This window comes from Euprymna scolopes, chromosome 21, assembly GCF_053919585.1.
Source record: "Euprymna scolopes isolate OS-2025 chromosome 21, ASM5391958v1, whole genome shotgun sequence".
NCBI classification, from domain to species: Eukaryota; Metazoa; Mollusca; class Cephalopoda; order Sepiida; family Sepiolidae; genus Euprymna; species Euprymna scolopes.
In genome coordinates this window covers 46,000,669-46,054,692 of record NC_136502.1, presented here as the reverse complement: position 1 = coordinate 46,054,692, position 54,024 = coordinate 46,000,669, and the positions used below count along the sequence as shown (strand labels likewise).

At 34.1% G+C, this 54,024-nt stretch overlaps 3 protein-coding genes across 6 annotated transcripts; 1 reads left to right on the top strand and 2 right to left on the bottom strand.

Annotated features, from left to right (window-relative positions):
• Positions 1-27,318: 27,318 nt before the first annotated feature.
• LOC145242778 (uncharacterized) lies at positions 27,319-27,888 on the bottom strand. The gene has a single exon (XM_080105915.1). The coding sequence runs from the start codon at positions 27,886-27,888 to the stop codon at positions 27,319-27,321; it is 570 nt and encodes a 189-aa protein (XP_079962041.1).
• Positions 27,889-32,509: 4,621 nt separating this feature from the next.
• Positions 32,510-48,229, bottom strand: LOC145242206 (uncharacterized). 4 transcript variants are annotated; one of them, XM_080105203.1, is made up of 2 exons: positions 48,153-48,229; positions 32,510-34,384 (listed from the first exon to the last, which is right to left on the bottom strand). In XM_080105203.1, the coding sequence occupies exon 2, from the start codon at positions 34,126-34,128 to the stop codon at positions 33,388-33,390; it is 741 nt and encodes a 246-aa protein (XP_079961329.1). In that variant the 5' UTR covers positions 34,129-34,384; positions 48,153-48,229; the 3' UTR covers positions 32,510-33,387. The 4 variants fall into 4 exon arrangements, with proteins under 4 accessions (XP_079961329.1, XP_079961328.1, XP_079961327.1 ...); XM_080105202.1 differs by having other exon boundaries at positions 48,085-48,220; XM_080105201.1 differs by lacking the exon at positions 48,153-48,229 and adding an exon at positions 46,900-47,803.
• Positions 43,625-44,059, top strand: LOC145242777 (protein GVQW3-like). Its single transcript, XM_080105914.1, has one exon. The coding sequence runs from the start codon at positions 43,625-43,627 to the stop codon at positions 44,057-44,059; it is 435 nt and encodes a 144-aa protein (XP_079962040.1).
• Positions 48,230-54,024: the final 5,795 nt, after the last annotated feature.

Below are 54,024 nucleotides of genomic sequence, written 5' to 3'. Positions count from 1 at the left end.
ACAACTGGAAAGAAAAGGCGGCGTTTAAGAACTTCGGTGGCCTTAAGCTCCAGAATTAATGTCCCTTTCTATTGCTGGCTGTAAACGAAAGTTAGTCAATATGGGCCACCGTTGATGACAAATAGTCACATTTTACTTAGCAGTTTTTGCCTGTAAAAAAAAAAAAAAAAAAAAAAAAAAAACTGACGAATTTTTGATTTTTTTTTTCTTTTCTTAAAGAAATACATGAGCTTTTGATTTAATATATTTTTGTTTCTTTATCGAGTGAATTTTTTCAAATATCTAAAAAAACAAAAAAAACAAACAAACATTGAATGAAATAGAAAAAAATTGTCGTAATTCTACTAAATTTTCAGAACAATATAACAAGATTATAAGGTTTCACTTAAAAAATAAAAAAAATCAACGTGGTTTAAAAAAAAGGGTTTTAAACTTTGGACTTTACAGGTAAATTTGAAAATAACTGTTCTTTTTTGTTTTAAATTAGGCTTATTTTATTTATTGATCTTTTATTTTCAATTTGTGATTTTCATTTGAATAGACATTTCAAAATGGGGGGGGGGATTAAAAAAAAACGCTTGTCTAGAATATTATATTCGGTTTATTGGAAAGAGCATAAAATTTCACATTGAACCTGAAAATATCGTAAAAATTGAACCATTAGAAAAATTTTGATAGATTTTTAAATTTTAAAAATTGAAAAAAATTTAACTCGTAAAATTACGTAAAAAATATGGCTGCATGAACGCGTGCAGGCACTTTGTAAACACTGATTTTAAAAAAATAATATTTCTATTGTTTTCTAAACAACTTTAATAGTTTATTTTGGAAGTATATTCTATAAAGAAAATAAACAACGTTAAAAAGAGAAATTACGAGTTTTTTTTTTTTATATTTTATTCGCAGTTTTGTGTTAGTGGCGTCAAAAATTCCCAAAAAATTCTGACACACATAATATTTTGATTAATTTTATTTCAAATCAGCTTTAAAAAGGGTGAACGCCACTTTCCAGAAATCACTGAAATTTGATTACTTTTTCATAATTTTGACAGGGTATGGCACGACGGTCTTGTCAGGAAGATCAGATCATACGGTATCACTGCACGAATACTTAACATAATTAAATCCTTCTTAAATAAGAGAAGAATTCATCTTGTCCTTGACGGTCATACATCGAAACATTGAGATAAATGCGAGTGTACCTCAGGGTTCGATGTAAGAAAGCCTTCTCCTCTAATAGTTTCTAATAGATTCCAGAACTGCCAGACTCTGGAATTCCATTCAGAGTTCCTGCTTCCACAACTGTACTAACATGCAGAAGTTCAAGTGTTATGTAAACGGACATCTTGCTGCTCAACTCCCTGTAGACTTATGATGGCCATTCTTATATTGTTGATGAAGTGGTTCTTCCCATGTTATTTACTGGTTCTCACATCGAAAAGATGCTGCAACAGAAATTAATAAATCGAAACAAGAAATATTTTTTATATAAATTTATTGCGGGTAGACTGTCGACATTCCTTTCCAGTTTATAGTTATAGTCATCTCCCCCTCCCCATTTCCACATCGTTGGGTGAGGTGACGTCTGCTCACTTCAATCATCAAGTCTGTTCTGATGTTTTTCTTGATTCTTTCTCGATCAGTAACATAATTCACCAAATAAAAAATGGTTACAATTTCTATTCTTTGAAAAAAAAAAAAAAAAAAAAAAAAAAAAAGAGAAAAAAAAAATCAGTCATAAGCATGCACACCTTTGATCCACTTCACAATACTCATTAACTATCCAGCGTTTTTATTCATCTCAATGTAATCTATATATATAAAAGCGAAAATGTATGTATGTACGCTTTTCCTCGATGTCCACAAAAGGCTTCTTTCAGAGAAGAAGCGCTTGCTTAGCAGTGTCAGAAATAGCGAATAATTCCACCCCATCTTTCCAAGCTTATAACTCCTCGAAAAATGCAATTCAAGCCCTAATTTTTTTTTCAATTAAAGGAACAAGGACCAAGATTTCATTAAAAAAAAAAAAAAAAAACGTGTTTTTTTTTAAAAAGGTTTTAAACTTCGGACTTTACATGTAAATTTCTAAAAAACAGTATATTTTTTTTTGTTTTAAATTTGAATATATTATGTATTGACCTTTTCTCTTCAATTTGTGAGTAAATAATTATGTACTTATCGGGGTCTAAATTAATTATTATTAGACATTTACAAAATGGGAGGCGTGAATTATTCGACCCCCTGTCTTTCCAAGCTTATAACTCCTCGAAAAATGTAATTCAAGCCCTAATTTTTTTTTTAATTAAAGGAGCAAGGACCAAGGTTCCATTAAAAAAAAAAAAAAGAAAAAACAAATAACGTGGTTTAAAAAAAAGGTTTTAAACTTCAAACTTTACAGGTAAAATTCTAAAAGAACACTATGTTTTTTTTTTTTTTTAAATTTGAATATATTATGTATTGACCTTTTCTCTTCAATTTGTGAGTAAATTAATTATTTACTTTCGGGTGACTAAATTAATTATTTACTTTTTAATAGACACTTAAAAATTGGGATGGGGGGGGGTCGTGAATTTAAAAAAAAAAAACGTTTGTCTAAAATATTATATTCGATTTATTGGAAAGAACATAAAATTTCACATTGACCCTGAAAATATCGTAAAAATAGAATCAATAGAAAATTTTTTTCTATTACTTTTAAAACAACTGTAATAATTTATTTTGGAAGTATAATCCATAAAGAAAATAAATAACCCACTTTTAACAGAGAAATTCCGAGATTTTTATATTGTATTCGCAGTTTCGTGTTAGGGGTGTCAAAAATTCCTACAAAAATTCTTGCTCGGTTCACAACTTCTTAAAACTTTTTATATCATCTATAAATTGTAATATCTCACACTTAACCACGGAGCTCGCCTGTCTATTTAATTTTATTGACTTTCAAACGTTAATTATTCGACATTTCCCCCGCATCGCCACGCGTTACATTCGGTTTTTGGTATAAACAAAAAGCGAAACTCGACTCTAATCACTGGCCGAAAGCCAGTGGTCTCTAGAGAGCTAAGTAACGTTTGGTCAATGTCGACTTTGTCATATCAGACAGTAGCTTTCATTTCGAGAAGAGGGAGCAGGTTTTTAAAAACAAACAAACCGATTTATTGACCTCATTAAAAACTGTCCCGCACAAAATGCTAACTGCTGAATAGCTATCGCCATCATGTCAATCAAAAATGCGCACCTGTTTTTTTTTTCATTTACAACTACATGTTCCCATTCGTAGAGTGATTGGCCAGGACACTTTTGTGCAGGCTAGCACTTAGATTCAAACCGTTTCCTGCAATTTATACTTTTGTGTATTAGCAGATGATATTTCTATGTAAATATGTACGAGTTAAACATAAATCCAAGTCATCTTTCAATGGTCAAAATAGCCCCTGAGTAAACTAGCTTGTGTGATTCGCTGATACAATTCTTCTGCAAACACAAGTCTTCTTTTAACAATCCTTACTTTCAATCATTTTATAGGCACCCGATGCTGGTGGAGCACTGGTTTTAAGCAGTTTGATTTCAATATATTCTTGAATCATCAGATTTCAAAATTAAAATAAACCAAGTGTATATAATTTAATTTTTAGCTCTAGCCTTGCAATAATCAAAACAATCAGAGTTGTATTCTAAACACAATGCCTTCCAACAACTCTGGCCTACACCACATTACCATTCGATAGTCTTCATCTTTCAATCATGCTGAAGTAATTTAATTAAGACTTGTTGAATTATTGCTGTCACTGTCACTCTAATCAAACACTACACTCTTCACAGACAAACTATAATTTTTAAAGACTTTATCAGTATTAATAACATTGAAAAATAGAAAATTGGAGAATCCACAAATCATTAATTTATTATGAAGAATGACATCGACGGACATCAAAGGGTTTGATGCAGGTAGGCATTTTGTTGGACCCTAAGTCACATAAAAGTCTAAGGAAATTTTAAATCTAATGCCCTAAAATATCACCTCAACAAAAAATTTAAAGTTCTATACACAGATATTAAAAACAAAGATCCACAAGAAATGGCAGAGTACATGGAATATTAGCACATCCAATAAATAGATAATCCATCCATCGATAATATAAACCTCAAACATATGTCAGTGTGTATGTTTGTATGTCTCACTAACACTTTTGACACACGCAACTAACACTGACAAAATTGGTATCGTTTGAAAGCTCCGTCTCTCAACTGACAAATATGCAAAAATTGGCCAAAAACATTCATTCTTTCACCATCAACTGGACCGTTTTTTACAAGAAGAGGTCACTTTTTTCGTTGACATTTTTGCAGTCATCATAAGCCTTGTAATGACTAAGCTTAATATGAACGGCAGCAACGTCATATGTCGCAGTGGGTGGGGGTGACTAAACCGTTTGCTTTTTCTCACTTTATTTTCCTCTTAGTGTTACAGGTGCGAGCCTGCCTGCTCGCTTAGTACTTTTTTTTCAGCACTCGCATGGGTACTCACTGCTATTATATTTGGGAGGAGGGGGGTAATTTTTTTGTTTGTTTGTTTGAAACATTGTTTTAGGGCTCTGTTGATCAATACCATCACCATAAAACCTCTCCAAACCAAATAATTGGTACTTGGGGTCGTCATATTTTTTTCTGATTGCTAACTGTTCCACGAATGTGAATGGTTCACATGACAGATTCATTATGTTAAAAATAAAAAAAACATAATACTCCCATGCACGTTTCAGTTTCTGTATGAATTAAAATATAATATTTATGCGTATTGTATGAACGGGCAATGCTAGGAGGTCTGCTAGTAAATAATAATCTATATATATATATATATAAAAGTGAGTATGTGTGTGTGTGTGTGTGTGTGTGTCCATTTCCCTACACAATATCTGTACATTTTCAATCTACAGACTCGAAATTCGATATACAGGGTACTGAGATTTAGGAAAATCTTTGTAATAGGTTTTTGGTCAGAAATTTGACTGTTAAGGGGTCAAAATTCAACGATTTGACCTTTGAGAACTCTACAAAACTCCTCTGCCAATTTTGGGTCGAAACACTTGAAATTTTAGATATAGGTTCCTTGGACATGGATCTAACTTAATAACTTGATTTGAGCCCAAAATAATAAATGTTAAGGGGTCATAATAGGAGTTAAAGTTTTAAAAAATTGACCGCTATTTTATACACCTCCAAACACCTGGGCACCGCCGGGCTGAAATGCTAGTATATTAAAAAATATAGTTGACATTATAACCTGATCGAAGAGAATAGAGGCAGGGCTATAGGAAGTTACAAAGGGAGGAGGCCGTCCTTTCTCAACTCTGTATTGGCTACATAAAAACCACACATTCCTGCTTAAGCAAAAGGAGTTACGATGCTGTGCAATATGTCAAGTCCCATACACAACGAAAGGCTCCATGTTAGAAGGTGTTAATTTTGTTCCCATGCAACAAAAATACAAAAAAGCTGGTACAGTAGAACCACAGGATACGGTATTAAAAATTAGTAACAAAATACAGTACAGTATATAATACACATGTATATAATCAAATAACATTATGAATGACACCATAAGGCAGGGCAAATACTGTAACCAGGAGCCAGAAAACATTGTATTCCATATCATAACATGAAAAAAATAAAATAAAACGTATCCTAGGGCCACTGTATCCTGGGGTTCTACTGTACTATGAAAAAATCATTTAATGAGATTAAAGTAGAAATCGTAATGACCTTTATGAAAACAGTAAAAAAAAAAAAAAAAAAAAAAAATGACTTGTTACCATCAAATAGAATCGAAACCAAAACATATAGCTGTCCAGCATTATTCTTTACCATCTGAGCTAAGTCCATACACATATAAAAACTTTAAAAATAACATTGTTAAAGGTATTAGTGTATATTTGTGCATGCATAAAATAATACAGTCGATTTATGCCTGCCAAGTTCCAAATTTTTCAATGTTGACCCCTTAACAGCTATTTTTACTGGCTAAAAACCAAAAATTTACAGTTCAGTTTGGTAGAGACCGTTCTGCATACAGACAGATAATGTCCCCATATATATATATATATATATATATATGAGAGAGAGAGAGAGAGAGATAATAATGTTTATTAAACTTAGATGTTGCAAATGCTTCCCGAAGTTAAATGGCAAACTTGCAGAATGAGTTTTGTCTGACTAAATTAAAACACAATTCTCTTTACACAGTCCTTTGGCTGAGAGCTCCAAGGGACCCAATCTGCCTGGAAAGGCACACCGGTAAAACTGCCCTCTAGTAAAATCAACTCTTCTAATGTTCAATTCCAACTTCTTTTGAAGAAGGGCTCCAATCACCTCGCTTCCAATTTCCTTAAATTTTTTCAATACTGACTGATTCTGGCTTTGTTAGTGATCATGATTCGACCACCCAAAGGTTGATCACTCAAGACATTCCACTAAAAATAACATCCAGACGATCTGCAGGTCGTCTTTGTACATTGATTTTTTTTATATACAAGGTCAGTCCTACCATGACCTCTGCTGTGAGGCACTTATTCTTTCAAAGAAAATATCTTTTGGGTGGTCAGACTCTGGGCAAAGATATTTTCAGTTTTTGTTGCCCCCCTTTTCTTCCCTTGCCAAACATCTATCACCACAACACACGTTTACAAGGTAATTCGGGTATTTTGTATTTACTATTAATCAATTACTTAGGGACATCCCCAAAATAAAATAGGAGGTAAAATATTGTGAAAAATAAACTTTTCTAGAATTAAAAATAATGTCAAACAGAATTGTCATCATAATCTATTTAAAAGAGAATCGTATTTACTTTACAATTGTTTCTAAAGTTAAAAAAAAAAGAGAACATAACCAAAAAATAACCTGCTTCTTCAAAATTATTGCATACCAAAAAATAACCTGCTTCTTCAAAATTATTGCATATTTTATTCAAATATTTTCATGAAATACTATTATAAAAAATGTTCTCCAGGATTGAATCTTATCATCCTGCATGATGCTACAAAATTCCAGACATCGATAGTCACAGTCACTTTTTGAGGTAGCGACTGTCCATTCTGTTGAGCCAATATTGTAATTAAAATCTTCAGGAACTTGTGGTTCGTTGTTGCCTATATTTAAACTGAGTATTAAACAATTGCACTAGGTATTAATCATAAACGATCTTGACTTTGCAATTTTTGTCATAAATAATAAATCCAAATCACACGCATTAACAATGCAAGAAAAAAAAAAAAGAGAAGACAGCCAAAAAACAACCTGTTTGTTTATAATTATTGCATTTTTAAAATACTATTATAAAATACTAGCGAGGGGTACCCGGCTTTGCCCAGGTGTTTGGAGGTGTGTGTGGAAACTCCGGGGGGGGGGGTAAAAAATGTTTTGGTAGGTAAGTATGAGGATCGAACCCGAACCCTTGAGGCAAAGTTGTAAATTAAAGTGAAAAAAAAAAAAACGTGCGACGTTAACCATTGCCCCCAACGCGAGATGCTAACGGAAACACATTTGAATTTATTTAATTACTTGGATTTGGCAGGTGCCCGTTTTAATGAGTTAATGAGGTCAAGTTTGACTGCGGGATAGTATTTCATTTACTGCGGATTTTTATTTTTTCCAAGATGTTATAGGAAAAAGACTAACCCACATGCGGCGAGCGACAAATGTTGAATATTTATTTTCCACGAAATCGAGCAAATTAAATAGACAGGTGAGCTTCATTGTTAACTCTGAGATATTACGATTTACATGTGATATAAAAGGTTTTAAAAAGTTGTGAACCAACCAACCGCTTCTCTGTAGACACACAGAAAAAGCGAACACACATACAAACATACATTTTCGCTTTTATATTTATAGATTTCTCCAAAGGAAAAACCAATAACACAAGGTAAAAAAAAAAAAAAAGAAAGTAAAATGGGAATTAAGGTGAATTTGAAATAAAAACTTTCATCTCAGAAATTTATTTTATATTTAATCCCTTTTTTTAGTTTTCTTATTTTATTTAAACTGGGGATGGGGCACCCTACTGGATGTAAGACATCCACCTGCTATCTAATATATTCCGTCTGAGAGATCTTTTTAAGATTCTAACCATAAGTACAATTTAATGTAAGTGCAATTGTTTGAATCTCTCTTGCATTTGGTTCACCGGGTCACAGGGAATATGAATTGGAACAGATATATAAAGGGCATTGACAAGTCTGCTGCAAAGAAGGTGGGCTCTTTCTATTGTTTTAAAGGGTTACTTATGCCTGAGAGTATCTGGTACCTCTACAAGGCCACCATCCACCTATTTATGGAGTATTGTTACCACATTTGAACTGGTTCATCGGCTACTAACTTTTCCATTTAGACAGGGTTCAAAAAGCAATCATCAACCTGATAGGTCCTGCTATGTCAACTAAACTCCAACCCTTGTCCCATCGATGAAATGTTGCATCTCTGTATTTATTTTACAAGTATTTTAATGGAAAGTGCTTTGACAAACTCCAAACGCCTAGTACCCTCGATGTAAAGATCACCCCGCAAAACTTGGCAAGCAGTAAAATCCCACCCCTACATAGTAGAGATCCGAGATGTCTCTAATAGTTTCTTCCTTTGAACTCCTAGACATTGGAATTCCCTCTCAGGTTCCTACTTCCCTGGCTGTACTTATATGCAGAAGTTCAAGTGGAATATGAATAGATATCTTGCTGCACAACTTCTTACATAGCGCCCCTGCAAGTCATGTTTGAAATAGTAGCCCCCTACATACAAGTGGCACTGTGCCTTGTTTGGGGTGAAATAGCAATAAAATTTTAAAAGGTAGTTTTTGAAATATTTTTTCATGACTTGAATTGCTTCTATGATTACTGGAATGATGGCAATCGTCTTAAGATTCCAACTTATGACTCTTCATATGTTGTTGAAGGCTTGATTTCACAGCATAACATCTTTTACAAACTTGACAAGAAAAGGGTTTCTCACCACTATGATGCTTCATGTGGGTTTTCATGTTATTAATTTGAGAGAAAGATTTATCACAGACTTCACACTGGAATGGAGTTTCCCCGTTATGCTTCCGTACATGCTGTTCCAAAGCAGCACTTGAAGGTAAACATTTGGAGCAGACTTCACATTTATGCGGAGACTCACCAGTATGAGTTATAAGATGTGTGGTTAAGGTATCTTTTCGATTGAACGATCGTCCACAGATTTTACATTCAAACGCCTTCTCTTTTGTATGCGTTCCCATGTGTCTCTTTAAGTGAATACTTTGCGCAAAAGACTTTTCGCAGACGGCACAGTGGTAATCAGCTTCCCCTGTATGGAGTTTCATGTGGTTTTTCAAATTAGAACTTACGGTGAAACACTTGTTGCATATTTCACATTGAAAAGGTGTTTCCCCCGTGTGTGTTCTCATGTGAACTTTTAGGTTAGAATTTACAGAGAAAAATTTGTCGCACACTTGACACTGAAAAGGTTTCTTTCCGGTGTGTGATTGCATATGAATTTTGAAGCAAGTTGCGTTGTTGAGAGATTTTTCGCAAATCTGACAAATCAAATGTGATTTTTTATGTCTTATTAAGTCCTCCTTATTGGAAAAAATTTCAAAGCAGTTTTTGCATTTAAAAGTCATTTTCTTGGAAATTTTTTAGTATGACAACTGGAGAACAAAAAAAAAACAGAAGAGCGCTTTTTTATTTATTATAGAGCTTATGTTGCAGTATTCCCCAAATCAAAACTTGTTTGCATTCTGTGATCTGATTTTCTTCTCAATTTGGGTGATTTAAGTTTCTACTAAAAATTAAGTAATCAGACCGAATCATTATGAGAATCAGCAATAAAACAAAAGTAACATAAATCTCTATTTTCCATAGACAATTACACCATTGGTCTTCATACTATTGAAGTTTCAAATTAAAAGTAAATGATCAGATAAGTCCATTCCCAATAACAGTGGCAACACTTGAGATTCCATTTTCCATAATCAATATTGCCCTTCCTTGCACAGTCTGTTCTTCTTATCATTCAATCTGAAAAGACAATAATAATAATGGTGATAATGATAACTACCATAATACTAATAAAACCTATTATGATACCAATAATTGTAGGAGTACTAGAAAAAGGATACTTCTGCATTTATGAACCTGCTATTTCCACAAAGTTACTCAGGTGTACCCAGCAGATGATGCGAGGAACCGAAAACAGTCGACAAGTAGTTTTCTGAATATTAAGACATTTTTTCCAATCTATTACTTAATGAATTTCAGTGATTGTCACCATTCTTAACATGGGGAGTGGAGATTGTAACAATTTGTGTTTTATTTTTGTAATAAGGCTCGCCTGGCCGTTTCCAGTTATTTCTGTCATCTGTTGGTACACCCCAGTAACTTCGTGCAAATCACGGGTCGATAAATGTAGGAGCACTAGAAAGTGTTGAAACATGTAAAAAATTTTCTTTATAACAAAACTTATCTTTTTTGTATAATCAGTACAAACTAAAAAGAAATTCAAAAAGATGCAAAATAAGATATTTTAAAAACTCGAGTTTATTAAATTATTAGGCAACCAAAAAAAATGAAAAACTTTTTTAAATAAAACATTTTGTAAATAAATCTTTTTTTAAATAGTAAAACGTTTTTCTTAAATAAAAATCTGTAATGGAAAAGTTAGAAAAGTGTCTACTGTTCTGTTTATGATCAAAACGGAAATAAAAATTTAAAAATCAATCCGGTGTTACAAAAGAGTGTCCTTTCTGTTGATTTCCATATGATTCTATTTTTTACCACAAAAAATGAATAAATAAATAATAAGGCAATTTAGCAGAGAAGCCAACAAATAACTATATGAGAAATAAATATATAAAAAAAATATATACAATAAATAAATGTTACCGTAGCCAATAAAAGTTAATTTTATACTTACCTGGCTAGTTTGTTTTGGGCTTCAAGTAGTTTTTATTGCTCTTTATTTAATCTCAAAAATTCAGTTTTTCCAGGCGGATTTGAAAAAAAAAAAAAAAAAGAAAAAAAAAAGAAATGGCGGCATCTTCTTCTATGGAAGAAGCAAGTCTCGTTTTAAATTTTTTTGGCATTTTTTACAAGAGTACCCAACGTACTATAAACACCCCAACTTCCCCATGTAAAGAACAGCTTTCAAGGTTGGAGGTGTTTATTCCTAACGCTGTTCTTAACATGGCAGGCTTGAGGTATTTATTCTAAAAGCCGTTCTTAACATGGGGAGGTGGGGTGTTTATACTACTCTGGGTACTCTCGTAAAAAACAAAAACAAAACACATGTATTTATTTCTTGTATAGTTGTTTGTTGACTTCTCTGCTAAATAACCAACAACAACAAAAACAATAATAGATCGGGTGACTCATATTTTTTAAAGATTATCTCAACTTTTGTCACCCAGAGTTTACAAAAGTTTTACATGGAGCTGTAGCAGTGTCATATGTCGTCATTAAAAATGAGTGAGAAAAATTTGAATAATTACCCTATCTTTCAAAGCTTATAACTACTTGAAAAATGTAATTTAAACCCTAATTTTTTTTTTCAAGAAAAGGAGTAAAGATCAAATTTTAAAATAATAAAAGGTTTAATAGAAAAATATGCAATATTTTTTTTTAATCGGTTTTCTTTAAAAAAGATTTCAAGAAATTCAACGAATTTTAACTTACTCCAAATATAATAAATATAAATTTCAAAAAATCACTTACCTATGAAAAATACTAATCAATGGGTGCTTCTATTCTTCATTTATAGGAATTTGTCCATATTCATATTTTATATTCCATGTACTTTTTAAATAAAAGAATTTTTTAATCAAGCACCCGAAAAGACCGTGATTTTAAAATCTAATAACAGGTGTTCACAGAGCAGAGTTGCCTCTCTTTCTTCCAGTTGACAAATACAGAGGCCAAAAAGCGCTATAATTAATTATTTCAAAAATGTAAAAATAACAGATTAGACCAAATATATATCCCGGTAGTAACTATACAAAGAAACAAACATTTGAAGTGCTGATATGTGTCTTATCTCCCCTTTGAATTTCTGACATGTCAACAATTAAATTAGTCAATTATGGATACCGTATTTGAAAAATAATCACATTTCACTCATCAAAGTTTACTTAAAAAAAAAAAAAAAACTCTGCCAACAAATTTTCCATTTTTTTATTTTCTTAAAGAATTACATGAGTTTTTAATCTCTATATAAATAAAATGAACTCATTTTTCCCCGTCTGATTTTGACATTAATAGGATTAAAAATCAAGATATTTCATGCAAATATAATATGCACAAACGGCAGAACAATATCTGAGGTATGTTATAGGCTTATTATTTCTCAAATTCCTCGATAATCTTAGATTTCTATACTTTTTCTGCTGAGAAGTCACGGCCAAAATCGATTAAGATCAATGGAAGTGGTAAAATATTTTCTCTCTTATAAATTCCTCCTTGCCCTGCCACCACTTAACACCGTTTGGGGATCGTTCACAAGGAACAGTTGAGAAGAGAACACCGGTTTGGCTTCGTAGTTCTTTCATGTGAAGTTATTTAAAATCACTAAACTAAGCTGCAGTGCTCTGTGGCGTAGTGGTTAGCGTGCTGGACAATTCACATTATATTTTCACGTTCGCGCCGACCTACCGTAGTCTTTTTTTTTTCCTAAACAACTAGAATGGACTTTTCTTGGTGGCCGAACTGTTAACGTTGCAGATGTTTTTTTTGGTTTTTTTTCACACTTTATTTTCCTACTTTTACTCATGACTCCGGGTTTGATCCTTCCTACTTACCTACCATAACATTTTTTAAAACTCCCCCCCCCCCGTCCCGGAAACAAACACTCGGGCAACGCCGGGTACCGCCGCTAGTTTAAAATAATTTATTTCTTTTTCATGCAATGAATTTTTTTTTTCAAAAATCTAAAAAAAAAAATTTAAAAAAAAACAAAAAAAAAAACAACATTGAATGAAATAGAAAAAAATTGATGTAGGTGTCCAATTTTTACAGGACAATATTTTCAAAATGTGATTAAAAAAAAAAAAATCAACATGTTTTTTTAAAAAAGGTTTTAAACTTTTGACTTTACAGGAAAATTTGCACATAACTATTCTTTTGTTTGTTTTAAATTATATTATTTTATTTATTGATCTTTTATCTTCAATTTGTGATATATAAACCTTAGGTAAGAAAATTAATTATTCTCTCTTTAATAGACATTCCAAAATAGGGGTGAATTAAAAAAAAAACAGAAAAAAAAAACCTTTGTCTAGAATATTATATTCGGTTTATTGGAAAGAGCATAAAATTTGATATTAAACCTGAAAATATCTTAAAAATTGAACCAATAGAAAAATTTTGATAGATTTTTAAATTGAAAAACATTAACTTGTAAAATTCATTTCATTACATAGAAAAAATGGTTGCAAGAGTGTGCGCATGCATTTTGTAAACACTCTTTTTAAAAATTAAAAAATAATATTTCTATTATTTTTTAAAAAAACTTTAACAGTTTATTTTGGAAGTATTTTACATAAAGGAATTAAACAACCGACTTTAAAAAAAGAAATTACGGGTTTTGTATATTTTATTCATAGTTTTGTGTTAAGGGTGTCAAAAATTCTCAAAACATGACACACCTAGTGGAGCTGGAGCTGTCATCTGTAAAAAGGGATTTTATTTGTTTTTTCAAATTGTATTTTTAAAAATAAGCAAACGAACAAAAAATTGGGTTATTAATTTTTTTGTTTGCTTATTTTTAAAAAATACAATAAAAAAAATTGTTACATTTTGCAGACGATCGCTCCGGCGTTTCGCCCAAAACTTTTGTAAACACCGGGTTACAAAACTTTAAGATAACCATTTTTATGTAAAAAAAAGTAACTTTTTTTTTCTTTTAAATATTTTAGCATGGGCTGCAAATAATAGCGTAACATCTCACCGCACACTTGGGTTAGAAAATTCGGCGAGTGTATTCGGATAGAGTACCAGTAGGTGTGTCAGAAATTTCGTGAAAAATATTGAATAATTCCACCCCGTCTTTCCAAGCTTATAACTCCTTGAAAAATGTAATTCAAGCCCTAATTTTTTTTTCAATTAAAGGAGCAACGACCAAGGTTTCATTAAAAAAAAAACGAAACAAACAACGTGTTTTTTTTAAAAAAAGGTTTTAAACTTCGGACTTTACAGGTAAATCTCTAAAAAACACTACTTTTTTGTTTTAAATTTGAATATATCATTTATTGATCATTTATCTTCAATTTGTGATATATAACACTTTGGTGAGTAAATTAATTATTTACTTTTTAATAGACATTTCAAAATGGGAGGCGTGAAATCATTCGACCCCCTGTCTTTCCAAGCTTATAACTACTCGAAAAAATGTAATTCAAGCCCTAATTTTTTTTTTAATTAAAGGAGCAAGGACCAAGGTTTCATTTAAAAAACATAACAAAAGAAAAAACAAACAACGTGGTTTAAAAAAAAAAAGAAAAGGTTTTAAACTTCGGACTTTACAGGTAAATTTCTAAAAAACACTACTTTTTTTTAAAAAATTTGAATATATTATTTATTAATCTTTTATCTTCAACTTGTTATATATAGAACTTTGGTGAGTGAATTAATTATTTACTTTTTAATAGACACTTGAAAATGGGGGGGGTGAATAAAAAAAACCGTTTATCTAAATTATATTCGGTTTATTGGAAAGAGCATAAAATTTCACATTGACCCTGAAAATATCGTAAAAATTGAATTAATAGAAAATTTTTGATAGATTTTAAAAATTTAAAAGTTGAAAAATACTGAGCTTGTAAAATTCAATTAATTTCATTACTGTTTTTTAAAAAATAAAAATATTTCTATTACTTTTAAAACAACTTTATTAGTTTATTTTGGAAGTATAACCCATAAAGAAAATAAACAACCCACTTTTAACGGAGAAATTACCAGTTTTTTTTTTACATTTTATTCACAGTTTCGTGTTAGGGGTGTCAAAAATTCCTACAAAAATTCTGATACACCTAGAGTACCAGTATTCGGGTCTGTTTAAAAAAAAAATATATATATATATATATATATATATATATATATATATATATATATATATATACACCTTGTTTAAAACTGACAAATAGTTTTTATGATACCTAAGACTTTTATTATCCAATGTATTTCGTATTGTTTTCACTGATCGCCATGTTTGTTTTTGCGCGCGTGCATTTAATATAACCGTTTTGAATATCTAAGTCTACCACGTAAGTATAATGTCGGATGTGTTCTTTTTTGTTATTGCTTTTTTTTTTTAATTTCATTGCAGAAACACAAAATAACAAGATCGCCACTGCAATTTATTCATGCGAAAGTGACGACACCTTTAAACTGTCAATTTGAAATCTGGCTAGAACAAAAGTTTTATAGGTGAAAAAAAAGGTCAAGTATTATTGTTCATTTGTGCCTCTGAACCACAATAATACTTATCGATGGAGCCACTATTCTAGAAAGCAAGAGCTAGATTTATTAACAGTTGAAAATATATATATAAAAAAAAAAAATTGAAAGAAACCAACAAGATTACTAATATTTTTGGAGAACGTGGACTCTGCGTAAACTGGTTTTACCACCAAAAATGACCGAAAAATCAAGTTGTAGTTGTTTTTTTAAAACGAAATTACATTTATTAAAATCCATTATTTCTGAGTAACTTTTTTTTTCCAGAAAGATAAAACCCTGAATTTTATCATATAGAAATCAGAATAATGTAAAACTTTCTACTATTTTTAATTAAATTTTAAATGTTAAATTTTCCCCAAAAGTTAACAATTGGCGTTTTTTTGTTTTGCACAAAAAAAAAAAAAAACGTATATAAATAGTTAAAAGGTTTTTGAAAGAATTAATTTGTTTATTTCTTGTCTAAGATTTAGGGTGATTTTCTATGAGAATATGCAAAAATATTATAATATAACTACCTGGATTTCAAATAATTCCACTTATTCATATAGGCAACCAGTTACTTCGAGTCGATTTGATTAGTCTGTTTACATTTGTACTTGAAGCAAATACGGAAGACCAAAAAGCCAAAAAAAAAAAACAACAACTTATTTTTCAGTGACGAAAATTTCAATGTATTATTAACGCTGAGGCTGGCCAGTACCAGATGGGTGACCATTTGTATGAGTTTGGTTTTTAATGTGCATGTATGTGGGGGCCAGGCTCTCCAAAATGGGGAGGGGGGGCAATTTAAAGCAGAATAAAAAAAATTATTTCAGCACGTTTGGTCCACCGTAATCGAAAGGCGGCAAACGTTTCCAAACTTGATCGAATAAATAATGATAATTTTTAACACAAAGGGCACAACATTTATCGAATTTTTTTTTTTGTATCGATTCTTCAAAGCATGCCCTGTTTAATAATGGTCATGCATTAATTCGGCTCGCTAAAAAGAAATTGTTAATTTATTTATCAAAGATTTTAAAATGGCCTTTTTCGTATAAATATTAAAAAAAAAAAATTTGTTTTGTTTAACTTACATTAATTATTTTACTTAACATATTGACCGAATTTTACACTTCAAAACTCAAAAGCGGGATAATTAAACACAATCGAAGTTTTGATATTCAGACATCAAAATAAGGTATGCAAACAAGTTTTTTTTTTTTTTTTTTTTAATCTATTATCCCGTCCCTTGCAACATAATGTTTTGTTCAGTTTCAGATGATTATTTTAAGCATATTTGGAACCCACTCAAAACAAGGGGGGTTTTGTAAGCAAAAAAAAAAAAATTAAAAAAAAAAAAAAATACATATATATATATACGTATAAATATTGTTTATGAAAAATAAGTACACTGTTATAAAGTTCATTTTCTCTTAATAATCGCTGAAAATTTCGTATTGATTGGATAATTACCTGATTTTTGGTAGATTTTTAAAAAGACGGTCCGTCAAAAAGTATTTACCTGCCCCCCCCCCCAGTTTGGGCGGTGCTTAATTTAATGGCTGCTCCCTGGGGATTTCTTTCACTTTTTTCGTATATACCTCATACTTGTTTTTAATCGAGCGACATAGCAGTATCAGAATTTTTTGTGAAAATAGCGAATAATTCCACCCCATCTTTCCAAGCTTATAACTCCTCGAAAAATGCAATTCAAGCCCTAATTTTTTTTTTCAATTAAAGGAGCAAGGACCAAGATTTCATTAAAAAAAAAAAAAAAAAAAAAAAAAAAAAAACGTGTTTTTTTTTTAAAAAGGTTTTAAACTTCGGACTTTACAGGTAAAATTCGACGAGAACACGATGTCCGTTTTTTTTTAAATTTGAATATATTATGTATTGACCTTTTCTCTTCAATTTGTGAGTAAATAATTATGTACTTATCCGAGTCGAAATTAATTATTATTAGACATTTACAAAATTGGAGGCGTGAATTATTCGACCCCCTGTCTTTCCAAGCTTATAACTCCTCGAAAAATGTAATTCAAGCCCTAATTTTTTTTTCAATTAAAGGAGCAAGGACCAAGGTTCCATTAAAAAAAAAAAAAGAAAAAAGAAAAAACAAATAACGTGGTTTAAAAAAAGGTTTTAAACTTCAAACTTTACAGGTAAAATTCTACAAGAACACGATGTCCGTTTTTTTTTAAATTTGAATATATTATGTATTGACCTTTTCTCTTCAATTTGTGAGTAAATAATTATGTACTTATCCGGGTCGAAATTAAGTATTTACTTTGTAATAGACACTTAACAATTGGGATGGGGGGGGGGGAACCGTGAATAAAAAAAAAAAAACGTTTGTCTAAAATATTATATTCGGTTTATTGGAAAGAACATAAAATTTCACATTGACCCTGAAAATCTCGTAAAAATAGAATCAATAGAAAAATTTTGATAGATTTTTAAAATTTAAAAATTTAAAAATATTGAGTTCGGAAAATTCATTACTGTTTTAAAAAAAAAATAAAAATATTTTTATTACTTTTAAAACAACTGTAATAGTTTATTTTGGAAGTATAATCCATAAAGAAAATAAATAACCCACTTTTAACAGAGAAATTACGAGATTTTTATATTGTATTCGCAGTTTCGTGTTAGGGGTGTCAAAAATTCCTACAAAAATTCTGATATACCTGGGTATGTTTTACTGTCCACAGTCCTTTGAAAAAGTGGTAAAAAAGCGTGTATTATTATTATTATTATTTTTAAATGTATATTTCTTTAATTAAATTTGATTCATTAGTTCCGGGGTAGACGCTACAGTTCTTATTTTATTTTCACAATTTTTGAAGGTCCTATTTGAGGAAAAAAAAAAAAAAAAAAAAAAAAACCCAAAAGCATTATTTGAATGTGTATGAAAAAATAAATGCAACAAAAAATATTTGGTGGGGAAAGTATAATAAAAGCAAATCAAAATAATTTTTAAATTAAATAAAAACGAGCACGAAATAAAAGTATGGATCAAATTTAATTAAAGAAATAAAAAAATAAAAAATACCCACTCGATTAAAAAAAAAAAGTGTATGAGCTAAAATATGTACGAAGAAAGTAAAAGAAAACCTGAGGGAGCAGACATTAAATTAAACCCGTTTACGCAGGATCCACGTTCCCTGTGAAGTGCCATATTTTTTTAATCCAACATTAAAAAATATATATATGTAAGTACATAAAAAAAAAAAAAATAATAATCGTTGCTTTGTTTGTCAAAACTAATTTGAGGTTTTTTTTTTCTTTCTTTCTTTCTAAAACTTACCTGAAAACAGTTAAATTCCGGAAGTCGTCGGTGTAAGTGGGAAAAATGTTCCTAAAGTTTATTAATTAATCATCGTAAGAATAAAACCTAAGTCATTTTTTAAAGTTGATTTAGTGCTTCTATATTATAATATAATGGAAAGTATTGGATTTCAAAGAAATCAAATGGAATCTGCGTAACTGTCATGTCGCAAATAGTAACATATTGAAAAATTACGGAAAACGATTAAGTAGAAAAATAGAAAAAAGATACCTGTAAAATCTAGCGATTGTTGGTTTCAAAATCTACCGATTTAAATTGGAGAATTAACAGGGGAGGTAATTAAGTTTTAATTTTCTCATAAATTCAGTTATTTTTTTTTTATAAATTCAAAATTCAAACAGTTAAAAGTGATTTAAAAAAAGAAAATCACATATTATGTATATATGTTGTGTTCATTTTTGTTTGCTGAATAAATTCTGTCTGCTTTCAACCTCTTTTACATATATCATGCACATGCACCCAATATGTCTGACCCAGCATTTAATCTTGTCAAACTTTTTTCCCTTTATCAGAACCGTTTTTCATGAATAATTATTTTCTAACATCGTTTTCCGTAATTTTTATAACTATGTAACTATTTGTGACACGACAATGGCATAGGTACCATTTATTTTTACTTGAAATGTAATATTTTTTTCATTATTATACTATAGAAGCACTGTTGAGTTATTTCTAGGATGGATCTGAAATGTTTATTTAATGCGAGAGATTTAACCTCACATAATTTAGGACTACTGGCGGAGAGAAATTGACACAACAAATGAAAGTCAAACTTACCCGGTATAATAAAAATCAGTCGGCCTTCTTCTGTGTTGCAAAATCGTTACACCATTTTGCATCTCGGCTGAGTCTGGTAGGAAACACTTCGTAAGAAGTGTTAGTTAAATCTCTACGGAGTAGAGTTTGAAGGTTCTTAGTAAATGGATCCATTTAATTACAATTCCAAAGTAAAGGGGTCGATTAGTTCTACAGAACAGTTAATTTCTATATTTAACATTTTTAGCTGATTTAAAGAAGATGATATTACATCGAGGAATGAAACCTAATTAGTTAGTTAGAATAGTTTCACTAAGGAGAGAAGAGAGAGCTCCAATCGGCCTTAAATCAATGAGTCCATGAATGCTTGAAGGAGAGATCCAAACTTGGTCCTTCCAGTAAGAAATATATACACAAACTGAAGTTTTTCAGTTTGAACATCCCATACATGCGTGGGGTTCAAATTTAAATCAACCAATCAAAAGGCAGTAATAAAACATGACATCAAATTCTTATCAACCAATGAAAGTTTGCATTTCAAGTCATGCAATTTCTGGCATGAATTGAAGAAAAAGGAATATGAACTCTTGGGGTTTCAATATTTGAGAATCTGAATCCACTCTTCCAAATAACCGATTTGAGGGCTACCTTTTTTTTTTTATGATTATTATTTATTTATTTTTCAACTTGGTGTTTATCAAGTCCCATCTGTGTTTGTTTACAATATCACGTCAATTGATATTTGGGCTTGTCAACATATGCAAACAAACTTGTCTGTTTTTTAAAATAACAAAATATTTCGGCGCTTCTGCATGTCAGTGACATATTAGCAATAGAGACGAGTTATCGACCTCTGTTCTTGGACCTCAAATATAAACAAGTGTTTACGATAACACTAAGATATATAACAAAATAAATAACACAAAAATATCAAAACGTTTATTAAATAAAAAAAAATGTATCAAAATATAATTTTAATGTATTAATATAATTTCTTTTCGATGAATGATTCATAACTGAAAATAAATTTGATAAATATGATAAAAACAAGAAACATTTATAGATTGTTTTTAGAATTATTTGCTTTGTCTTTTAATGGTAAGGTTGTATAAAAATGTATCAAAATATAATTTTAAAAACATGAAACATTTATAGAATTATTTAAGAATAATTTGTTTTTTTGTACAGAAACAGTGTATAAAAATGTATCAAAATATAATTTTTGTTTGCATGCACTTTCAGAAAAGGAAGAGTTATCCATCCTTGTTCTTTGGCTGATGAGTGACATCTGTTGGCGGTTCTTTGAAATTAAAATACACACATTCGCCTCATGTCACTGACATGTAGAAGTGCCAATATTTTAAAACTAGTCAATATTCATCAGAAGTGACCTTTCCAGGACATTCATTGTCTGACGTTAAATTTGAACTCAGCCTCAGATCAAAAGTCTCAAACTCAAATCCAACTGTTCTCTTCTCTCTGCACTTTCCACACTGACGCCCAAAATAAAGAAGATGGCTCTTTTATAGAGAGACCCAACCACATCTCATTTGCATAACCCCCCCCCTCTCGTCACATCACCATAAATACCAGGAGGTGGCCATTTTTATTTTCTCTTTTTTTTTCTTTCCTAACACGAGCCGCACGATGCATGAGGTAAGGTTCTTTACTTTTAACCACACGCCCCCTTGATCTCTAAGATCAATAATTAGTATCATAGTCCGCCATCCACGCTGGGTGTCTTCGTTCACGGTGCGATCGTCGAAGAGGCTCTTCTTCAGACACTTCAACATCAGCATCAACCTCCCCTTCCTCTGATGGCAAGGAGACTCTCCGTATATCTAAAATTTGACGAGGCATTCTGTCAATCGCTACCTTGTTTTTGGAGAGTACTTCAGTCACTGTACCTTTTCCCCAGCGAGTTGTGCAACAAGAATTGAGTGGTTTCACCCACACCTCTTCACTAACTGCGATGTCCACACAGGCCTGTTCTCTCTGCGTTACAGCCAATGGATGTTGCCATTCGTAAGAAAAAATAGACCGGTGCGACCCTGAATTTTTGTCTTGACCAGCCTTCGGCATCATATTGTACCAAAAATCTGCTTCTTAGGGCGAAATCTGGCTTCTTGATGCCACAGCTTTTATAGTGCGATGGTGCCTCTCTATAGTTCCATTTCCACTTGGACGGTATGCAGCTCTAAAATATAGCCCCACATTCCACTTTGCACATAAGTCTCTAAAAACTTTCAAGTAGAAAGACGTACCATTATCCACCAACACCTCTTCTACTGGCCCCCTTTCCATAAAAACCTCCTCGACAACTCTCTTTACCTCTTCTGCTGTTTCATTCTTGATTTTCCGCCATATCGCTACTCTCCCAGGCCCACAATCAATCATAGTTATATGGGGTTCATGTTGATAATGTGTGATGTCAATGGCCAATCTCCGCCAATTCTCTTCAACATACAGTTCCCCTTTTTCATGTCTAGCCGGTGCAGGGTCAATTGATTGGCATTCCCTACATTGTCCCACCACCTTTTGGACGTCTTGCATTGTGACGTGCGGGTTTACTTTTCTTGCCAGGTAAAGGGTCCGTTCCTTTCCAAAATGATGCAGGTTATGCAGGTCTTTTAAATTCTCTACTGCACAACATGCTGGAGCCCCATCTCTTTCCTTGTGTAGCCAGGTTTTCTTGACTCTTGTCAGCCCATCTGCTTTATTTTTTTGTGACGGAACTAAGGTAATAGTTACCTTTAGTTCGAATTCTTGAACCAAGTCTCCCAGCGCTCCAAGTCTACGCTTGATAAGCATCTCTGCTGCTCCTTTTGTTTTGATCCGCTTATCACCAGACAGCTCTGATTTAATCCACGACACCACTGTGGCAGAGTCTATTTTAACGTTCACTATCTGTAGCCCCCATTTTAGAGCCAGAGTGATGCCTTTCATCACAGCATCGAGTTCCGCAACATTGATATGGGCGCTATCATCCTTTTTGTGTAGCCAAGCAGCACTTCAACAGCCACTTCTTATATTTCCAATAATACCCCTAATGCTACACTGCTAGCATCAGTCCATATCACCTCTTCATGGCCCTCCTTTACATGCCATACTCCTCTCACATGGTCCATTCTTTTCACTTCTGCAATGACTTCTTGTATCATGAGAAGCACTTCTTGATCAACTGTATCTTCCCAACTGTCTGTTCCAGTCTGCCTTTTAATAAAACTGCATGCAGTTCGCAGCCATCCAGCTATTGGGTAGTGGCCAACCAGCTTTCCACATATAGAGAAAAGCTCTCTCTTGGCTAGGTCAACCTTGGCTTTAGGGATCTCATTTCCTCACCCAAACATCAATTTTCCTGCCTTATTGTTCTGTAGTCGAAATCCCAGAGCCATTCCGTTTTCCAGTGACTCAGGCGGTTTTGTCGTCAGTCCATATGCTTTGATATGCTCTCTCACCCTTTCCACAGTCACCTCTGTTTCGTCCACTAGTATATCGTCGATGTAAGAGCAGGTGCCTCTCTTCACTGCATCGTCTTTGGCCAACACTGTCTTAAGAACTGCCGTCATTATCATTATGTTTGGTGTGGAGTTCAGACCAAATCCTAATCTGGTCAGACAATAAACTTGACCTTTGTACTCTACCAATTGATATTTCCACAATTTCTCATCCACATGAAGTTGGATGTAGGCTGACTTCAGATCCACAATTTTAGTTGCCTGCTTCATCCTCCTCCATTTCCTTATGACTTCTTCACACACGTTGATTCCGTCCTTTGTGTGACAAGCGACAAACTTGTTCAGCTCACGGAAATCCAGCACTGGCCTAACTTTCTTGGACCACAGCCATGAGTGGCAAAATTCCTTCAACTTTTCCTAACCACGGCATTAATATTCCTTCATCTATCCATCTCTCAACTTCTTTTTCAAACTGCGGCTCCGCAGCTCCATTCAGTGTGCTTTTGTAGCAGCTGACCCGATTCGTCGATACAGGTGGCTTCACAGTCCATCGGCATTCTACCATCCATTTTTCACCATCGAAGCAAGCTCGAAAATCGTCATCCTCAATCAGACATGGTCGGTTACACTTCCTGTTATTCCCGGTGCACTCTGATTGGCAAACTTCACCTGGCCTTTAGCAATAGTAGCTCCTCCCAGTCGATCTATCGTGTCCAGGACCAGCACCACATCAATTCCTGCAACCAGTCTATCCAACACGATCACTCTTAGCTGCAATGGCATATTCCTTAGTACAATCTCCGCATCGACCTCTCCACAGCATTCCACTTCTCTGCCATCCACCGCTCTAACGTTGCTGGTTCCTGTTACGTCCACGGGTTAATATCAGAGTGAAGATGACACGAAGTTAGGATGTAATAGCAACTTTATTGAGCGCCATGTTTTTTCATACCGACAGTCTTCCTCCTTTTTCAGAGAGTTCATAGAAAGGGCAGGTGGGGGCAGTGGTGGAGGTTTAGCTATACGCAACATTTCCCCCCGTTGGGGAGGGTGTTTGTTTATTTTGTTTTCCTCTAAGGTGGAAGGGATAGGGACAGAGTTTTAAATGGCCACATGGGGAGGGTGAATTGTTCATTCATTGTAGCGTGCAGGTTTTCGAATAATGCGTCCTGAGCGCATGGTCACTTGTTGGCTGTCATTCCTTACACAAACGTTTTCTTCAGTCGGCTCATTTTCCTGTGCAATCCTTTCTCTTTGTGATATGGGATTGTCGGGCTGTATTTGAGACTGAGGGTGATCATCAGCTGTGTGTGTTGTTTGATGGTGTCCTGGGAAGGAATGTTTTGACTCAGGCGTTTTGCGCAGGAATCGCCTGTTTCGGCGGTATCGTTGTCCGTCTCTTGCTTCCACTTCATAAGACCTACCAGTCATTCGTTTTCGGACCGTTGCTTCCCTCCACTCTCTTGTGTAGGGACTGGGTGGCTGGACTCGAACATTATCACCCATGTTGAGGCCTTTTAGCTCTTTCCCCGTCTTATGGTGCCTAATCCTCCGCTCCTGTTTCCTCCATGCTTCATCAGTTGAATGTGGGTAAAGTGGCTTGAGCTTTAACTCGACAGCTGGTACTGTTGATCTTGTCCTTCTACCAAAGAGTCTTTGTGCTGGGATGGTACTTAGTCCTTCAGTTGCATTTTCGGAAGAGGCGGTTGGTGATTTTTACTGCTGCTTCGGCAGCACCATTTGCTTGGCTGTTGCCTGGTGATATTGTCTCGTGTATGAATAGCCATTTACTTGCAAACCTTCGGAATGCATAAGACGAAAATTGAGGACCATTGTCGGATGTCAGCACCTCTGGAATTCCATGGCGTGCAAAATGCGCTTTCATGCATTCAATCATGACTTCTGATGTGGGCGTATCCAGTTTGTCAATTTCAAAGAAATTGCTATGTCTGTTTACTGTGATCAGATAGTTGTTCCCTTCCCATGATAGAAGGTCTGCTGCTACTTGTTGCCAAGGTCTTTCCGGCACTGATGCTATGATCTGTGCTTCTGCTGGCTGGCGGTCTGCATAGGTTGCACAGGTCCCACAGGCTTCGATGTATTGTCTAATCTCTTTGGACATTCCTGGCCAAAATATGAGGTCCCTCGCTCGTCGCAGACATGTATTTATGCCGAGGTGGCCGGCATGTGCTTTTTGTTTCATCTCACTCCGCATAGCATGTAGTATGACTATTCTTTGTCCTCGCAGTGCTAGCCCATCTTGTACCGTGAGTTCATCTCTGTAATCAAAAAACAGTTTGACAGAGTTGGGTAAGCTTTCCTTATTATGCGGCCACCCCTTAGCGATTACTTCTGCCAGTGTTCTCATGTTGGAGTCCTCAACTGTCTTTTGGCGAATCTCTGCAAGCCTGTGGTCTTGTATCGGCTGCATTGTCAGATTATTCACTGACATTATTTCTTCCAACTCTGGCTTGCTTGTTGGTGCTCACAACAGCGTATCTGCTAATGGGATATCTTTCCCTGGTTTATATCGTAGTGTGTAGTTATATTGCTGCACCCATAGCAGGAAGTTCTGCAGCCGTTTTGATGCCTTCGATAAGGGCTTTTTGCTGATTGAGACAAGCGGCTTGTGGTCAGTCAAAACTACTACTTCTCTTTCATGTGTGTAATGGTGAAATTTCTCTAGGCCATATACAACTGCCAGCATCTCCTTCTCAATTTGTGCATATCTTTGTTCGGCATCTGATAGTGATCTACTTGCAAATGCAATTGGTTTGTCCACCTGCATTAGCACTGCTCCTAACCCGTACTCACATGCATCATTCTCGAGAATCAGCTCCTTGTGGGGGTCGTAGTATGTAAGGATGGGTGAGTTCACAATTGCTTCTTTGACAGTGTCGAAAGTTGCTTATTGGGAATCTGACCATGACCATGGAACATCTTTTTTAGTCAGGTTCTGGAGGGGTTTTGTCACTGTTGCCAGATTGGGAATAAACTTCCCTATGTAGTTCGCCATACCTAGGAATCTGCGAAGAGTCCCAGTGTTTCCTGGTGCTGGCATGTCAGTGATAGCCCTTACTTTTTCTGGATCGACTCCAATGACGTCTTTAGTGATGCGATGACTCATGAAAGTGATCGCGTCTAGTCCGGTCTCCAGTTTTTCTGGGTTGAGTTTAACTCCTATTGTTTGGCATTTCTGGAGTATCTTGTGGAGCCGTCTGTCATGTTTTTCTTGGTCTTTCCCATAGATTACCAAGTCATCTACAATGATAACAACTCCATGCATGCCCTGGAATTGTTCATTCAGCTTTCTTTGGAATATCTCGGCTGAAGAGTTCAGGCCAAATGGTAACCGACGCCAGCAATATCGGCCAAAACATGTCTGAAAGGTGGTCAAGTCACTGGATGCATCATCGAGCTCAACGTGCCAATATCCTGATGAGAGGTCCACTTTTGTGAATATTTTGCATCTTTCATGTCATGAAGGACGTCCTCGAGAATTGGTATGGTGTAGTGCTCTCACACGAGTGCTTTGTTGAGCTCATAAGGATCCAAGCATATTCTCATTGTCCCGTTTCTTTTTCTTGTTATGACAAGTTGGCTAACCCATGGAGTGGGTTTATCTATTGGTCTGATCACTCCTAATGTGGTCAGTAGACTTAACTCCTTCTTCAGTTCTGAGTGTATAGCTATAGGGACTCTCCGATTGGGCATTATAGTTGGTATTGTATCTGGCTTGAGCTGGAGAGTGGCAACGCCCGGCAGCTTGTCCAGTTGATCATCGAATACTTCCTTGTAGCTTTCCTCTATGTTGACTGCTGCGACATGATGGAAGTTCTTCTGCTTTATCTCCACAAAGTCCATTTGTACGCTTGCCCGCAGGCCAAGCAGTGGCTGGCAATCATCTCCATCCCTAAACACTACAAATTTCACTGAGTAGGTTTACTGCGTTTTGGTTTTTTTTTATCTTTCTTCGGCATACACCAAGTGGCTTCATCAAAGACCCATTCCACATTGACAAAACCCCTTTGTATGGTTGCATCCTTTTTGCAAACCTTTCAGGGAGGGTATTAATGGATGCCCCTGTGTCAATCTGGAAAATAATTTCTTTCTTGTTCAAAAGCATAAGGCACTTGGCATCTTTTGCCTGTCTTGTTTTCTGGGGTTTTATCGCATTTACCCAGTGGGTGTATTCTTCATCCTCTTCTGTTGAGGATGTATCAAGTTGGTTTACCTGTGGTAGGGGTGCAATACGTTTCTTGCTTCCATACATCCATGTGCTCTGTTTCTGTTTTCACGTCCTTCTGTCTTTGTTGGGACATTTGGATTCGAAATGTCCTTTCTCATTACATGCATGGCATAATTTGCCATGGGCTGGGCATCTGTTGCGCTTTGGCACGTGTGCATAGCCGCAGAATTGGCATTCTCTTTTGGAGACGGGTTCCTTTATTTGACTGGTTTCATATACTCTCATTACCTGGTATGTATCCAGTCCCATACCTTGGCTGTGGGTTGAGGCCATTTCAGCCACTCTGCATATGTCAACACTCTTCTGTAGAGTCAGGTGCTGTATCTTCAGGAGCTCCTGCTTGGTTAATTGGTCACGTACACCTTCTACAATTTGGTCCCGCAGAAGTGAGTCACTGCATCGGGTACAGAAATTGCAAGTCTTCGACAGTACCCTTAAATCATTGTAGAACTTGTCGAAAGCCTCTCCTTCACCCTGTTTCCTCTGACAGAACGCAAATCTCTCATATGTTTCGTTGAGAATTCCGATGGAATACTCCTCCAGAGCTTGTAGTATGTCATCTACAGTGCGCTCAGTCTCTGGGGTGTCAAACTGCATGCCCTGGTATATTTTCATGGCGTTATCACCCAAACAGTTCTCCAGAAGGGCAACCTGAATTTCTCGTGGTTTATGGTCCAGACATGTCAATAACGAGTAGTTGGACCATCGTTTATGGAATATTTTCCACGAGTCTGCCTTATTCCCACTAAATACGAGTCACTCTGGTGGCCTTATGTGTAAGCCGGACATATCGTTAGTCAATGACACGGTATCATTTGCAGCAGTCATATTTTCTTCGGCGGACATCGCTATCAAGCAGAAGTGTTTTGATTTGAACGTTAATTAATGCAAAGAGGCAGGAAAAAAAAGTTTTGGCAAGAATCACTTGCCACAGCAACTCGATATCAATAATAATGATCGTAAAAATAACAGACTGCCGGGACCACGAGGCGCTATTACTGGAGCGACCGACTAATAAAAGAAAAACATAGCAGAAGTTAAAACCAAGAGTAATACTGCTTACACATTCTTTGATGATTTGTCGGTCTCCTTGGATGTCATTAATTCCATAAACACCGTTGCTACCATGTTACGTCCACGGGTTAATATCAGAGTGAAGACAACACGGAGTTAGGATGTAATAGCAGCTTTATTGAGTGCCATGTTTTTTCATACCGACAGTCTTCCTCCTTTTTCGGAGAGTTCATAGAAAGGGCAGGTGGGGGCAGTGGTGGGGGTTTAGCTATACGCAACAGTTCCATTCCAAGAGTTGGCGACGTTCGTAGTAATAAGTGTTGTTGTACATCCAGTATCAACAAGAGCTCTAGCCCTCTTTCCATTGATTGTGATCATTAACTGTGGCAAAAAACTCTCATACGCCTGTTCAGTATAAAAGGGGTGACTATTAGTGCAATAGCACCCCTTTACTCGTTTCCTGGAAGCGAAGGGCAATTCCTGCTAATGTGCCCTACTTGGCCACACCGAAAACAGATAATGTCTGGCCGTGGCTCCCTACAGTCTCTCATCAGGTGTGGTCCTTGACATCAAAACATTTACTGGTAAATCCATGCCTTAGAATCTCCTCCACCTCCATGGTTTCAATATCAGTAAATCGTTGCAGTTCCATGGAGATGCGATCAGGAAAACCAGTTACAAGCGCCAGCTTTACAGTCTTCTCAAGGCTGTGTCCCCCCATATCCAGCCAATCCTGCTAGTCGCCTTATCTCTGCCACGTATGCATCCACAGACTTCCCAGTCCAGGTGACTCTTTTGAGCTTGTTGTAAGCCTCAAACACGCTCTCGGAAAATGCGGTCTTTAACTGGTTTTCAATGCTCTCAGCAATGGCCTGATCTGTCTCTCCCATTTCTAGATAGACCGCTAGAGCACTTCCTTCCAAATACATTGGTATTAACATGGCTACATCCTCAATCTTCTGCAGCCTTGCCACCAACTTCAGCTTGTTAAGCCATGCAACCACGTCACCTACTCCAGTAAATGGCCTCAGGATATCGCTGCTCAATCTTACTCGGTCACCCATTTTTGTCACTGTGCCGAAATAGCTTGACGTTAAATTTGAACTCAACCTCAGATCAAAAGTCTCAAACTCAAATCCAACTGTTCTCTTCTCTCCGCACTTTCCACACTGACGCCCAAAATAAAGAAGACGGCTCTTTTATAGAGAGACCCAACCACATCTCATTTGCATACCCCCTCCCCCCTCTTGTCACATCACGTGATTTTCAGTCCATAAATACCAGGGGGCGGCCATTTTTATTTTCTCTCTTTTTTTTTTTCTTTCCTAACACGAGCCCCACGATGCAGGAGGTAAGGTTCTTTACTTTTAACCACATTGTCAAACACAAATATCAGCTGATGTGATATTGTAAACAAACACAGACGGAATTTGAACGTCTTCAACTTTATCTTTTTTATGGTGGGGAGGGGAAGATAATTTTTTAAAACTCGACGTTATCTGCTCCATTTCACTTCTGGTTTCTGCTCCACAGACAAGATTATGACAAGTTGACAAGCAAGATATAGTCCCGGTGCTTGTTAAGAGAGTTGACAGATTGATTTATTTTAAATGTTGTTTTAAGCAAAAACAATATTACATACTTAACTGTCATATCAAAAATAGTAGTATATCCAAAAATGATGAAAGTTCACCGAATAGAAAGTTATAGTTAAAGATAATTTTTACAGAAGATTGGGTAAAATTGTGTTTTCCTTAGATGTTATAAAGTAGACAGTGAAGACTAGTTCTCACATAGGAGACAGGACTCGGAGCTTGTTCATGACGTGTAATATTTGTTGTCTGTAGAATAGACTTTTTACTAAAAACAATAGCAGTAGTTCTACTCAATGAATTTTCGTAATTTTTGGATATATTCCCATTTTCGATATGACAATTAAGTACATAAAAATAAATTCATGCAGATAGAATGGGAAAAAATTTTGGGACGTTCCAAACTTTCTATGCAATTTTCGTTTTGCACAAGTTCTCACCATGTTCAGTGTGGATGTCTGAATCATCCAGGTCCACAAAGTATTGCTAATGAACAACAGATGAGTGGAGGTAGATTCCATCACCAATCTGGTTGATGTTTGTTCAACTTTACCATGTGATATTTGATGTGAAGATACTTTGATTCATCAATTTCAATGACTATTGGGTCTTTATTGGCATCTCTGCCACCAATTGTAACTTATGCACCTAAAATGCACTTTTACCAAATCTTTATGGTGTACGTACTCATCATGAAACGAAGAAGCTATATTCCAAAAATACTTTACTTGTAGCTACTATCATCCTGGTTGGATTAAGCTGGCTTCCTCCTAAGCACAAACTGCATCCCTGAACCATTGCGGTCCAGTTTTGTTGATCTGGGTCGCAGGATATGGCTAACCACTCCTGATTCCGTTGCCGGATACAAACTATTTGTGAGCCCGATAATAGCACCAGGTTATCCTTAATTGTGACATAAACACTTCAAATGATTCATGAAGAGGGTTTGATGGCTCTTTTTTTATCAAAGAATGACTTCCTGTCTCCCCCCCCCCAATACATGCACACAGCATCTTTCTCTTGATTTTAACTTTCTTAGTTAAAGCGGATTGCAATTGTTTAGGAAGATCATCTAGGCTGGAGCTGCTAAAAACAGCCTATCCTGCCTTGACAGAGTACAAAATAGACTTCGTGGCTTAGTGGGGATGCCCTTTTCACTTCCCTACAACCTCTCTCCCACAGAAGAGACGTTGCAAGCCTGTCTTTGTTTCATCGTTATTTTCATGGCAAGTGTTCGTCCGAGCTTCAATCTCTGGTCCCCCTCGCCAATCTTTCACAAAAAACACCCGTCTAGCTGAAACCACTGTCAGTAATTTTCCCCACTCTTTATCTGTGACTAAATCAAAACGTAGATTCCATGAACAAAGCTTCTTTCTTTGAAGTGCACGCCTGTGGAACTCTTTTCCGTTTGCCTGTTTCCCACCTGACTATAACTTGGATGTCTTCAAGTCCAACATAAACAAATTCCTGATGAATCGCCCCCTTAAGTAAGACACTTTATCAAATCTCCAATACTAACGATTACTATGATACTAACCCATTATACATGCAATAAACCTTATCCTCAAGTGGCTTCCAGGCCTTGATAAGTGGTGACCTCCATGTAAAAAAAAAAGATCTTGGAAATAATTAAAATTCTGCTTTCCTTCCTCTACATAGGCACAAAGAGTAGCACCCTCATTCACCTTGACCTCTGCTTTTTTTTTTATAATCTACTTGCAGACCCTTTTATTACTATTTTTTTTTAAATCTACTGTTAATCGAATATCAATTGAAACCAAAAATAAAAAAATAAATAAATAATAACACAGTATGGTAAAGTATTAAAATGAACTGTGAAAAATTAAGATTCTATCCATTCTAGAATGAATTGGTGTAGAATCGAATATTACATCACAAAGGGAATTCTGCTCTCAGAGTCAACAAAAAAGCAACAGTTGTTTTATTAATGTAACAGATTCTACTAATTTTAATCAATAAAAAAAAAAGTCTGATTAAACCAGGAAGTCCGATTTTGGCCAGTTAACACTTTTATACAGCTTAACATCAAAAGTGTATTTGAAAAGTTTTATCATTGCACAAGCAGAAAGGCATAGCCTATAAAATCAACTGTAGATTCTTTTATAAAACAGGAGTGCGTTTGAAATGAGGATTTCTTTTTAGAGCACAACTGAACCATGATAATTGATATTTTTAAATTGTACCCGTTCCAGAATAATCAAGCCATTCTTTCCAGATAATTTTATAAAATCAACAGTAAATTCTCTACAGTAGAATGTAGACTACAATATATTGTGGACTATGTCACTCCAGGAAGTCATGCAAAGCTTCCTCTCGGTACACTGTGGGAAGGGCGATCCCTAACTAGACCAACCAATCAATCAATTTGATTAAATATAGACGATTCCACCAATTTCAATAAATATAAAATGTGGAAAAGTGGCACATTTGTTCATCCTCACTCAATCCCAGACAATGTTGGGTCTCCTTGCTAGTTTTAACTTAAAATGCATAAATAGTGGATGATTCTGACTTAAAAATACATAAAAAACTAAACTCGTTTTATTCATATAAATGATATTTAGTAAGCAAATATTTTTACAGTAAGAAAAAATGAGAAGGCAGCAAGATACAATCTGCTAATTTATTTTATTGAGATATTCTTATGATATAAAAAATAGGTCACAAAAACAAAAAGGAAAAATTCATCAAATGTGAAAAAGAAAAATTAAAATAGAAACTTTGATCCATTACATTTATTGCATAGTTTAAAATGATGGTTATAGTCATATTTCCTAACTTCTGGCATAGCTGCTACCGGAAGCGGTGACAAGACAAATCAGTTTTTTTCTTTCATGCCTATATCTCCTCTGCTTATGCCGTTGTTACATTTTTCCAATCGTTTTTTTTTAATTATTTAATAATCATTGGAAAATTTGTTTTTTTTTTATCTTATTTTAAGTAAGAATTATTGAAATTAGTTTTACTTTTTTTTAATTATTGAAAACATTTTTTGTGTTCATTTTCTAAAGGAATTATTGAAAACAATTTTTTCAATCTTTTAAAACTATTTTGTGGATATTATAATTTCATGTCATTTTGATTTCAATAATTTTACTTGAATAAACATATTTATTATATAAATTCAAATAAAAACATTTATTCTAAAAAATTTTTTAAATTAAACAATCCATTTCTACAATTTCATAAACATGTATTTCCTATAAAATTTCAAATAAAATAAAAACTATTATTTTTTAATTTTGTTATTGAAAGTGCAAATAAAGACTAACCGTGTTATTTTTATCTGTATAATTTTGTTAATTTTTATTGTATATTTTTCAATAATGTCCTTTCCTCTATTTTATTTTAATAAATCGCTTCATAGTAGAAATACTGAAGAACAATAAAAGTGAAGAAACTGCTTTGCCTTGTCACCGTTTCCGGTAGCAGCCATGCCAGAAGTTAGGAAATACGTTAGCTGATTATAACCAAAATGATTATTCAATCACTCGTTATGAAGCATAATATGTCTTTCTAGGCTGCATTTCACAGCATAACATTTTCCACAAACTTTACAAGAAAATGGTTTCCCTCCAATATGGGTCTTCAGGTGCATTTTCAGACTGTAGCTTCGAGAGAACGATTTTGTACAGAGTTTGCACTTAAATGGAGTTTCCCCGCTATGTTTCCGTACATGCTGTTGCAAAGCGGCATTGGATGGCAGACATTTGGAGCAGATTTCACACTTGTAAGGAGAGTCATCCGTGTGGATTATAGTGTGTGCATTTAGACTGTCTTTTCGGACAAACGATTTTTCACAGATTTCACATTCAAACGTTTTCTCTCGTGTATGTGTTTCCATGTGTCGCTTTAAATGGGCATTTTGTGTGAAAGATTTTTTGCAGACTTCACAATGGAATGGGGTTTCGCCAATATGAATTTTCATATGGGTCTTTAAACGTGCATTTAATGCAAAGCGCTTATCACATATTTCACACTGAAAAGGCGTTTCGCCCGTATGCGATGTCATATGGACTGTCAGGTTCGAACTTAATGAGAAAGATTTCTCACACACTTGACATTGAAAAGGTTTTTCTCCAGTGTGTGATCTCATATGAGTGTCAAAGGAATATACACCACTGCAAGTTCTGTTACAAATCTGACAAATAAAATGTGATTTTTTATGCTTTATCAAGTCATTCTTATTGGGAAAAGTTTCTGAGCATTTTAAGCATTTAAAAGTCATTTTCTTACAAATTTTTAAGTAAAATGACTTAGAAAAAAAAAATAGAAAAGAGAAATTGTTTTATGAATCTGATGATGTGGTATTCCTTAAATCGAAACTTGGATTGTCATCTGTTTTTCTCCTCAGTTCTGTTGATTTGAATTTCAAATAAAAAGTAAATGATCAGACAAATACATTTACAGTAACAACAGTAACGCATGAGATTCCATTTTTCATAGACATGATTGTTCTTTGTTGTTCACCAATGTTCTTCAATCTAAAAAGACAATAATATTGATGGTAACTATAAGGAAAACTACAACAATGCTAATAAATACTATTGTAATATAAAAAAATTATAGGAGCACAATGAACAGTACTGAACCATTTGTAAAAAAAAAAAAATCAGAAGAAATTCGAATCAACAGGAAGCTTGACATTATACAAATGATTGCACTGATGAAAGCAGCTTGCATATTCAGAAAAATCCTAGTATGAAAACAAACTCAAGCAGATGACAGTGACCAACAGTGGCGTACCTATGTAAAATGGCGCCCATGGCAAAGTTTGAATGTGCGCCCCTTCTTAATAATTTATACCTTAGATATACCTAACCTACATAATATTATAATACAGGCACAATTTTAACGAAAGATAAACCATGAAATGAATGTTTTAATAAAGTAATTATATAGTTATTCTTGCTTTAAGCGCCCATGTCAGAGTGGCGCCCATGGCACGGGCCATGCCTGCCATACCCTAGATACGCCACTGGTGACCAACCACAGGTAAGTTAAAATAAAATAGTTCCATGGCTAAAGCAATTTAAGAGAGATATGTATAGTTAAAAAAAAACAAAAAAAAAACAAGAAAAAAAAAAAAGAGGGATGAGATACTCTCCTGCATTCTTCTGTTGTCTTTTCAATAATTATCAAAATAATGATGAGGGTGACTACCAAATACTAATAATAACTACAGTAATGCAAATAATAGTAGACAGACTAGAAATTTTTTTTTTGAGTTCTAAAAATCATTTTAACTTTTCTGAATCTTCACTATTTGAGTTTGAGTTCTCTTTATTCTGTTCATTAAAACACAATGAGGTTTCCAAGTATTATAAATAGGGCTAAGACAACAGCATATTCTTTTCATTGTTTTGACCCTCAAGTGTGTATCCGTTGATATCTTATATGCTTTTATATAGAGTGATGTGGTTCTCGGTTGATTAACTATGTCTGTGTCGGATATATACTTGCGAGCCAAAGCAATAAAAAGAATATGCTGTTGTCATAGCCCTAGTTATATAAAAAAATATACAATTTTTAATCATAAGGAAAAGGTGGCAGTTTGAAGTTTAACATAAAAATGGTCCTTGCCTCCTACATTGTTGGTCAGTTTTCAAACCAAAAGTATCCTGTTCTTATAATGTGAAACTTTGTGTTTTTTTTTATTTTACTGAATAATCAATAATTTATTGCAGTTGTATGACCCCATTTACTTGCACAAGATTGAGTTTTATGCTGGGAAAATCCAGCATTTCCAAAAAGATGTGCTTTGCATTGGGATAAAATTAAAATTTCGTTAGTATAGCAGGCTGTATTCTTCACTGAAAAATGTAAATAAGTGTAGTATGAGAGCAGAAACTATACGTTGCTTCCAGCCAAGAGACTAAGAAATTTTCAGTCAATTTATTGCTAGAGGTTGCGATTCTTGACTTTCTGAATTTCCCAAGATAAGTAACAAATAAAAATTTTACCAGATTATAAAGGCAATTTCACTGTATATTATTATTCATGATATCATATATTAGACAAGTTTAATATTAAAGTATATCAGGGTTTATACTGAATCTGTTGCTTTTCATTTTTATTGTATAAGGTGCCGTAAATAAGTTTCCATAATTTTTTTTTTGTTCAGACATTTAAAATTGTCTTACACTCTTGAAAATTCAGTATGTTATTTCTAAACATCTTATGAGATGACTGACCAATTTTTATGATTTCAGGTTCAAATGAACAGCTACAGAAGGAATTGGAATGCACCCTACTAAAACCTGATTGTCACAGCTGGTGAATTTCAAAAATGCAATCTGGATGTGAGGACATTTTAGAAGAACGATATGCTATACAATTCTGTTTTGAAGTAGGAAAAAATGCTGCAGAAACGTACAGAATTCTCCAGACTGTTTTTGGACCATTTTGCATGAATTGAGTATCATTTTTTGAGTGACATAAAAGATTCAAGGAAACAGACAGTGTGTGAGGGATAATGAGAGGTGTGGAAGGAGTAAGGAAGTTAGAACACCAGAGTTCATTGGCCAAATAAAGAATTTCATGGATAAGGACCATCATGTGTCTATAGAGACAATAAGTGAACAGTTTGATGTCAGTGTGGGAGCTCTATATACAATTATTCATGAGGAACTGAAGATGCTGAAGATTTGCTCGAACTTTGTTCCAAGGATGCTCCATGCTTGTCACAGACAATTTGACCAAGATGGACATCAAGACAGTTCCTCACCCTCCCTATAGACCAGACCTTGCTCGCTGTGATTTTTAGTTATTCCCTAAGCTCAACAAAAACCTTAGAGGCTGTCATTATGAGACAATTGAGAAGATGAAAGCAGATGTGACAAGGGTCATTGACACGCTCACACAATACAACTTCCATGGAATGGTACAGCAAGTGCATTATAGTTGGAGGAGATTACTTTAAATGAGACTAGAGTTTCATGTGTGTACTATCAATAAAAGTGCACATATGAAAAAAGCCTGGAAACTTATTTAAGGCACCTCGTAGATGCACTGTCTAGAGATTTTTATGCAAGCTGTCCAGAAGAGATGCTCCATGATGATGATTTTGTACTTTGAAACAATGAAATGTATTTTTGAAAAGAAAGACTTGAAGGATTGCTATGGAAACTAAAGATTTAATAGTGAATGTTACTAAGACCAAAGTGATGATCAGTGATTGTAGTACTTGGAAAGCTTCCAAAAATGGAAAGTTGCCTTGTTCAGTCAGTGAAAAAGGCATCGGATGCAATTCAACCTTTTGTGGTACTTGTAAGCATCGTGTACACAAGAAGTGTAATGGAATTACAGGCAATTTGAGAGATAATGCCTAATTTGGGTTTAAGACATTAAAGATAGATGAGAAATCGGATGTGAGAAATATATATTTGGACGAGTGAAGCTGGAAAAATGATGGGATCCTTTTATCGATCCAGTAGATATCTACCTGCTGATGCAATTCTCTACCTATATAAGAGCCAGGTACGTTCAAGGATGAAGTATTGCTGTTACATCTGGGCAGGAGCTGGTAGGAAGATCTTATCCTGCCTTGATAGAGATCAGAATAGAATTTGTAGCCTAGTTGAGGATGCCTTTTTCTCTTTCCTGCAACCTCTTTCTCACAGAAGAGACACTGCAAGCCTGTCTCCATTTTATCATTATTTTCATGGCAAGTGCTCGTCTGAGCTCCAATTTATGGTCCCCCCCTCGCCAAACATTCACAAGAAACACTCGTTTGGCTGTAAACACTATCAATAATTTCCCCACTCTTTATCTGTACCTAAACTTAAATGTAGATTCCATGAACAAAGCATCTTTCTTAGAACTGCATGCCTGCAGAACTCTGTTCCATTTACCTGCTTTCTAGCTGACTACAATATGGCTGTCTTCAAGTCCAATGTAAACAAGTTGTTGATGGGCCGTTCCCCTTAAGGAATCCAATTTACCAAATTTACACTTCTAACGATTACTATGATATTGTCCTTTTGACTACTGTACACTCTTTAACCCTTATCCTCGAGTGGCCTCTGGGCCTTGATAAGTGAGAATTCCTTTGTAAAAAAAAAAAAAGAAAAGTCTTTTTATCTTTGTGATGCCAGTAGAGAGGCAGCTGCCAGAAGTTAATGAAGTTCAGAGAACTTCTGCCATTACTAACCAACAAAATGTTACTACTATTGGCCAAGGAAAGTGTGTATCAGGCATGTGCAAGCAGTGTGATGATGTATTGAAGTGAATTATGGTTATGGTTGAGAACATGTGTTGCATGGAGAATGATACAATGGACATGTAATGCGAGTTTTAAACAAGCTAGTTTTGATGACCAAAGGGAAAGATTAAATCTGGACAGTATCGAGAGATGTGGGAGTAAACTTGGAGTGTATGTCCACATTGAAAAAAAAATGGATGCAAATTCTTTGGTTAATAGATACAGGATAATTGAAGTTCTGTTTACACGTGAATATCAAAGAAAACATGGAAGGAGGTGATAAAAAATTGATATGAGAGAAATAGGGATAAATAAAAATGTGGCCAGAAATGGGTTAATTTGGAAATCATTTGCTTAAGGCTGGCCAGTTTATGGAAAATGGACGTTGAACCAAATATAATATATTAATCTTATTTTTATAATGAATTCCTCAGAAAATTTAATAAATATATCCCACTTTTAATTACTATTTCATGGCATTTTGATATATAAATAAAATTGTGATGAGTCTTTTAATGTCTGCATATGCATTTATATATCATGTATTTCTTAAAAAAAGATAATAGAATCAAATACTAAAATATTATTAAAAACCTTAATATAGAAATTAAATCCAGTAAAATGCATTTCCGTTTCCTCATAGAATTCAGCCATTTTAATGTTTTGTTGTTTAAACAAAATGGGTAAATTACTTCATGACTCTTGGAAATTTGAAAAGATTTTAGAACGGTTGGATAGAAAGTCGCTTAAATTGTCTCTAAAATTTTCAAAAAGTCCTTCTGCTTTGATGACCATATCGGATGGACAATTCCTCCACTATACAACAACCATGGCATGACAACAGAGAAGACTGAACTGCTTGCCTAATAGTTCATCTCCAACACCAACTTAGACCCCACAAACCACTCCCTTCAAAATTTCCCTTTGAAAAAAAAAAAAAAAAGCCACAATTGATGATCTGAAAATCTGCTGAGCTAGCCTATATTCTCTCCAAATTTTACAATAAATATCTTTACCGAATCTTGCTATCCTTATAGTTAGAAGATTGTTGGTACTGGTATTCAGAATTCTGATGAAAAAAGTGATCTGTTCAATATCACTCCATCAATCTCTCCCTCTCTTTGCTAAAATCTTTAAGTCAATAATCAATCAAATGTTAGTCCACCACATTTTAAATGCTAAACTTCTATTTGATCAACAGTATAGATTTAGGCAAACCTATTCCGCTGTGAATATCATAATGATCATCTCTGAACAGATATACCATGCTCTGAACAAGTAGTAGAAACTAGGATAGTAGCTTTTTTATACATCGAAAGCCTTTGACATGGTCTGGCATAATATCAATGCCAGTCAGAGTAAAATATCTTACATATGTTTCTGAAGAACATTTACAGCATACTTAAAAAATATTAAAACAATTACGTGAACACTCAGTTTTCAAAGATAATAATAGCCAGAAGAAACTTCATAACACATACGTAAAGAGTCCAGTTATATAAAAAGCTTTAATTGAGAGCTATATATAGATAATACAAGCTAAAACTTTATACTCTAAATATTTTTTTTTATCAAATGTCCATAAACTCGGATGTTATAAGGTTTCATCTTGCTATAGCAAGATATTTTGTCACCCAAACTAACAAATATCTTTAATCTGTAACTATATACAGGGTGGAACGATAAAATTGTCGCCCTAGAAAAGATGACATGATTCCATTTCCGTTTGATAAAAACAATCTTTTCGTTGAAAACCATCTACTAGTTGGCCAGTTGTGTACAAATTCCAAGAGCGATAGGAGCTTTCTATTATGCCTGAAAGTGAATCCATGTTCAACAAGCAAAATCAGAGATGCACCGCTGTACAACTCATGCTCTTTACCAATCCAAGTTATGACAACAGGACCATTACCAGCACCCTTAAAATGCCATGAATAACAGGGATATGACCAGGATGATGAAAACAAAGTTTCCAGCCACAGTTATCATCTTAGGTGTGGTTTCATCATGCCTCCTCACATCTTCAAAGTCGGCTTGAAAGTTAACACCAAAGTGTAACTGAAGAGTGGTGAAACCCCGGTGCAATCAGATGGCCGCTGGCAGACCCTGGGTGTGGCAGCAGGACTTGGCGCTGGCCCACAAGTTTAAAGAGACCCAGGCTTGGCTTCAGAAGAAGTGCTACGACTTTCTACCCTTCTCTCACTTCCCCCTCCCCCGACCTGAACCCGCTGAACTACTTTGTTTGGTCATACATTGAGAACATCACCAACATGACCTCTCACAACACCAAAGCCAACCTGATTGCTATCATCCACCGAGTATTCGCTGGCACTTGTGGAAAAGGCATGCTCCCAGTCCAAGACCCATATCAAGGCAGTCATTTTCAATAAAAGTTTTAAAATAAAGCAGTAGTGTTTTTTTTCTTCAGGGCAACAAATTTATCATGCCACCCTGTAGATACACGAGGTAAATAAATTTTTGAAATAATCATAACATAGGCTCCAAGCATTGAACATAAACAACAATTTTGTTTGTGATCATTTATGAGACGATTTGTGTTTTTATAGATATCAAGTCAAATCATTAGCACAGGAAACGAGACCAAGTTCAAAGTATAAGCATAGCATCATGACTGAAGACATTAAACAGTTATACAGCCAATCAAGATGTAGAGAGTATGTTACACTAAGACAATTATAACTTAATTAGAACCTGTTACAAAACAAGTTTATCAAACATATCAATATCAATATATATATATATATATATATATATATATATATATATTGATATATATAGAGAGAGAGAGAGAGAGATTAATAAGGAAAATAAAGATTGTTCACATTACGCATCTACATAAAAAATAATATTAATAACAATTAGGAATAATAATGGACAAAAATAGAAATGGCTAAATAGTAATAGATAAAATAATAAATTTGGGCAAATTAATAATGACTAGCAGGACCTGTGGAAATTCTACAAAATGAAAAATATATTTAATCAACGAATAAGTTTTGATAAAGCTGATTTTTTTTTTGTGTGGATAGTGCAAAAAGTTAACTTTTTGGACAGAAAAAAAAATACAATTTTTGAAGGCCAAATGGCTTTTAAAAGAGCCAATCTGGCAACTCTGGACGAGGTTGCGGAAAGTAAACCAAAGTTCCACTTTTTACTCTCTTTACATAAACAGTTAAGACTAATAATGGATCTGTGTAACTTAGCAAGTTATACAGAGTAATCTCCCTTTACATTAACACAATAGTGTATTACAAGAATATGAGAGTAACTTCCCTTTGATGAAGCCTCGTTTTCGAATACCTAATTACTGAAAGAGAAAAGTACAGACTAAGGAAGAAACAAGCAGAATATTTTGTAGATAAATGAATAATGGAGTAATAATAATGATAACATTAATAAAAACAATATTAACACCGCATGATGATGATGATGATAATAATAATAATAATAATAATAATAATAATAATATTCAAAAGAATTAAAATTTAAAAAATGTATATAAAGTTAGCATATAAATAATAAAAAGAATAATCAACTTATACAATAGAGAAATACACGTAGGGCCGTTTTTACATTTTAAGTTGAATAAATTAAAATATTTAGATTTTAGATAGATAGATAGATAGATAGATAGAGGTGAGAAAGACAGAGAGACGCCCTAGAAAACCAACAGTCTTCCTGGATTTTTATATGGATTGCTTTCACCTTTCCCTTAGTATTTCACGTCGAGTTAACGATTGTATCTTGTGGCCTTGCTTATGATATCTCTATATAATACTTGTATGTACAAGATTCACTCTTGAACTAATTAATCACTCATTATAATACTGGAACACAGCTTTTAGGTGTAAGGAGTCGTGATGTATGCTATATTTAGTTTAACTTTAGTTTATGCAAAAGCAGTTCATGAACATTTAAATATTTAAATAAACAGTAGTTATTAGTCATCAATTAATAAATATGCTCCAAATTTCTGTTTCTTTACAGTATTTAAATGTTTTTTAGGCGCGTAATATGGACACACCTGCCTACTTGAAAAATATTAATATTTCAGATTCGTGTTGAATTTGAAGTTTTTTTTTTTTTTTTTTTTTTTAGTATTTTCAAGTTAAATTCAATTTTTACGATATTTTTGTTTATTAAATTCGTAAGTGAATTTGTTAGAATAACTTTTACCCTTGTCTGTTCGTCTGTCCGCACTTTTCTCAATAACTACACCTTGGAATTTTTTTTAAACATTAAACATCTGAGTAAAAAAAGTAACAGTGCGGATTTTCCGGGAAAACTCCAGTTGCCCCTTTAAGGGTGCTTTTTGGGTTAAAATGGGTAAAATTGACACTTCTGTGCTTATTAAAAAAATTGATGCCTTGGATTTTTTATAAAACTTCCTGAGAAGTTGTAACTAACTGATTTCTATATAATTTTGTCTGTCTATACTTTGCGATAACCCTAACCCTAACCCAGGCCCAGGGGCTCTTTTAGGGCTAATAAAAACGCTCCATTTGGGGACTATTTCACCATATTTGTCCAAAATTTTCTGTGTATGTCTATTCAACAGTTTTGCATGGTGCTGAACTCAAATTTAAATATATTAAGGCCTTGGGGACTTTTGGGTCTAAATAGCGGGGGAGGGGGGCAATGATGGACTGAATCATTTCTTTTTTTGCATGGTGCTGGTGCAGAGCTAGCATATGTTAAAGCCAAAAACTACACCAGGATTTGATGTCCCCTAGAGACTCTTGGGGCTAAATGGGGAGGGGGTGCAAATGTTGAAATTAGTCAATTTTTTTATGCCTCGTTTACTGCGCAATCACGGGGCGGGGGATGATGCTTCTGCTTCACTTGTTAAATAAATAATTCGAAATAAGAAAATTAATTTTTGTTTTAATTTAATTATTTTTACTGCGCAATAATTTATAACAATTTGAAATACGTTGAACTTAGAAAAAAAAAAATTGTTAATGACCGTTTTGATAAAAAAAAAAAAAAAGTCCACTAATGTCGGACCATTGGTACGAAATCGGAATAGGAGCATGTGAGCAAGAAAAGACGAAAGTAAAAACAGGGAAATAACCACTCACTACATGAGAAGTAAAATGTGTTTTAAAATGTCGGACTTTTAATTTAAGTCAATTTAAGTTAGGTAAATCAATTTAAATTAGGTAAGTTTTTCATACTTAATTGGTCGCACAACTCTTTTCACCTGAAATGCGTTGGTTTAGACGCACCAATATAAACATAAACAAAAGCACCTAAACAAAAGTAAATAATGAGTTATTTATTTTAAAGAGTTTTACTACTGCTACTACTTCAATTTAAATAGAATAGAAATTGTACAATGGTCATTCAAAAAATAAAGTGATTTTTTTTTTTAAAGAAAATAATTTTAAATATTTTCCCCATTACTCTGCATTTTCTGTGAAATCGATTTTTCAAAATAATAATAAAAAAGATTTTTAATCACGCAGAAAACTTTGCTTAGAAAGCCATAATATTCAAAATGGCGGAAAGCCCCAAACCCACCGAGTCGTCCCGGCTCGAACAACGGTCGGTCATCAAATTTTTGGTGGCAGAAAAATGCAAACCGTGTGAGATCTACAGAAGAATGTCTGCCGTATACGGGGATGCATGTTTTAGTAAAAAGAACGTCTACAAATGGGCAAAATTGTTTATAAATGGTCGAAATAATATTCAAGATGAGGAGAGGCCGGGCAGGCCGATATTGGCGAGCACCCCTGATATGGTGGACGCTGTTCATGCAATCATTTTGGCCGACAGTACGGTCACCATTGAGGACATCTCTGATAAAATGGGCATTTCGGTGGGGACAGCACACAAAATAGTGCATGACGATCTCGCATTTTATAAGGTCGGCTGTTCGTGGATTCCCAAAAAAAGGGTTTCAAACGATGAGAAAGTCAACAACGACGTTTGACCAAATGAAAAATAAAAAAATAAAAAATAACACAAATTTTTATAATGAAAAAATTCAAAACATTGTTTATCAATGAGGAAAATGTTTAAAATAGATATATATATAAATGGGGATTATATTGAAAAATAAAGCACAATTTCGGTATCTTCAAGTAAATAACCCACAAAGGGAGAAAAATTAGATTTTACTTTTTTTTTTTTTTTTTTAGGCAATTACGTGTAGCAATTGCACTTTGAAAAACATGAAAGAAAAAAAAATATTGGGAGATCAGTATATAAATTTAACGTAAAATGATCCTCCATTCCCTGACCATTCTAAATTTTACCGTTAACCCTATCCAAGTGGCAAGTTGCAAAATCACATGTAATCGGCTAACAAAATAGATCCCCTCCAATCCGAAAAAGAATAAAAACAACTCTTACAAAATTTATCTTCCATAAAAACATAGTTAATATTAAAATATTGGTTAACTGCCTTAAACGCTAGAATCACTAGGAAGTGGAGCATCATTTTGCGTTTCATGCGAAACTTAATCACTGTTCACACAAAATATGTTCTAAATAAAACATTATTGTGTTTGGAAATTCGGGTTTGTATTACTGTACACATAGATTCGAAAAAGTTGTCAAAAAACAAATATAGAACAAATAAATGTTATCAAAGGTAAGATAAGTTACTTTTCTACCTAACTGGATATATTTTTTGTGTTTTTATTCAGTGTAACATGTTTATTCAGCTCGAAAAACATGCAGTGTTTACCGATGTATTGGAAAATTCAAAATGGCGGCCGACTCTCTCTCGGAGAGGGTAAGTTTGGGAAAAGGTATTATAAATAATAAACTAGATAAAATACTGTTAGAAATTCGCTCAATATATGTTACCATGACATAAGTTGACATATATTCGGTTGATTTTTAATAGTATTTTGTCTAGTTTATTATTTATAACATATTTTCCCAAACTTACCGTGTTAAACAGACAGTCTGGCGCCATTTTGAATTTTCCAATACATCGGTAAACGCTGCGCTGCAATGTCAGAAATTTCGTGAAAATAGTGAATAATTCCACCCCATCTTTCCAAGCTTATAACTCCTCGAAAAATGTAATTCAAGCCCTAATTTTTTTTTCAATTAAAGGAGCAAGGACCAAGGTTTTATTTAAAAAAAAAAAACAATGTGTTTTTTTTTAAAAAAAAAAAGGTTTTAAACTTCGGACTTTACAGGTAAATTTCTAAAAAACGGATTTTTTTTTGTTTTAAATTTGAATATATTATTTATTAACCTTTTCTCTTCAATTTGTGATATATAAAACTATTCAACATAAATTAATTATTTACTTTTTAAGAGAAACTTGAAAATGTGTGACACTTACACAAATGGGGGGGGGCGTGAATTTAAAAAAAAAACGTTTGTCTAAAATATTATATTCGGTTTATTGGAAAGAACATAAAATTTCACATTGACCCTGAAAATATCGTAAAAATAGAATCAATAGAAAAATTTTGATAGATTTTTTAAGTTTAAAAATTGAAAAATATTGAGTTCGGAAAATTCATTACTGTTTAAAAAAAAAAATATTTCTATTACTTTTAAAACAACTGTAATAGTTTATTTTGGAAGTATAACCCATAAAGAAAATAGATAACCCACTTTTAACAGAGAAATTACGAGATTTTTATATTTTATTCGCAGTTTCGTGTTAGGGGTGTCAAAAATTCCTACAAAAATTCTAACGCTACATGTTTTTCGAGCTGAATAAACATGTTACATTGAATAAAAACACAAAAAATATATCCAGTTAGGTAGAAAAGTAACTTATCTTGCCTTTGATAACATTTATTTGTTCTATATTTGTTTTTTTTACAACTTTTTCGAATCTATGTGTACAGTAATACAAATTCGGTTATAATTGAAAAAGAAAAAGTTATCTGGAATTTTAACCTATTGTTCTAAGGGAGGTAACTGTTTTACTAAAGTATTTTTTAAAAATCATGCTTTTCTTACAATTCGAATGTTTTAAGAAAAATTAAAATATTTTCGCATTTTACATTTTTCTTTTTGTTATTAATGTTATAAAACTTTGGTACATTTTTTGTTGCAATTCTCAGTACAATAGTTAAGTCTCTTAGAACAATAGTTAAAAATTCTGAATAACCATTAAAAAATTCATTTTAATTATACTAATTAGTCGTAAGTTGCAATTAAATCACAAAGTAACCCATCTCTTACTAAGTTTCTGTCTCTTACCCTCTCGCACTAAATGTTTGGCGCTCTTATTTTATATAATTTCTCTCTCTCTCTCTCTCTCTCTCTCTCTCAAATGTAATAAAAATAGAAAATAAACGAGGTTGGAAAAGAGCATTGAACGAAAGGAAATAACACCACGCATAGGAAAACTATTTAAACCATAGCTGAAAGGAGATATAGCGAACAAAAAGCGACTAATTTGAGATTTTGTCTTGATTATTGTCTGAATTAGCAAACAAATAAACATTGTTTTAAGTCTGTCTGGTCTCTACTGCTATAGGACTCGAATAATTCGGAAGCAGAAGAAATCCGGTCGCTGATTGCGGAACCCCTCCTGCTTCACTATTGATCCCTATTAGTCACTTTTACAGGATGTATCCATTGTTTCTAAAGACAGAAAAAGGATCGATAGATTTAAAGTAATTTTTTCCACCATCAAATTTGTTTTCTTCATTTTTTCTCTCGGCCGTTGTGTGTGTGTGTGTGTGTAGATATATATATATATATATATATATATATATATATATATATATATATATATATATATATATATATATATATAATGTTGAATAAAATTTAAAAAAAAAAACTTACTCTCAAAACTTTAAACATATTCCGGAAGTCACCGGTGTAAATGTAAAAATGTCCCTAAATTTTATAATTTTTATTAATCATCGTAAAATACACAATTCATTTTTAAATTTATTTTGTCGGAAGAATCTAAAATGGCTATTTTATTAAAAGAAATAAAATAAGTATTCTCTAATCTAGATTTTCTGATGGGTGAACGTTTGAAGAACAATATATTCTGTTGAGGAGTGCATCACTGCATCGGACTGCTTCAAAACAAACACAAGGGTGTGACCAGAAGGGCTATCTGCAAAAACAAAAACAAAAAAAAAACAAAACACATCCTAAACTATAATAACTGCTAAGCTGAAAAAAGAAAAGTTTGGCGATTCAGAAGCATAGACGACCATACCGGTATTAAGTGAAAACCTAGTCTCGATGTGAAAATGCAAAACTTCCTGTTTTAGTTTTAAATAAATAAGCAAGTTGGCATGAAAGAAAATATGTGAAACTGAGAAACTCATTTTTTTTTAATTTTTTTTTTTACACTAGGTCCACCTCCACAATTTTCTTTAAAATGACGACTTTGCCAGGTTTTCGACTATGCTGAATACGAAAATCACATTAATATTTTGCAGAGACAAGTAGTTATCGAGATATAAAGACCTATATCATTCACTGGAAATAGACTTATTTATCGCGCGCACGCGCGTAAAAACATGGCTGCCTTCTGGCAGTGCTGCATAATACAGGTTGTTTATTTGCGCGGACGCGCGTGAAAACATGGCCGCCAGAGAAATACAGGTCTTTATATCTCGATAGCTACTTGTCTCTGCAAAATTTAGATGTGATCACTGATGTTCATATTCAGCATAGTCAAAAACCGGCTATTTTGACTGAGAGTGTTCAATAATAATAATAATAATAACAATAATAATAATAATAATAATAATAACAATAATAATAACAATAATAATAACAATAATAATAATAATAATAACAATAATAATAATAATAATAATAATAATAATAATAACAATAATAATAACAATAATAATAACAATAATGGCCGAAATCATCTGGTAAATCAAAATTGCGAAATATAAAACAAAACTGCCACAACCCCCCCCCTACTCGCCAATGTACACAGAATGTTATTGAAATATTAAACGGTTCTTCTGCTCAGTTAATGTTAGCACATTTACTTACATAAAAATGGTTAATTAGACTACAGAAGCACCTATTAAAAACTATACGTTCTATAATTCAATACCCACCTCCAAAAATGAAGGAAAAACATAAAAGTATGGTTTTGTAAACCACTCGTAAAAACTTACTGACAGCATTATTAGCGTTCTAAATTATGAGATGAAAAAAAATGAACGAATCCCTCAGTTAAAGAGAGTTGTCTCCCTCAGAACAATGATAAATTGTAAAACAGCACTGCCATATTTATTTTATTCAGTAATTTACTGTTTAGTTTTCAATAAATAGATATATGCATTTTAATGGCTAACTCGATGGTTTTAACATGGTTTTAAAACGCTGGCTGATCATAATATGTTTTTAAATTTTCAATTTTTGATTATGTTTGAAGAATTATCGCCTCAAGTTAATCTCTCAAAGAAAAAAAAAAAAATGTGTGAAATAAAAAATAAATGTAAAAATCCTATTGCAAAATAATTATAGAAATCCTGCACGAAGTATGAAAAGCCAAACACAGAATTTTTCACTCTTTTTTATTCATGTATTTTGCATCCCCAGTCGACACATACGAGGAACGTGCAATAAGTAATGCCCCTTACCCACTTCCAGTTGTCTGATCTAGCTGAAATTTTGCATGTGCAATGATTTATATCTCTACAGGTTATGTAGCTCTGAACTAATTGTGGTTTCTGTTTTAAGGTGTTTGAACTGAGTCAGGTGTGAAATGGAGCCTGTTGAATGTCGAGCAGTGATCTGGTTTTTGTATTTGAAAGAACGCACACCACAGGAGACTTTTGATGAAATGAAAGAAACTTATGGTGATAATGCCCCATCATATGACCTTTTAAAACGCTGGCATCGTGAATTCAAACATGGTCGGACGGCTTTGGAAACAGCTCCTAGACCTGGTCGCCCCCCTACTGCCATTGATGAGGCATCTGTCCGTCAAGTTGAGGCTGCCATTTTGGAAGATCGGCGCATTACTATTCGCCAAATAGCCTAAAATGTCAAAATTAGTACAGGGTCTGTGGAAACTATCATTCATGACCATTGCATATGCATAAGGTGTCTGTCAGATGGATTCCCAAGTTGCTCACACCATTCCAGAAGCGAGAATGCGTTGAGTACTCGAGGATGAATTTGGAGATGTGCCAAGAAGATGAGTCAAATTTTTTCAAAAGACTGATTACACAGGATGAAACCTGGGTCCATCACTATGATCCAGTGACCAAAGCCCAATCAATGCAATGGAAGCACTTAGACTCACGACCTCCAAAGAAGGCAAGGGTGCAGCCCTCCACTGGCAAGGTCATGGTCACAGTCTTCTGGGACCAGGACAGAGTAGTGATGACAGATTTCCTAGCAAAGGGTACCACAATTACAGGAGCCTATTATGCTTCACTTTTGAGGAAATTAAGGGAAGCTATCAAAATCAAGAGGCGGGGTAAGATCAGCAAAGGTACCCTCCTGCAGGACAATGCTCCAGTCCACAACTCGCATCTCACCAGATCAGAAGCACGGACGTGTGGTTATGAAATTTCCCCCATCCTCCCTACTCTCCTGACCTTGCACCCTCTGACTTTCACCTCTTCCCAGCCATGAAGTTGTTTTTGAAAGGAAAGCGTTTCCCAGATGATGCAGCCTTGATTTCTGAAGTCACATCATGGTTGGAGGAACTACCTGGGATGTTCTACAAAAACTGTCTCCAGAGCTTCATCAAACGATGGGAGAAAATCATAACTCTGGGTGGTTCCTATGTAGAGAAAGACTAATAACTGTGCCAAGTTTCATTGCTCTACTGCTATGGGAAGTTGGTCAGGGGCATTACTTATTGCACACCCCTCGTAAGTACATCCTTAGAAGTTAATTCTAGATCCTGGCCAAAAGAACTCGACAAACACATCAAGAGACTTTAACAGACTACAGAGCTCGCACAAACTTGAAAAGTCCTTGAATTTCGACTTCTGCCTTGTAAAGGCCTTATTTCTATTATTACATTAAAAAATCCTTGAAAATATGGAAAATATCTTGAAAAGCCTTTGAAAATTGTGTTTTTATGTCCAATAAAAATGTGTCAAAATATTAAAGATAAAATTGAAATAAATACTATTAAATTATTTTTTTTAAGTCTTAATGAAATATCATTAAAATATTTTTTAAATATTGGAAATAAAATCGAAATACATTGTTCTGAAATTGTATAGTATTATTGCGGATAAAAGAGTTATGTCCCTTTATCACAAAACTACTTCAGGTAGTTTTGTGATAAAAATTCAAGTCTCTGTCTATTTTTGTTTGTATTTATTTGGAAGGGGCGGGGGGGGGGCAAAAAAGGGGAGGAGTAGTGGCGGCCGCCATAAATAAAAATACTTTCCTTGTGAAGACGGAACTTTCCAAAGGCGAATCCCCGCCTCCAAAAAAAAAAATTGTGATAATTTAAAATTAGGTTGGCCGGGCCAAAAACAAAATGTATAAGACAGTAGCAATTTGTGGTTGGAAATTAAAAGCCTGAAGAGAATTAATATTTGAAATGAAATCCAAAGCATTTAAAACTACTTAAAAACAAAACAAAAAAAAAGATTATACAAGTGCATTGCAAAGTAACATTTATTTGTTATATTTTTGATTTTTCATCACTTTTTCCGAATTGCTATGAATTACAAAACAAACCCAAAATTTTGTATTTTGAAGGTATTGAAAAACTTTGAAAAGCTTTGAAAAGTCCTTGAAAATAGACATTGAAAACCTGTACGAACTCTGGACTACTAAGCATAGTGCCAGCATATAAACACAGTTAACTGAACACTCTCACTCACAAGTTAGTATATATACTTTCTCACTAACAAAATATACATATATTAATATACATACGCACACACACACACACACATCACCATACCTATCTCATTTACATACATATAGACATGTGTTACCAACGAAATAGAAATGTTTACTTCACCCAGAAAATACTTGGCGCATTGTTTATTGGCCCATTCTTCCAGATTTTTTGCAATAAAAGTTCTTGGTGCGTTTTTTCCAACTCCTTGGGCTATTTCCATAGCAGACTTGTTTTCTGATTCGGTTTCATTTGTAAGACGGTCTTGTTCAAAATGTTTGGCTAGTTTCATTATGGAGGTTCTTCTACTGGCTCTTGTTTCATGATATTGATGTACCATTTTGAGGTTTGGATTTTGGAAGCGCATTAGATATTGCTCGGTGCTTACAATAGTTGCACAATGCTGATGGTTAATTTCTGAGAGATGTATACTTCCTGCTCCTCTTTGCAGCTACAGCCTAGGCAGACACTGGTTTCTGAATGTTATTCTGTACAGTGTCAGCATTTTCCGCATTTTAGTGTCCAGATTTTTTTTACCCTTTTGGAGCTAGTCAACAATGCTAAAGTTGTATGTTATCACAGGCATGGATAGTTGGTTAATGACAGTTACCTTGTTTTTGCTTGTAAACTCTGTTTTACAGATTTTTCTTTGCACAACATATACATTTCACTGCCAATTTTTTCTCTCATTTTGGCACACTGAATTGAATCGTTCTCTTCTATACCAACATATTTGTATTTTTCCTTGCTCTTCTGAGTCTTTGATATCAGTATCTTCATCAAGCTGTATGTCTCCATTTGGAGCTTTTTTCCAGCTCAGATGGAGTACTTGGCACAGTCCAGTATCTTTGGAGACCTTATGTACGATCTGCAAGAGTCGAGCATCTTAAGCTTGAAGCCATCCATGAAGAGCAAGTGCTTGACTCTTTTGACTAGCTCTTGTTAGTGGCCCTGGATCAGATTGTAAGCATTCTGGCTTTTATTTAGCTTGTTTAACAGATCTATAGCCAGACAGAAGAGTAAAGGAGATGGGCTATGCCCTTGAAAGATTCCAGGAATTGTTATTGTTCCATTAGTGTGGCCTAATGTCATAATTATTTGCCACATTTTTATATGTATAGCCATAACCTCTTTGGTTACTGGGTGGATTTTATATAAATCATCGCAGTAACTACGTGTGGGGTACACTTTCATATGCTTTTTGGTAATCAATCCAAGCTTAGATTCCTCTGCCTCTTCTTACAACCCTCAAGGATTAATCAACAACTGGTCCTTAGTGCCTAAACCCTTTCTCCTGCACCGTTTGTTCTTTTTCCAGGTATGCTTTAGAGAAAAGGTGCTGATAGATGCTGTCTGCAACCATGCTAGTGAAGAGCTTGCAAGTCGTAGTGAGACAGCAGATCAATCTGTACGGTTAGTGAGACAGCTGATGGGTCTGTACTTCGGGGATTGTGTTTCACTTGTTTTGGGTATGAGGGTTGAATCACATCTTAACAGCCATGCTGGTGTGGCCTCTTCACTCCTCAGTAGTCTGGTGAAACAACAACTATTATGACGATGAAGTGCTGTTAGTTGCTTAAGCCAGAAATTGGGTAAGTTGTTTATGCCAGACTTTTTGTAATTCTGGAACTCATTCTGTTTTATCATTGCAGCTGTTATCTTTGGCCCTGACGTTTCTAGTTTTTTTTCATGGTTTTTAGTAATATCTAGGATCTATTTCGCCTCTTTATTGTTGGTACTCTCATTTTCAAACTGAAGCCTCCAATAATCATTCAGCTCTTGCTTTTCTGGATGCTTTTCTACCATTATTGTGCTCCTTATTAAAATTTGGTAGAATAGTTGTGCATTTTGTTTAAATCGTTTATTTTTCACTCTATTCTTGTTTCCTTTTAGTAAGTGCTGGGATTCTGTCCTCCAGTTCCTTTACTACATGTTCTTCAGCTCCATTACTTTTGTCCCATATTTTACACTGAACCTACAGATGACGTTCTTCAGACGTACCTGCACTGCAGGGGCGACAAGGAGTTTCACTTGATTTTGTAGTTTCTGTTTCCAGCTTAGTTTTTTTTTCTCTTTTTGTTTCATTTTACTTCAATTAAAGTTCTCAGAAATCAAGTGGCCCCTTCCTAGGCCTAACACCTGATCTCTATATGATGCACAAATATTTGAATATTTTATCATGGTTCTCTTTTCTTTGAGTTAGTAAAGAAGTTATTAATATTAATTTTTATCTCACTTATTGACTAGTGTACTACATTATAGCATATCTTACTTTTGGTTTCTTGGTTTTACTGGATTCTAGGACAAGAATTCATCTAGTCTGGTGGAATAGCCAGCTTAATGTTGTTACTCTAGAAACCATCACTTAGAGAGGATGCAGTAATCCTCGTATAAGCCCGTGTAGGATAGCTATACTGAAAGGACATGTAAATTGGCGAAAAAAAAAAAAAACAACATATCTGATGAAGTTTGATCCTGTTGATTTCAATAGAATAAATATTTTTTTCTAAATCTTAGATATTATTCATCCAGGGCAACACTGATCATGAATATATCAACTTTGTGTATCTTTGTTTTGTAGATTTTGATTTTCAACTGAACATACAAGCACACACACACACACACACACACACACACACACACACACACACACACACACACACACACACACACAGACAACTGCCATTTATATAATAGATGAGTCAGTGCACTTCCTTTGCAGTTACTGACTTGTAAAAGTTGGTAAATGAAAATTTTGAAATAAGAAATATATCAAAAATATTTTGAATTTTGTTTTGACTTCAAATACTAAGTTATTTTGAATATTTAGTTAGGGTTTACTTGTGGGAAGAAGTATTCTCATGATAGATTGTTCTGACAAATCAATGTACAGAGAGCCCGCGGACACTCAAAGACAGTGTCTATTAGGTATTCAAGTTCTCCCTTGCATCATTGTGTGCCATTATATGTACTTTTATGCAAGCTTTCTGATTGAAGCTTTTTCCATAAAATTTGCAGAAAAAATTACACTTGAAATTCTCAGTGAATGGTCTACTATATTATTATTCTTCATTATCGCAAGGAGCTTCCAATGTGCAGATTTGTAA

What these genes read in the sequence shown, in the direction of transcription:
- LOC145242206 (XM_080105203.1), bottom strand. Translation starts at nt 34,128, where the DNA reads ATGACTTTTAAATGCTTAAAATGCTCAGAAACTTTTCCCAATAAGAAT.
- LOC145242777 (XM_080105914.1), top strand. Translation starts at nt 43,625, where the DNA reads ATGGCGGAAAGCCCCAAACCCACCGAGTCGTCCCGGCTCGAACAACGG.
- LOC145242778 (XM_080105915.1), bottom strand. Translation starts at nt 27,888, where the DNA reads ATGAAAATATACCAGGGCATGCAGTTTGACACCCCAGAGACTGAGCGC.